The sequence below is a fragment of the Phalangium opilio genome, unplaced genomic scaffold, assembly GCF_054372755.1.
Source record: "Phalangium opilio isolate 3A_F unplaced genomic scaffold, DU_Popi_V2 ptg000055l_1, whole genome shotgun sequence".
Lineage (NCBI taxonomy): Eukaryota > Metazoa > Arthropoda > Arachnida > Opiliones > Phalangiidae > Phalangium > Phalangium opilio.
In genome coordinates this window covers 1,334,768-1,406,856 of record NW_028324174.1, presented here as the reverse complement: position 1 = coordinate 1,406,856, position 72,089 = coordinate 1,334,768, and the positions used below count along the sequence as shown (strand labels likewise).

Below are 72,089 nucleotides of genomic sequence, written 5' to 3'. Positions count from 1 at the left end.
GGACCATTCTTGAGTGCGACATGCAATATTGCATACCCTCTTAATTTTATGTAACATTCAAATGTTCAATGTACATTGAAAACTGAAATAGTTGAGAATGTGTCCGAGTCGGGACCACTACTGATAGAACAAAACCAAAGTTCCCTAGATTTTCGAAGGTTTCTTGGACCATTCTTGAGTGCGACATGCAATATTGCATACCCTCTTAATATTATATAACATTCAAATGTTCATTGTACATTGAAAACTGAAATAGTTGAGAATGTGTCCGAGTCGGGACCACCTCTGATAGAATAAAACCAAAGTTGCATAGATTTTCTAAGGTTTCTTGGACCATTCTTGAGTGCGACATGCAATATTGCATACCCTCTTAATTTTATATAACATTCAAATATTTTTGGTAAAAAAATCAATGTACATTGAAAACTGAAATAGTTGAGAATGTGTCCGGGTCGGGACCACTACTGATAGAAGAAAACCAAAGTTGCATAGATTTTCGAAGGTTTCTTGGACCATTCTTGAGTGCAACATGCAATATTGCATACCCTCTTAATATTATATAACATTAAAATATTTTTGGTAAAAAAATCAATGTACATTGAAAACTGAAATAGTTGAGAATGTGTCCGAGTCGGGACCACCTCTGATAGAATAAAACCAAAGTTGCCTAGATTTTCGAAGGTTTCTTGGACCATTCTTGAGTGCGACATGCAATATTGCATACCCTCTTAATATTATATAACATTCAAATGTTCATTGTACATTGAAAACTGAAATAGTTGAGAATGTGTCCGAGTCGGGACCACTACTGATAGAACAAAACCAAGGTTGCAAAGATTTTCGAAGGTTTCTTGGACCATTCTTGAGTGCGACATGCAATATTGCATACCCTCTTAATTTTATGTAACATTTAAATATTTTGCAAAAGTTCAATGTACATTGAAAACTGAAATAGTTGAGAATGTGTCCGAGTCGGGACCACCTCTGATAGAATAAAACCAAAGTTGCATAGATTTTCGAACGCTTCTTGGACCATTCTTGAGTGCGACATGCAATATTGCATACCCTCTTAATTTTATATAACATTCAAATATTTTTGGTAAAAAAATCAATGTACATTGAAAACTGAAATAGTTGATAATGTGTCCGAGTCGGGACCACTACTGATAGAAGAAAACCAAAGTTGCCTAGATTTTCGAAGGTTTCTTGGACCATTCTTGAGTGCGACATGCAATATTGCATACCCTCTTAATATTATATAACATTCAAATGTTCATTGTACATTGAAAACTGAAATAGTTGAGAATGTGTCCGAGTCGGGACCACTACTGATAGAACAAAACCAAAGTTGCCTAGATTTTCGAAGGTTTCTTGGACCATTCTTGAGTGCGACATGCAATATTGCATACCCTCTTAATTTTATGTAACATTCAAATGTTCAATGTACATTGAAAACTGAAATAGTTGAGAATGTGTCCGAGTCGGGACCACTACTGATAGAAGAAAACCAAAGTTGCCTAGATTTTCGAAGGTTTCTTGGACCATTCTTGAGTGCGACATGCAATATTGCATACCCTCTTAATTTTATGTAACATTCAAATGTTCAATGTACATTGAAAACTGAAATAGTTGAGAATGTGTCCGAGTCGGGACCACTACTGATAGAACAAAACCAAAGTTCCCTAGATTTTCGAAGGTTTCTTGGACCATTCTTGAGTGCGACATGCAATATTGCATACCCTCTTAATATTATATAACATTCAAATGTTCATTGTACATTGAAAACTGAAATAGTTGAGAATGTGTCCGAGTCGGGACCACCTCTGATAGAATAAAACCAAAGTTGCATAGATTTTCTAAGGTTTCTTGGACCATTCTTGAGTGCGACATGCAATATTGCATACCCTCTTAATTTTATATAACATTCAAATATTTTTGGTAAAAAAATCAATGTACATTGAAAACTGAAATAGTTGAGAATGTGTCCGGGTCGGGACCACTACTGATAGAAGAAAACCAAAGTTGCATAGATTTTCGAAGGTTTCTTGGACCATTCTTGAGTGCAACATGCAATATTGCATACCCTCTTAATATTATATAACATTAAAATATTTTTGGTAAAAAAATCAATGTACATTGAAAACTGAAATAGTTGAGAATGTGTCCGAGTCGGGACCACCTCTGATAGAATAAAACCAAAGTTGCCTAGATTTTCGAAGGTTTCTTGGACCATTCTTGAGTGCGACATGCAATATTGCATACCCTCTTAATATTATATAACATTCAAATGTTCATTGTACATTGAAAACTGAAATAGTTGAGAATGTGTCCGAGTCGGGACCACTACTGATAGAACAAAACCAAGGTTGCAAAGATTTTCGAAGGTTTCTTGGACCATTCTTGAGTGCGACATGCAATATTGCATACCCTCTTAATTTTATGTAACATTTAAATATTTTGCAAAAGTTCAATGTACATTGAAAACTGAAATAGTTGAGAATGTGTCCGAGTCGGGACCACCTCTGATAGAATAAAACCAAAGTTGCATAGATTTTCGAACGCTTCTTGGACCATTCTTGAGTGCGACATGCAATATTGCATACCCTCTTAATATTATATAACATTCAAATGTTCATTGTACATTGAAAACTGAAATAGTTGAGAATGTGTCCGAGTCGGGACCACTACTGATAGAACAAAACCAAGGTTGCAAAGATTTTCGAAGGTTTCTTGGACCATTCTTGAGTGCGACATGCAATATTGCATACCCTCTTAATTTTATGTAACATTTAAATATTTTGCAAAAGTTCAATGTACATTGAAAACTGAAATAGTTGAGAATGTGTCCGAGTCGGGACCACTACTGATAGAACAAAACCAAAGTTGCCTAGATTTTCGAAGGTTTCTTGGACCATTCTTGAGTGCGACATGCAATATTGCATACCCTCTTAATTTTATGTAACATTCAAATGTTCAATGTACATTGAAAACTGAAATAGTTGAGAATGTGTCCGAGTCGGGACCACTACTGATAGAAGAAAACCAAAGTTGCCTAGATTTTCGAAGGTTTCTTGGACCATTCTTGAGTGCGACATGCAATATTGCATACCCTCTTAATTTTATGTAACATTCAAATGTTCAATGTACATTGAAAACTGAAATAGTTGAGAATGTGTCCGAGTCGGGACCACTACTGATAGAACAAAACCAAAGTTCCCTAGATTTTCGAAGGTTTCTTGGACCATTCTTGAGTGCGACATGCAATATTGCATACCCTCTTAATATTATATAACATTCAAATGTTCATTGTACATTGAAAACTGAAATAGTTGAGAATGTGTCCGAGTCGGGACCACCTCTGATAGAATAAAACCAAAGTTGCATAGATTTTCTAAGGTTTCTTGGACCATTCTTGAGTGCGACATGCAATATTGCATACCCTCTTAATTTTATATAACATTCAAATATTTTTGGTAAAAAAATCAATGTACATTGAAAACTGAAATAGTTGAGAATGTGTCCGGGTCGGGACCACTACTGATAGAAGAAAACCAAAGTTGCATAGATTTTCGAAGGTTTCTTGGACCATTCTTGAGTGCAACATGCAATATTGCATACCCTCTTAATATTATATAACATTAAAATATTTTTGGTAAAAAAATCAATGTACATTGAAAACTGAAATAGTTGAGAATGTGTCCGAGTCGGGACCACCTCTGATAGAATAAAACCAAAGTTGCCTAGATTTTCGAAGGTTTCTTGGACCATTCTTGAGTGCGACATGCAATATTGCATACCCTCTTAATATTATATAACATTCAAATGTTCATTGTACATTGAAAACTGAAATAGTTGAGAATGTTTCCGAGTCGGGACCACTACTGATAGAACAAAACCAAGGTTGCAAAGATTTTCGAAGGTTTCTTGGACCATTCTTGAGTGCGACATGCAATATTGCATACCCTCTTAATTTTATGTAACATTTAAATATTTTGCAAAAGTTCAATGTACATTGAAAACTGAAATAGTTGAGAATGTGTCCGAGTCGGGACCACCTCTGATAGAATAAAACCAAAGTTGCATAGATTTTCGAACGCTTCTTGGACCATTCTTGAGTGCGACATGCAATATTGCATACCCTCTTAATATTATATAACATTCAAATGTTCATTGTACATTGAAAACTGAAATAGTTGAGAATGTGTCCGAGTCGGGACCACTACTGATAGAACAAAACCAAGGTTGCAAAGATTTTCGAAGGTTTCTTGGACCATTCTTGAGTGCGACATGCAATATTGCATACCCTCTTAATTTTATGTAACATTTAAATATTTTGCAAAAGTTCAATGTACATTGAAAACTGAAATAGTTGAGAATGTGTCCGAGTCGGGACCACTACTGATAGAACAAAACCAAAGTTGCCTAGATTTTCGAAGGTTTCTTGGACCATTCTTGAGTGCGACGTGCAATATTGCATACCCTCTTAATTTTATGTAACATTCAAATGTTCAATGTACATTGAAAACTGAAATAGTTGAGAATGTGTCCGAGTCGGGACCACTACTGATAGAAGAAAACCAAAGTTGCCTAGATTTTCGAAGGTTTCTTGGACCATTCTTGAGTGCGACATGCAATATTGCATACCCTCTTAATTTTATTTAACATTCAAATGTTCAATGTACATTGAAAACTGAAATAGTTGAGAATGTGTCCGAGTCGGGACCACTACTGATAGAACAAAACCAAAGTTCCCTAGATTTTCGAAGGTTTCTTGGACCATTCTTGAGTGCGACATGCAATATTGCATACCCTCTTAATATTATATAACATTCAAATGTTCATTGTACATTGAAAACTGAAATAGTTGAGAATGTGTCCGAGTCGGGACCACTACTGATAGAACAAAACCAAGGTTGCATAGATTTTCGAAGGTTTCTTGGACCATTCTTGAGTGCGACATGCAATATTGCATACCCTCTTAATTTTATATAACATTCAAATATTTTTGGTAAAAAAATCAATGTACATTGAAAACTGAAATAGTTGAGAATGTGTCCGAGTCGGGACCACCTCTGATAGAATAAAACCAAAGTTGCATAGATTTTCTAAGGTTTCTTGGACCATTCTTGAGTGCAACATGCAATATTGCATACCCTCTTAATTTTATATAACATTCAAATATTTTTGGTAAAAAAATCAATGTACATTGAAAACTGAAATAGTTGAGAATGTGTCCGAGTCGGGACCACCTCTGATAGAATAAAACCAAAGTTGCATAGATTTTCGAAGGTTTCTTGGACCATTCTTGAGTGCGACATGCAATATTGCATACCCTCTTAATTTTATATAACATTCAAATATTTTTGGTAAAAAAATCAATGTACATTGAAAACTAAAATAGTTGAGAATGTGTCCGAGTCAGGACCACTACTGATAGAAGAAAACCAAAGTTGCCTAGATTTTCGAAGGTTTCTTGGACCATTCTTGAGTGCGACATGCAATATTGCATACCCTCTTAATATTATATAACATTCAAATGTTCATTGTACATTGAAAACTGAAATAGTTGAGAATGTGTCCGAGTCGGGACCACTACTGATAGAAGAAAACCAAAGTTGCCTAGATTTTCGAAGGTTTCTTGGACCATTCTTGAGTGCGACATGCAATATTGCATACCCTCTTAATATTATATAACATTCAAATGTTCATTGTACATTGAAAACTGAAATAGTTGAGAATGTGTCCGAGTCGGGACCACTACTGATAGAACAAAACCAAAGTTGCCTAGATTTTCGAAGGTTTCTTGGACCATTCTTGAGTGCGACGTGCAATATTGCATACCCTCTTAATATTATATAACATTCAAATGTTCATTGTACATTGAAAACTGAAATAGTTGAGAATGTGTCCGGGTCGGGACCACCTCTGATAGAATAAAACCAAAGTTGCATAGATTTTCGAAGGTTTCTTGGACCATTCTTGAGTGCGACATGCAATATTGCATACCCTCTTAATTTTATATAACATTCAAATATTTTTGGTAAAAAAATCAATGTACATTGAAAACTGAAATAGTTGAGAATGTGTCCGGGTCGGGACCACCTCTGATAGAATAAAACCAAAGTTGCCTAGATTTTCGAAGGTTTCTTGGACCATTCTTGAGTGCGACATGCAATATTGCATACCCTCTTAATTTTATATAACATTCAAATATTTTTGGTAAAAAAATCAATGTACATTGAAAACTGAAATAGTTGATAATGTGTCCGAGTCGGGACCACTACTGATAGAAGAAAACCAAAGTTGCCTAGATTTTCGAAGGTTTCTTGGACCATTCTTGAGTGCGACATGCAATATTGCATACCCTCTTAATATTATATAACATTCAAATGTTCATTGTACATTGAAAACTGAAATAGTTGAGAATGTGTCCGAGTCGGGACCACTACTGATAGAACAAAACCAAAGTTGCCTAGATTTTCGAAGGTTTCTTGGACCATTCTTGAGTGCGACATGCAATATTGCATACCCTCTTAATTTTATGTAACATTCAAATGTTCAATGTACATTGAAAACTGAAATAGTTGAGAATGTGTCCGAGTCGGGACCACTACTGATAGAAGAAAACCAAAGTTGCCTAGATTTTCGAAGGTTTCTTGGACCATTCTTGAGTGCGACATGCAATATTGCATACCCTCTTAATTTTATGTAACATTCAAATGTTCAATGTACATTGAAAACTGAAATAGTTGAGAATGTGTCCGAGTCGGGACCACTACTGATAGAACAAAACCAAAGTTCCCTAGATTTTCGAAGGTTTCTTGGACCATTCTTGAGTGCGACATGCAATATTGCATACCCTCTTAATATTATATAACATTCAAATGTTCATTGTACATTGAAAACTGAAATAGTTGAGAATGTGTCCGAGTCGGGACCACCTCTGATAGAATAAAACCAAAGTTGCATAGATTTTCTAAGGTTTCTTGGACCATTCTTGAGTGCGACATGCAATATTGCATACCCTCTTAATTTTATATAACATTCAAATATTTTTGGTAAAAAAATCAATGTACATTGAAAACTGAAATAGTTGAGAATGTGTCCGGGTCGGGACCACTACTGATAGAAGAAAACCAAAGTTGCATAGATTTTCGAAGGTTTCTTGGACCATTCTTGAGTGCAACATGCAATATTGCATACCCTCTTAATATTATATAACATTAAAATATTTTTGGTAAAAAAATCAATGTACATTGAAAACTGAAATAGTTGAGAATGTGTCCGAGTCGGGACCACCTCTGATAGAATAAAACCAAAGTTGCATAGATTTTCGAAGGTTTCTTGGACCATTCTTGAGTGCGACATGCAATATTGCATACCCTCTTAATTTTATATAACATTCAAATATTTTTGGTAAAAAAATCAATGTACATTGAAAACTGAAATAGTTGATAATGTGTCCGAGTCGGGACCACTACTGATAGAAGAAAACCAAAGTTGCCTAGATTTTCGAAGGTTTCTTGGACCATTCTTGAGTGCGACATGCAATATTGCATACCCTCTTAATATTATATAACATTCAAATGTTCATTGTACATTGAAAACTGAAATAGTTGAGAATGTGTCCGGGTCGGGACCACCTCTGATAGAAGAAAACCAAAGTTGCCTAGATTTTCGAAGGTTTCTTGGACCATTCTTGAGTGCGACATGCAATATTGCATACCCTCTTAATATTATATAACATTCAAATGTTCATTGTACATTGAAAACTGAAATAGTTGAGAATGTGTCCGAGTCGGGACCACTACTGATAGAACAAAACCAAAGTTGCCAAGATTTTCGAAGGTTTCTTGGACCATTCTTGAGTGCGACGTGCAATATTGCATACCCTCTTAATATTATATAACATTCAAATGTTCATTGTACATTGAAAACTGAAATAGTTGAGAATGTGTCCGGGTCGGGACCACCTCTGATAGAATAAAACCAAAGTTGCATAGATTTTCGAAGGTTTCTTGGACCATTCTTGAGTGCGACATGCAATATTGCATACCCTCTTAATTTTATATAACATTCAAATATTTTTGGCAAAAAAATCAATGTACATTGAAAACTAAAATAGTTGAGAATGTGTCCGAGTCGGGACCACTACTGATAGAAGAAAACCAAAGTTGCCTAGATTTTCGAAGGTTTCTTGGACCATTCTTGAGTGCGACAAGCAATATTGCATACCCTCTTAATTTTATATAACATTCAAATGTTCATTGTACATTGAAAACTGAAATAGTTGAGAATGTGTCCGAGTCGGGACCACTACTGATAGAAGAAAACCAAAGTTGCCTAGATTTTCGAAGGTTTCTTGGACCATTCTTGAGTGCGACGTGCAATATTGCATACCCTCTTAATTTTATGTAACATTCAAATGTTCAATGTACATTGAAAACTGAAATAGTTGAGAATGTGTCCGAGTCGGGACCACTACTGATAGAAGAAAACCAAAGTTGCCTAGATTTTCGAAGGTTTCTTGGACCATTCTTGAGTGCGACATGCAATATTGCATACCCTCTTAATTTTATGTAACATTCAAATGTTCAATGTACATTGAAAACTGAAATAGTTGAGAATGTGTCCGAGTCGGGACCACTACTGATAGAAGAAAACCAAAGTTGCCTAGATTTTCGAAGGTTTCTTGGACCATTCTTGAGTGCGACATGCAATATTGCATACCCTCTTAATTTTATGTAACATTCAAATGTTCAATGTACATTGAAAACTGAAATAGTTGAGAATGTGTCCGAGTCGGGACCACTACTGATAGAACAAAACCAAAGTTCCCTAGATTTTCGAAGGTTTCTTGGACCATTCTTGAGTGCGACATGCAATATTGCATACCCTCTTAATATTATATAACATTCAAATGTTCATTGTACATTGAAAACTGAAATAGTTGAGAATGTGTCCGAGTCGGGACCACTACTGATAGAACAAAACCAAGGTTGCATAGATTTTCGAAGGTTTCTTGGACCATTCTTGAGTGCGACATGCAATATTGCATACCCTCTTAATTTTATATAACATTCAAATATTTTTGGTAAAAAAATCAATGTACATTGAAAACTGAAATAGTTGAGAATGTGTCCGAGTCGGGACCACCTCTGATAGAATAAAACCAAAGTTGCATAGATTTTCTAAGGTTTCTTGGACCATTCTTGAGTGCGACATGCAATATTGCATACCCTCTTAATTTTATATAACATTCAAATATTTTTGGTAAAAAAATCAATGTACATTGAAAACTGAAATAGTTGAGAATGTGTCCGGGTCGGGACCACTACTGATAGAAGAAAACCAAAGTTGCATAGATTTTCGAAGTTTTCTTGGACCATTCTTGAGTGCAACATGCAATATTGCATACCCTCTTAATATTATATAACATTAAAATATTTTTGGTAAAAAAATCAATGTACATTGAAAACTGAAATAGTTGAGAATGTGTCCGAGTCGGGACCACCTCTGATAGAATAAAACCAAAGTTGCATAGATTTTCGAAGGTTTCTTGGACCATTCTTGAGTGCGACATGCAATATTGCATACCCTCTTAATATTATATAACATTCAAATGTTCATTGTACATTGAAAACTGAAATAGTTGAGAATGTGTCCGAGTCGGGACCACTACTGATAGAACAAAACCAAAGTTGCCTAGATTTTCGAAGGTTTCTTGGACCATTCTTGAGTGCGACGTGCAATATTGCATACCCTCTTAATTTTATGTAACATTCAAATGTTCAATGTACATTGAAAACTGAAATAGTTGAGAATGTGTCCGAGTCGGGACCACTACTGATAGAAGAAAACCAAAGTTGCCTAGATTTTCGAAGGTTTCTTGGACCATTCTTGAGTGCGACATGCAATATTGCATACCCTCTTAATTTTATGTAACATTCAAATGTTCAATGTACATTGAAAACTGAAATAGTTGAGAATGTGTCCGAGTCGGGACCACTACTGATAGAACAAAACCAAAGTTCCCTAGATTTTCGAAGGTTTCTTGGACCATTCTTGAGTGCGACATGCAATATTGCATACCCTCTTAATATTATATAACATTCAAATGTTCATTGTACATTGAAAACTGAAATAGTTGAGAATGTGTCCGAGTCGGGACCACTACTGATAGAACAAAACCAAGGTTGCATAGATTTTCGAAGGTTTCTTGGACCATTCTTGAGTGCGACATGCAATATTGCATACCCTCTTAATTTTATATAACATTCAAATATTTTTGGTAAAAAAATCAATGTACATTGAAAACTGAAATAGTTGAGAATGTGTCCGAGTCGGGACCACCTCTGATAGAATAAAACCAAAGTTGCATAGATTTTCTAAGGTTTCTTGGACCATTCTTGAGTGCGACATGCAATATTGCATACCCTCTTAATTTTATATAACATTCAAATATTTTTGGTAAAAAAATCAATGTACATTGAAAACTGAAATAGTTGAGAATGTGCCCGGGTCGGGACCACTACTGATAGAAGAAAACCAAAGTTGCATAGATTTTCGAAGGTTTCTTGGACCATTCTTGAGTGCAACATGCAATATTGCATACCCTCTTAATATTATATAACATTAAAATATTTTTGGTAAAAAAATCAATGTACATTGAAAACTGAAATAGTTGAGAATGTGTCCGAGTCGGGACCACCTCTGATAGAATAAAACCAAAGTTGCATAGATTTTCGAAGGTTTCTTGGACCATTCTTGAGTGCGACATGCAATATTGCATACCCTCTTAATTTTATATAACATTCAAATATTTTTGGTAAAAAAATCAATGTACATTGAAAACTGAAATAGTTGATAATGTGTCCGAGTCGGGACCACTACTGATAGAAGAAAACCAAAGTTGCCTAGATTTTCGAAGGTTTCTTGGACCATTCTTGAGTGCGACATGCAATATTGCATACCCTCTTAATATTATATAACATTCAAATGTTCATTGTACATTGAAAACTGAAATAGTTGAGAATGTGTCCGAGTCGGGACCACTACTGATAGAACAAAACCAAAGTTGCCTAGATTTTCGAAGGTTTCTTGGACCATTCTTGAGTGCGACGTGCAATATTGCATACCCTCTTAATATTATATAACATTCAAATGTTCATTGTACATTGAAAACTGAAATAGTTGAGAATGTGTCCGGGTCGGGACCACCTCTGATAGAATAAAACCAAAGTTGCATAGATTTTCGAAGGTTTCTTGGACCATTCTTGAGTGCGACATGCAATATTGCATACCCTCTTAATTTTATATAACATTCAAATATTTTTGGTAAAAAAATCAATGTACATTGAAAACTAAAATAGTTGAGAATGTGTCCGAGTCGGGACCACTACTGATAGAAGAAAACCAAAGTTGCCTAGATTTTCGAAGGTTTCTTGGACCATTCTTGAGTGCGACATGCAATATTGAATACCCTCTTAATATTATATAACATTCAAATGTTCATTGTACATTGAAAACTGAAATAGTTGAGAATGTGTCCGAGTCGGGACCACTACTGATAGAAGAAAACCAAAGTTCCCTAGATTTTCGAAGGTTTCTTGGACCATTCTTGAGTGCGACATGCAATATTGCATACCCTCTTAATATTATATAACATTCAAATGTTCATTGTACATTGAAAACTGAAATAGTTGAGAATGTGTCCGGGTCGGGACCACCTCTGATAGAAAAAAAACCAAAGTTGCATAGATTTTCGAAGGTTTCTTGGACCATTCTTGAGTGCGACATGCAATATTGCATACCCTCTTAATTTTATATAACATTCAAATATTTTTGGTAAAAAAATCAATGTACATTGAAAACTGAAATAGTTGAGAATGTGTCCGAGTCGGGACCACTACTGATAGAATAAAACCAAAGTTGCCTAGATTTTCGAAGGTTTCTTGGACCATTCTTGAGTGCGACATGCAATATTGCATACCCTCTTAATTTTATATAACATTCAAATATTTTTGGTAAAAAAATCAATGTACATTGAAAACTGAAATAGTTGAGAATGTGTCCGGGTCGGGACCACCTCTGATAGAATAAAACCAAAGTTGCCTAGATTTTCGAAGGTTTCTTGGACCATTCTTGAGTGCGACATGCAATATTGCATACCCTCTTAATTTTATATAACATTCAAATATTTTTGGCAAAAAAATCAATGTACATTGAAAACTAAAATAGTTGAGAATGTGTCCGAGTCGGGACCACTACTGATAGAAGAAAACCAAAGTTGCCTAGATTTTCGAAGGTTTCTTGGACCATTCTTGAGTGCGACAAGCAATATTGCATACCCTCTTAATTTTATATAACATTCAAATGTTCATTGTACATTGAAAACTGAAATAGTTGAGAATGTGTCCGAGTCGGGACCACTACTGATAGAAGAAAACCAAAGTTGCCTAGATTTTCGAAGGTTTCTTGGACCATTCTTGAGTGCGACGTGCAATATTGCATACCCTCTTAATTTTATGTAACATTCAAATGTTCAATGTACATTGAAAACTGAAATAGTTGAGAATGTGTCCGAGTCGGGACCACTACTGATAGAAGAAAACCAAAGTTGCCTAGATTTTCGAAGGTTTCTTGGACCATTCTTGAGTGCGACATGCAATATTGCATACCCTCTTAATTTTATGTAACATTCAAATGTTCAATGTACATTGAAAACTGAAATAGTTGAGAATGTGTCCGAGTCGGGACCACTACTGATAGAAGAAAACCAAAGTTGCCTAGATTTTCGAAGGTTTCTTGGACCATTCTTGAGTGCGACATGCAATATTGCATACCCTCTTAATTTTATATAACATTCAAATATTTTTGGTAAAAAAATCAATGTACATTGAAAACTAAAATAGTTGAGAATGTGTCCGAGTCGGGACCACTACTGATAGAACAAAACCAAAGTTGCCTAGATTTTCGAAGGTTTCTTGGACCATTCTTGAGTGCGACGTGCAATATTGCATACCCTCTTAATTTTATGTAACATTCAAATGTTCAATGTACATTGAAAACTGAAATAGTTGAGAATGTGTCCGAGTCGGGACCACTACTGATAGAAGAAAACCAAAGTTGCCTAGATTTTCGAAGGTTTCTTGGACCATTCTTGAGTGCGACATGCAATATTGCATACCCTCTTAATTTTATGTAACATTCAAATGTTCAATGTACATTGAAAACTGAAATAGTTGAGAATGTGTCCGAGTCGGGACCACTACTGATAGAACAAAACCAAAGTTCCCTAGATTTTCGAAGGTTTCTTGGACCATTCTTGAGTGCGACATGCAATATTGCATACCCTCTTAATATTATATAACATTCAAATGTTCATTGTACATTGAAAACTGAAATAGTTGAGAATGTGTCCGAGTCGGGACCACTACTGATAGAACAAAACCAAGGTTGCATAGATTTTCGAAGGTTTCTTGGACCATTCTTGAGTGCGACATGCAATATTGCATACCCTCTTAATTTTATATAACATTCAAATATTTTTGGTAAAAAAATCAATGTACATTGAAAACTGAAATAGTTGAGAATGTGTCCGAGTCGGGACCACCTCTGATAGAATAAAACCAAAGTTGCATAGATTTTCTAAGGTTTCTTGGACCATTCTTGAGTGCGACATGCAATATTGCATACCCTCTTAATTTTATATAACATTCAAATATTTTTGGTAAAAAAATCAATGTACATTGAAAACTGAAATAGTTGAGAATGTGCCCGGGTCGGGACCACTACTGATAGAAGAAAACCAAAGTTGCATAGATTTTCGAAGGTTTCTTGGACCATTCTTGAGTGCAACATGCAATATTGCATACCCTCTTAATATTATATAACATTAAAATATTTTTGGTAAAAAAATCAATGTACATTGAAAACTGAAATAGTTGAGAATGTGTCCGAGTCGGGACCACCTCTGATAGAATAAAACCAAAGTTGCATAGATTTTCGAAGGTTTCTTGGACCATTCTTGAGTGCGACATGCAATATTGCATACCCTCTTAATTTTATATAACATTCAAATATTTTTGGTAAAAAAATCAATGTACATTGAAAACTGAAATAGTTGATAATGTGTCCGAGTCGGGACCACTACTGATAGAAGAAAACCAAAGTTGCCTAGATTTTCGAAGGTTTCTTGGACCATTCTTGAGTGCGACATGCAATATTGCATACCCTCTTAATATTATATAACATTCAAATGTTCATTGTACATTGAAAACTGAAATAGTTGAGAATGTGTCCGAGTCGGGACCACTACTGATAGAACAAAACCAAAGTTGCCTAGATTTTCGAAGGTTTCTTGGACCATTCTTGAGTGCGACGTGCAATATTGCATACCCTCTTAATATTATATAACATTCAAATGTTCATTGTACATTGAAAACTGAAATAGTTGAGAATGTGTCCGGGTCGGGACCACCTCTGATAGAATAAAACCAAAGTTGCATAGATTTTCGAAGGTTTCTTGGACCATTCTTGAGTGCGACATGCAATATTGCATACCCTCTTAATTTTATATAACATTCAAATATTTTTGGTAAAAAAATCAATGTACATTGAAAACTAAAATAGTTGAGAATGTGTCCGAGTCGGGACCACTACTGATAGAAGAAAACCAAAGTTGCCTAGATTTTCGAAGGTTTCTTGGACCATTCTTGAGTGCGACATGCAATATTGAATACCCTCTTAATATTATATAACATTCAAATGTTCATTGTACATTGAAAACTGAAATAGTTGAGAATGTGTCCGAGTCGGGACCACTACTGATAGAAGAAAACCAAAGTTCCCTAGATTTTCGAAGGTTTCTTGGACCATTCTTGAGTGCGACATGCAATATTGCATACCCTCTTAATATTATATAACATTCAAATGTTCATTGTACATTGAAAACTGAAATAGTTGAGAATGTGTCCGGGTCGGGACCACCTCTGATAGAAAAAAAACCAAAGTTGCATAGATTTTCGAAGGTTTCTTGGACCATTCTTGAGTGCGACATGCAATATTGCATACCCTCTTAATTTTATATAACATTCAAATATTTTTGGTAAAAAAATCAATGTACATTGAAAACTGAAATAGTTGAGAATGTGTCCGAGTCGGGACCACTACTGATAGAATAAAACCAAAGTTGCCTAGATTTTCGAAGGTTTCTTGGACCATTCTTGAGTGCGACATGCAATATTGCATACCCTCTTAATTTTATATAACATTCAAATATTTTTGGTAAAAAAATCAATGTACATTGAAAACTGAAATAGTTGAGAATGTGTCCGGGTCGGGACCACCTCTGATAGAATAAAACCAAAGTTGCCTAGATTTTCGAAGGTTTCTTGGACCATTCTTGAGTGCGACATGCAATATTGCATACCCTCTTAATTTTATATAACATTCAAATATTTTTGGTAAAAAAATCAATGTACATTGAAAACTGAAATAGTTGAGAATGTGTCCGGGTCGGGACCACCTCTGATAGAATAAAACCAAAGTTGCCTAGATTTTCGAAGGTTTCTTGGACCATTCTTGAGTGCGACATGCAATATTGCATACCCTCTTAATTTTATATAACATTCAAATATTTTTGGTAAAAAAATCAATGTACATTGAAAACTGAAATAGTTGAGAATGTGTCCGGGTCGGGACCACCTCTGATAGAATAAAACCAAAGTTGCATAGATTTTCGAAGGTTTCTTGGACCATTCTTGAGTGCGACATGCAATATTGCATACCCTCTTAATTTTATATAACATTCAAATATTTTTGGTAAAAAAATCAATGTACATTGAAAACTGAAATAGTTGATAATGTGTCCGAGTCGGGACCACTACTGATAGAAGAAAACCAAAGTTGCCTAGATTTTCGAAGGTTTCTTGGACCATTCTTGAGTGCGACATGCAATATTGCATACCCTCTTAATATTATATAACATTCAAATGTTCATTGTACATTGAAAACTGAAATAGTTGAGAATGTGTCCGAGTCGGGACCACTACTGATAGAACAAAACCAAAGTTGCCAAGATTTTCGAAGGTTTCTTGGACCATTCTTGAGTGCGACGTGCAATATTGCATACCCTCTTAATATTATATAACATTCAAATGTTCATTGTACATTGAAAACTGAAATAGTTGAGAATGTGTCCGGGTCGGGACCACCTCTGATAGAATAAAACCAAAGTTGCCTAGATTTTCGAAGGTTTCTTGGACCATTCTTGAGTGCGACATGCAATATTGCATACCCTCTTAATTTTATATAACATTCAAATATTTTTGGTAAAAAAATCAATGTACATTGAAAACTGAAATAGTTGAGAATGTGTCCGGGTCGGGACCACCTCTGATAGAATAAAACCAAAGTTGCATAGATTTTCGAAGGTTTCTTGGACCATTCTTGAGTGCGACATGCAATATTGCATACCCTCTTAATTTTATATAACATTCAAATATTTTTGGTAAAAAAATCAATGTACATTGAAAACTGAAATAGTTGATAATGTGTCCGAGTCGGGACCACTACTGATAGAAGAAAACCAAAGTTGCCTAGATTTTCGAAGGTTTCTTGGACCATTCTTGAGTGCGACATGCAATATTGCATACCCTCTTAATATTGTATAACATTCAAATGTTCATTGTACATTGAAAACTGAAATAGTTGAGAATGTGTCCGAGTCGGGACCACTACTGATAGAACAAAACCAAAGTTGCCAAGATTTTCGAAGGTTTCTTGGACCATTCTTGAGTGCGACGTGCAATATTGCATACCCTCTTAATATTATATAACATTCAAATGTTCATTGTACATTGAAAACTGAAATAGTTGAGAATGTGTCCGGGTCGGGACCACCTCTGATAGAATAAAACCAAAGTTGCATAGATTTTCGAAGGTTTCTTGGACCATTCTTGAGTGCGACATGCAATATTGCATACCCTCTTAATTTTATATAACATTCAAATATTTTTGGTAAAAAAATCAATGTACATTGAAAACTAAAATAGTTGAGAATGTGTCCGAGTCGGGACCACTACTGATAGAAGAAAACCAAAGTTGCCTAGATTTTCGAAGGTTTCTTGGACCATTCTTGAGTGCGACAAGCAATATTGCATACCCTCTTAATTTTATATAACATTCAAATGTTCATTGTACATTGAAAACTGAAATAGTTGAGAATGTGTCCGAGTCGGGACCACTACTGATAGAAGAAAACCAAAGTTGCCTAGATTTTCGAAGGTTTCTTGGACCATTCTTGAGTGCGACGTGCAATATTGCATACCCTCTTAATTTTATGTGACATTCAAATGTTCAATGTACATTGAAAACTGAAATAGTTGAGAATGTGTCCGAGTCGGGACCACTACTGATAGAAGAAAACCAAAGTTGCCTAGATTTTCGAAGGTTTCTTGGACCATTCTTGAGTGCGACATGCAATATTGCATACCCTCTTAATTTTATGTAACATTCAAATGTTCAATGTACATTGAAAACTGAAATAGTTGAGAATGTGTCCGAGTCGGGACCACTACTGATAGAAGAAAACCAAAGTTGCCTAGATTTTCGAAGGTTTCTTGGACCATTCTTGAGTGCGACATGCAATATTGCATACCCTCTTAATTTTATATAACATTCAAATATTTTTGGTAAAAAAATCAATGTACATTGAAAACTAAAATAGTTGAGAATGTGTCCGAGTCGGGACCACCTCTGATAGAATAAAACCAAAGTTGCATAGATTTTCTAAGGTTTCTTGGACCATTCTTGAGTGCGACATGCAATATTGCATACCCTCTTAATTTTATATAACATTCAAATATTTTTGGTAAAAAAATCAATGTACATTGAAAACTGAAATAGTTGAGAATGTGCCCGGGTCGGGACCACTACTGATAGAAGAAAGTAGTAGGGACTACCTAGATATGCAGACATCCAAGATGGCCGCCACCCCAAGATGGCCGCCCTCTCCTCATCCACCAAACTTCCACCCAAAGATTAAGCTAAACTCCTACCTGACCAACCCTACCTTCCAGCATGCTATGACTCTTTAGAGGGGTTTTACCCATTTTTCCCCCCAAAACAAGCTGTAGTTCTTTTAATAAACCAGTCTAGTTATTTTGTAAGATTCTTGTTTGAATTTCCCGCCATAAAACCTTTAAAGTATGTCTGAGAAACAAAGATAAACATATAAATAAAGATTTTTTAATAACAAATACCAAATAATATATACAATAAAATAGAGAATAACAAGAATATAAATAGAGAATAACAAGAATATAAATATAAACAAAAATTAAATTAAAACCAGAAATATTTACCGCTACTTTTACCGCTAATGTCTTTAAATCGAAATTTTGAAGGTAGTTGTTTTTATCTTTGGCGTAAAAAGCATCTTGCTCAAAGTGACATTTTGATTTTCAAAACTTGATATTTTAGTCGAAATCTTAACTGAAAGCCGCTCTTTAAATCGTAATTAGCGCCTCGTTTTATTAACAATTTCACGACATCAACGTGGCATTCACTCTAGCGGGGGCGTCGGCCACTAGCTTTTGTTCAGGCACTCTGGTGGTACATGCCTCCATTGATTCAGGAAGATCTTGGGCATTTCGGCTGTGAATCGTATCCACGTTGATCGAGCGAACAGCTGTTAAGTTTGAGAAGGACATCGAAGTCAAGGCCTCACTGAAGAGAACGTGCTCCATTTGGTGCAGGGTACGCAGAACCTTATGCGCTGGCACGGCTTGTCGGGTTGTACGGGCCGATAAAATTCTTCGTTGACCCTTTACCTCCCGAAGGAAGTTACATCCGAGCCACTGCGGGGCTTGAAGCGACTTCACACAAATTTTACACAACGTTTAAGAGACCATAATAGAAATTTCTTTTCCATCCCGATCTATAACCGGGATGGAAAAGGCGCCAAATTAAGTCCTGGCCCAAACTGGTTCGGGATGGAAAAGGAGCCAACCAGTTGTTTGGGCCAGGACTTCCCCCTCATCGCGGTAGTCAGTTGTGTGGATGCAAATGACACTGCAATGAAGGGTGATTCATGGACTAGAATATATGTATCTTTGAAGGATTTATACGAAAGTTGCATAAATCTAGCCCATGAATTAAAGTTGGTCTCTTTTCAGGCAATGCCCGAAAAAGACAGTTGGAAAAAATTAAAGTTGGTCCCTTTTCCGTTGGAAAATTGAGTTTGGTCTTTTCTCACCCAACAAAAGCGGCACGAGTTAAAGCAAGACATCTTTAGTTGGACTTTTAAGAGCATAGCTGAGCAACTGATAACTTTCTCCGCGAAACACAGAGCTTATATACTAAATGACCGAGAGCAGATTTAATATTAAACAAGTTCTCTAGATAAAAAAATTTATTTTTTAAGGACCACACCCTGTCGACCACACCCTGAAACGTACTATTAAAGCCCAACGTCTTATATAATAACTGCATCAAACAAGTTGAAAACCGGCTCGAACTAGTCAGGGCGTTGTCTTTTTTATCGGAATCGGGTAAGGTCAATTACCTAGCTACGTAGATTTTTCAAGGGTAACGACTTTAAAAGTGTAAGAATTTTTTAAAGTTTTTTTTGATGAAGATAAACGGCGTGTATTTTAAGATCGTCCATAGCTCAGTGGTTAAAGGCAGGGTCTACTAATGTAATACCTAAAAAGGTGGCGAGTTCAAATCCCGGCCAGTCTACCGAGCTATGGCCGATCTTTTTATGTATAAAATAAGGTTTGTTTAAGAAGTTGGGGTTAGTTGATAAACAGGCGTTAGTCATGAATGACGACTTTTTTTTAACTTTAGCGTCTAATACGTGTTTAGATATATACCCAAACAATACCCAATCAAGTTTTAAAAATTATTTGCATCAACCTCTTAACTTGAGTAGCGATTATGAAGTTGGGCTGGCAGAAATCATATTTCCAAATCATTGGGTGAATATAAGCGAAGAGTTTAACAAGTTTGAAATTCAGGTTGTAAGTGACCCAAACCATGGCAACTATGCAGCTGTTCGAGAGCCTGTTGAATATCAAAAAATAGAGATACCTGTCAATCGTTATACCAAGACCAAAGAGTACGAACTGCCCCAAAATTTTGTCGAGCTGTTAAATGATGATGTAAACAGTCATCCGTATTTAAAAGGCAAATTATCTTTTAAATTAGTGAATAAATATAAAGACGGGGCCCTGGGAAAACAGTTAGATACAAACTTTCCCGTTTACCTGCAAGTTTTAGGAGAGGAAAACATACGGTTCAAAATACCAGCTGATTCCCCCTTGACCACGCTATTTGAATTTAAAGAGAATAATTACGAGGATGTTCCATATATATCAAAATATCCTGTATCAAAGCATGCTAAAAATATAAGTTTAAATTACACTAATAATTACGTGGAAATCGAAATTGATAATGTTGGAGATAGTTTTAAAAAAAAATTTGATTACAAGTACATTCCCAAAGCCGCCATTAAACGTAAAACAAGCCACGAAGTTCCGTCGATAAGAAAAAAACCTCAACCGGAATATAAGCCTGTAGCCCCATCTATGCCTATTTTACCGCGAACTACTCCCTTTCTTCCAATTCCTATTACTGCAGCTAAGCCCGTAGTACCTGTACAACCACAGCCACCCAAAATAACCCCTCTTCCAAAACGAAAACCTTCACCACCACCCAAAATAACCCCTCCTCCAAAACGAAAACCTTCACCACCACCCAAAATAACCCCTCCTCCACCACCCCCGAGACGCTCCTCTCCTCCACCACCCCCGAAACCTCCCTCTCCTCCACCGGCACCAGCACCACCAGCCCCGAAACAAACCCTACCACCGCCCCCGAAAACCTCTTCTCCGCCACCACCCCCAAAACCTCCCTCTCCTCCACCGGCACCAGCACCACCAGCCCCGAAACAAACCCTACCACCGCCCCCGAAAACCTCTTCTCCGCCACCACCCCCAAAACCTCCCTCTCCTCCACCGGCACCAGCACCACCAGCCCCGAAACAAACCCTACCACCGCCCCCGAAAGCCTCTTCTCCGCCACCACCCCCAAAACCCTCCACTCCACCACCGCCCCCACGCTCAAGACCCCTCGCCCCCTTTGAACCATTAACACCCACACCTTCGCCCACACCCCCCTCATCTCCAGAGCTACCCGTATTACCGACTCCCTCCCCACCACCGGTTGATGAAAAACCCTTGTTTCCGCAGCCGGTTGATCCGCCGAAAAAAAAGCCTGAACCAATTATTCCCGAAGAGCCTAAGCCTATTAACCCTGAAGATTATGACAATTACACAGTATTGTTCTTACCTCAAACTTTTAAAGCCAGTAAAACGCCAGAGAAAAACGCCGAAGGGCTTTATCGAGCCGTAGCCAACACTTTAGAAAAATTAGTATTTAAAAAAATTCAAGTAACATACCACACAGTAGATAATTGGGGGTATGCTATCGTGTATAATTTCAAAACACCAGAATGGGTGGAAATTAAATTTTCTCCCCAAGTAGCTAAATTGCTTGGCGCTGACCCCGATAGATATTACTCCGGAAAACACCAACTAGGACCCTTGAGCATGACGTTAGAAGAATATACTATAGACAAAGACAATGCATACATAGAATATCGAGTCAATAGAACCATAAAGCGCTATACCCCCTGGGAAGAACCCTGGCTTTATTTCTTTTTTAAAGTGTCAGGCGAGTTTAGATCGACAGATGATTATAAGATTTATGAAGAAATTGCCGAAAACCTCCAAATAACTGCGCGCAATTTTGACCCTTTAAGATTACATCAGGCCGAATTTAGCGTTATTAAGCAAGGAGCGGAGCATTATTTTAGAATCCATTGTCCGGCAAAAATTGAAATGCTCTTCCCAAAGGAATTGCGTGATATATTAAATTTAGAAGCTGAATACGTTGGTGGGACGTTTCTATCCACTAAACCTTTAGAGCGTAATTTTACGCATTTCAAAACAACTAATGACACATTTGTAAATTATCGCGTTCATGACTCACTAATGCATCTATTTACTAAGACTAGTGTCGCAAAAATCAAAATACCCGCGGGCGATTATATTTGCGATTTTACGGCAAGCGGGGCCGTAATTCCCTTCTCTTTACATTTAAAAATCATAAACCAGTTATTGGGGGTTCAAGAATATATGCCTCGCCAGTATTTTAAAATGTACATTCTCAAAAATGCTCTGGAAGATAGATTTTATGTTCGTATCGAAATAGAGCCAGGTGTTCGCGTCTCGGTAGCTGGACCAATGGCCAAGTTATTTAACATTCCCGAAGAGGGAGAATTTTTTCAACACAGTCATTCGGGAGTGGCTCTGGTAAATCCTCGATTAAGAATAATGACCCTGACAGCGGATAATAATTTTTGGACTAGCGAATACGATGTGGATAGATTTCCAGAAGACCCAAATATGGCTGACCAGCCGTCCCTACCCGGATATCAACAGGATAACCCTCAAGGCAAACGAGTTGACAATTTTGCATGTGAAATTCCTCCCGGGGTTTATTATCATATTAGCGATGTTTTAAGTGCCATGGGCGAAGCCATGTCCCCGGCGCATAGGAAAAGTCTAAAATTTACGCAGAATGTAGACGGAACCGTGACGGTTTCAAAACTGAACGATACGGTTTCCATTTTGTTTCCCAAAACAACACCCGGCCGAGGACTGGGACGATTGCTAGGTTTTAGTAGTAATCAGTTGGATCGGTATATCAATAACGAGACTTCGGAGTATCCCGCTGATATCATGAGAGGCGTCGATGCCATGTTTGTTTATACCAATATTATCCGTCAACAAGTAGTGGGTGGTGGTCAAGCTCCTCTGCTACGTTTCATAAAAATGCCGGCTTTTTCGCTGCTAGACGAGGAGAACCAGGAAATATTTAATAATATCGACTTTTATCCAATTTCAACCAGCGATATACAAGAAATTGAAATTGAATTGAAATCCGATTACGGGGAAAATATTCCGTTTAATTTGGGCAAAGTATATATTAAACTGTTTTTTAGGCGTCGACGTCAATAGCCCAGAAGCAATGGTACCTAATAGATACACTCTGTATTTCCAAAGAGGATCCTCCCTTCCGGCTTTACACGCAAACGTTTTCCAATCCGGAGGTCGTTTTAGTGTTGGCGGTATCTTTAATTCTTTATTGCGCAAAATTACACCCTTTATTAGGCCGGCCATTAGTACTTTAGCGTCCGAAGCTGTTGGGTTAACGAGTAGAGTAATTAGCGATGCCCAAAACCCCGGAATATCACCTCGAGAATCGATTAAAAGAAATGTCAAACAATCTATAAATTCCCTACTACATAAAGGCGTGGACCGGTTCGTCAACACTCAAAGCGGGACGGGCCGAAAACGAAAGAGGACTGCTAAAACAAGCCGGAGCAAACGTGTTAAGCGACGCACTAAACGCGATTTTCTAGACTAAACATGTCGACCTACGAAAGTGTTCTTTCCGACTTTGAAGTATTTGAAAAGCCAGTGGTGAATAATAATATTGTTGGGACTAAAACGACTGCTCATTATCCCATTGCCCCACTAACTAATGCTAAATATGTAGAATTTATCATTCCCCCCTCTAACAATTATCATGATTTGACTAAAACTCTTTTGAGAGTAAAATTTCGCGTTTTGCACGAGGACGGCACGGCCGTTCCAGATGCGGAAAAGAAAGTCTCGGTGACAAATTTAATAATTGCCTCGCTATTTTGTCAAGTAGAATTATTTCTCAATGGCGTCGCTGTCCAGCAACCTAATAATATGTACCCATATATGGCCTATTTTAAAATACTTTTAAATTATGGACAAACGGCGGCCAATTCCTGGTTAACTTCTATGTTATATTATTTGGATACCATTATTGATCCGGCGACGGCTTTAGATAACGCCAATATTAACAAAGAAGATAATGGTATTGGTCGTCGCGCTAAACGCGTGGCCCAATCAAAGACGTGCGATGTAATTGGCGAATTATTTTTGGATATGTTCAAAACGCCCAAATTCTTACTAGATAATATCGAGGTGCGAATTAGACTTCATCGAAGCTCCACGGATTTCGCTATTATTCACAATGAGCAGGGCAAAAAGTATAAGATTGATTTAACGGAATGCACTTTGTTTACGCGCGAAATTGAGGTTAATCCCGAACTGCAACTAGCTCACGCCCAGATGTTAAACTCGGGAATAAACGCTCGCTACGAAGTAAACTCTATTGTTATGAAAAATTTCTTAATAACCACCGGAACGCAAGATTTTATTAGGGACAGCTTGTTTACGGGGCAATTACCCTCGCGAACTGTCGTGGCTTTCGTTACTAATAAAAAATTTGTAGGGGAAGCAACTTCCAACCCCCTGGATCTCCAACACTTCAAACTCGATTTCATGCAATTCTCTTTAAATTCGCAAAATTATCCCGATATCCCCTTTACGCCCAATTTTGACGACGACCAGTACGTTAGATGTTACAATTCTTTATTCGAGGGTCTCGAGATATTAGGTCTTGACCGAGGAAATATTATTTCTTACGATTTATATAAGAAGGGCTTTTTTGTCGTTGTTTTTGATTTGAGTAGAGAGCATCTCGCTTCGTTAGGTCTAAATTCCATGCCCCAGACTGGTAACTTGCGATTATCGTTAAGATTTAGCTCTCCGCTAACCGAAAACGTCACGTGCATTGTCATGGCCGAATTTCCAAACAACCAATTAATAATATCTAAAAACAGAGAAATTATTTATAATCACCCCAACGTATAAAAGACTAAAACTTTATAAATACAATATCAGTCGCGAGCCAAGATGCACCAAGTACACACCGTCACGCCAAAGCTCGATATTTGCGTCATTGAATCTATTGAACCTAAAATATTAATTCAAAGATCGGATACGCGTACAAAAACTATATTAAAACCTAACGCCTGGTACGCTTTGTTTCGGTTTCAAAATGAACTCACGTCCTTTTTTGACGGAAAAATACCTCGCTATCATATTTGGTTGCCCGTCAAAGAGCGCATCAAGCTGGAATGCTTCGTCAACTCGAAAGATGAACGTTTAATCGATCTTCGATACTATGAACGAGGTAGCGGCAGTCGTTATTTCCTCAACTTTAGCACCAGCGAAGGATTTAGCCTGAACAAAACAGGATGGCAGACGTTGATCGACTTAAAGCCGTTGATTGACGAGGATCTCAAGGCTAAAGGGATAGCTGTCTGTCGCATGCGCGAATTAATTTTAAACGAGCTCACTACCACCTTGTTTGACGTCACTTCCACTTGCGCCAACGTCGAGTGTCGAAAACAAATATGCCACTCTCAAAGCTGCTCGGAATTTGACACAAATTTCAGCGATCGAGTCGAGCGTAATTTGCACGAAGCGCTGCCTCAACTGGATCGTGAGAAAATTTTGCATCAATTTGAGACCGACCATGGATGGATCGAGGATCAAGAGGATATTTACGCTTATTTTGTCAACAGTTTTGCCGATTTAAAGAATGCCTTGATTTATGGCTATTAAGATAAATGTATTGATATATCGTATTTGTTTAACTGATATTGTTTTTATAAAATACCTTTGCGTGTATTAAATAAAGTTGTTTATTGGGAAACCATTTAGTCGTTATTTATACTTGTCAAGACATGGATGCTAAAATTAGAAAAATTTATTACGACGTGGCAAATCCGGCCGCTTATGGGTCGCTAGCCAGATTACAAAAGGCCTTACCGGACGTGCCAAAAGCAAAATTAATCGCCTTTCTCGAGAAACAGCCCGCCTATACGAAACATCGATTTCGACGTTTCCGATTCAAAACTAACCAAGTGTACGCCTCAACTATCGATGACGTTTTTCAAGCTGATTTGTTGGATCTACCGAAATTAAAACGTTTTAATAAAAATGTTCGCTATGTTTTGTGCGTCATTGACGTCTTAAGCCGCTACGGATGGACAGTACCTCTTAGAAACAAAACATCTGGCGAGGTTATCGAAGCTTTTAAAAAAATATTTCGAGAGAGGATCCCTTTAAAAATATACACGGACTACGGTGGGGAATTTAGTTCGCGCAACTTTGCCTCCTTCTTGAAACGAAACAATGTGCAAATACATTTTGCCAGGAGTCAGCATAAGGCTAGTTTAGCGGAACGCTTTATTAGAACAATTAAGGAACAAATTGCCCGGGTTATTACGGCCACGGGGAATAAAAATTACGTTAAATATTTACCTTTAATTACTCAAGCCTATAATGAACGGGTTCATTCAACTACTGGAATTGCACCGGTTCATGTTAATATAGATAACGAATCAATCATTTGGAATAAACTGTACGGGAAATCAAACGGAATTAATCGATACGCACCGAGGCTTAAAGTTGGCGATCACGTGCGTCTTTCTATAGCTAGTAGAGTATTTAGAAAAACCAGCTCGGGAGGCACCTTTACTGACGAAATATTTCGAGTTGTTGACGTCATACCCAGGTCACCGCCCGTCTATCGCGTAGCGGATTTAAAGGGGGAGCAAATTTTGGGTGTTTTTTACGGCGCCGAACTACAAAAAGTCTCGTTACCCGAGACTAAATTATGAACACTTCGCAAATAAACGCTCTCTTAACTTGCGACAAAAGAACGCGACCCTACTATTTAGGATGCTTCCCAGTAAACAGACTCCCAGAACGGCCAAAAAGGTCCAAATTTTGCTTTATATTCAATAATGAAGCAGCTGGAGAGGCTGGAGAACATTGGATAGCGTGCTTTTCTAACAATGACACGGTGGAAATGTTTTGCACTTACGGAAAGTCGCCGCGATACTATAAAGTTAATTTAAAACGATACGGGAAACGAGTTGTTTACAATAAACAACAAATTCAACATCCATTCTTTCAACTGTGTGGCGTCCATTGTTGTCTGTACCTAGCACTCCGCTGTAAGGGCGTAGCTAGAAAGACGATATTAGACGCCATCTATGACCAGAATCTTAAACTTAACGACTATGTCGCTTTATTATATTTATCTTTACATTTAAAAAAACATGTACACAGATATTGTTCGCAATAAAACAATTTTTTATTTGTCTAAATATTACATTTTTTTTTATTAATCAATATCGCGCCATTTATTATGCCTCTTTCTCCTCTCGTTAGATGGAACCAGCGGTCCTAAGTTTTGGAGTTCGTCTTTCTTCTTCCGAGGTTTTTTCTTTTTTTTCTTGTTTTTCTGTTTAGCGGAGGCCGTCTCAAACAAGTTTTCCAAGTCCGTTAAATTGTCCCCGTTTTCCTCCTCTAAATTCTCTTGTTCATCGACAATTTCCTCTTGTAAATCGTCGTCACGATTTGCATAACCGACAGCTCCTTCTTCTAGCTCTCTTTTTGGCGTGAAAAATGTGTTTTGCAAATGATTTGCAAGAACTTCGGCTTGCCGTTTCACCATATCTCCAACATAGGTCGGCCCAAATTGTTGGTAAAAATCTTCTGGTGTTGGTGTCCCCGCAGCCGTTTCGCTTTTGAAAACCTTTTGCCGAGGCTCGGCTCGTTTAGGCGTAGTAAAAGAACTGCCCGAAGCGCTTGTTGTCGGTGATGACGTGGCATAGCTCGGCCATGACAATTGTTTTTTTCGCGGGGGCATTTTAGGGGTGACCGGTAATGGCGGCGTGGGGACATTAGACATTGCCTGTGTTACGACCTCAAATTTAGGTAAAGGAATTTGTTTCTCGATACTTAAATATTTCTTAAAAGCGTCTAAATATTTATATAATTTATCGTAGGCATTCAATGGCGATTTTAAAATATCCTCAATCTCTCGGTCCAAAGCAGAGTGCTCTTGGGCAGCTGTTGAAGTTACTGCGCTAGCGGGCACAAGAACCATTTGTTTCATAGTTTAGCAGCTATGGCTTGGACAATCGAAGGCAAGATTGCGGCAAGCAACGTCGTAAGAAAACCACCTGATTGCTGCAACAACAGCTTTTTTTTGCTTTTCTGCGACAAGGTACTTGATCCGAGTTGTCTAATAATTTTCTTGTACTTTGCTAGCTTTTTCTTGCGATCTTTACTCAAATAAATGCCCCCGCCCTTTAAATTCTTACAAATTGTCTGAATGCTCTTTAATTGAGGCGCGCTACTATTGTTTAAGAGGGTTCGCCGTTGTTTACAGCTAGTTTGACGCAAACTCTGTAAATAAGGGACAAATTTGGCAAACTTGGTCGAGGGACGCGCTACGACGAGCCGGGAGCGTTTTGCTGATCGACGTTTAACGCGTGGGGCCATTATTCAAATGACAATTAAATTTAATCGACATAGACATACATAGGTGATTCGTGAGGTAGAACTCGCGACCTTAATCGTAAATTTTCCGGAGTTTCTTGTTTTAAATCAATTAACAAATAGCTATAGGGTTCTCTAGTGGCTAGTCTGTACGCCTCCGTAATACGCTTCGGGTTATCTGGACTTATTTGTTGCGCCAAATATCTAATAGAGGCGACATCTCGAGGATTTTTCATTATTATAAAATAGGAAGAGTTTTGAGAAATTATCCGCGATTGGCTACCCTTGGGAAACAGTTGTTGAGTAATAATAATAACCGTATACCCTAAATGATGCGACGTCACGCACACTAAATCGGCAATATGAGCTTGTTTAAATAATTGGCTAGCTAAGTCGTCTAGTATCAAGTAGGAGTCGCGATTCATTTCCCAAAAGTCCGGATCCGCCGTTGGCAAGCCTTGAATAAATTGAATTCCCGGAATCAATTGTTTCAATTTTTCATAGTTTGGCTGCCAGGCGGCGTAGCAATAAATAACCTTTTTATGCGGTGGGTCAAACATAAGCTGATGATTTTGCAATAAGTTACTTAAAAGAAAACTCTTCCCCGCTTGCGTTGGCCCCACGATTAGAAACTGGGCGGGTGTTTGGAACTTTAAAGAATGCGAGACTGACTCGGTTGGATTCATCTTGATTAATAAACATTTTTATTTTAATTGACAGTTTATATATATATAATCAAAAATACAATTAACCCAAAACCCAAAGACCCTTAATAAACACAAATTAAAAAATATTTAAACAATATAAACGAAACCCTTTTACCCAAAAAAAAAAAATCCCCTATGAAGTAATTGTTTTTTTTAAAAAGTTTCTCTTCTAATTCCAGACAACGCTGGCGGAAGCGTTGCACGTTGAGGAGGTTAAAGTTGACGCGAGACTCGGAGGGTAGTTGGTACACACGCACTACAGAAGAAAACACGACGGATTTATGCGCACGCGCACTTTTTCGGTTCCCGACCGCTCGTTGTTGATGGCTGGGCATGTTTGGATTAGAGGCTCGCAAACATCCTCGCCCTCGCTGGTCGGGAAGTCGGGAAACCCCTGACGCAGTGGTTTGTTGTTGCACGGTTTTTTGGAAACCATCGGACACGATGGGCTGTGTTTCCGATGTTCCCTCGATGGATGGTCCGTGCAACGCCACTGGTACAAGGCGATGCCGCAAAAGGCGCAGCGCGTCGTCTGTGTTTCTACATCTGCAAGATAGAAACCGTCTTTGGCCAGGGCTTCGATGGGAACGCAAGATTCCCACAAGCCCTCAAAAGTATGTCTTCGCCTAGCCTCGTAATTCATGCGAGAGAGATGTTGAAGCGGGTGTTGCCTCTTTGAAACCGTAGGGTCGACTGGTTGTCAAATCGGCGTTCAACAATCTCTTATTCGAGGTTTGGCGAAATCTTTTGGTAATTTTAACGGCCTCTAGCTGCAGCTTGTATTTATCCCGTTTAAAATTAAAAGGGACATTGACTGTAACTTCCTTTTCCGGGTTCATCGCTACACTTTCAAAGGTTTCAAAGTCAAGTTTTTCAAGATTTTCTCGATTTAACGTCAACCCTTTAATTTTCTTGACTTCTTTTCCTTTGCTAGTGCGAAACGAGTAACTTTTGGCACCGGTACTACAAAAGGAAGTTATATAATCACCGCCGAGTTCGTCCGCCCAGCAACCAATATGATTGCCAGTTGGAATGTCAAACTTTCCCGGTAGATGGCGGTAGATTATCGAGTCGGTGTCACAATACAAAGCTGCGCGGTCTAATTGAAGCAGCATCTTGTTCAATTCGAGTCGCCCGTAACAAGAAACGAAGCTCCCCACAATGGCCGACCCCAGTTTGTAGTCCGAAACGTAATCGCTTTTGGCTTTGTACGATAAGAGAGCGATCGACTCCGTAACTGGCCGTAAGTCGACTAATTCCAGAGTGTAATCGCTCGCGTATCGTATCAATTCGTAATAATTGTTGATAAAGATGCTGCGAATCTTTCCCGTATTCAGAGCCATGCGACCCCAAAGAGAATTTAAATTAATTTTAGCGATATTACGCAGGGAAGGATTTGATTGAATATCCGCCACGGTCAGAGAAAGCTTTTCATTCTTGTTTATATCAGCGATATACGCCTCTTTTTGCAGAGGCGTTTGAGCGTGAGCGGGAAATCCGGAATTCTTCACTTTTAGGGCGATAAAATCAGTCATGTACTGGGCGAAGAAATATTCCGTTTTTGGATAATGGTACACCTCAAATATATCGAGGAGTTTATATCCATGCTCCATAGCGGCATAGACTTCAACCGTTGGCCAGACTGATTCGAAAGCCCGTTCGTTGACAGTGTGATCGCAGATTTCCGCTCGCAATTCTAGACACGTGCGACAGAGGGCGTAGGCTAATTTACCACCGCTGCGGAAGGGAATTAAGGGGATGTGGAGATCTTGAGGGGGAAGCAGACGACAACTCATAACGCCAAAATACCACCCTGGCGATTTGTCAAAATCTCTGCTATAGATTATGGGGTGGCCGCTAGGGTACGGACAATCGCGACAAACTTTCGGGTACAAAGAAATAATATCCTTGTAGAAAATTTTCTCCTCACCTTGCACGTGGCAGTTAAGAACAAAATTTTCCGTCCGTCCCCCATAGAGAGCGCTACGGGCTGATATTTGAGGTCGAAAAGTTAAACTTTTGCAGAAAGCCTTTGCTTCGGCGTTTTCTTTTAAAAGCTTAGCAAATTGACACTCAAAGATCGAGGTATATTCATACCCGACCATCTTCTCTTTAATAAACAGCTCTCTATCTAGGGTCCGCTCGTACAGAAATCTGTTGCTGGCTTTGAGTTGGGTATTGTAGGCATTAAGTTTTTGGCATGGACAACCGTGAAAGTAGCAACCGTGGAAATCGTAGATTTTGGGAGGAGTTTCGCTATAGCCGTCGACTAAATAGCGACCCACGCGGTACTCGCCCCCGTAGCTTAAAGCAGTGCGCAATTTTATATTTTCAGTTTTCTCCACCCAAGCGAGATATTTTAAGCTAATTTGACTGTGATTAAATTTTGCGTTATAGCCGTTAGAAGGAACAATACCCATGCTGTAAGGTTTATAGTAATTGTTAAGATAAATAGTGGTTAGAGCACCCGCCAAAGTAATATTTTTTAAGCAGAAAGGGTCTAATTTGGTTAGATCTACGTAAATTTTTCTAAAAGCTTCGACGCCTTGTCTCAGGACTTTGACGTCTTGAATGCAATATTTAATAAGCTCCTCTTTGATGTTGTAAATAGATCCTTCCATTGACGCGTACCAAGTTTGAAAATCTCGATAATCATTGGCTTTCATTTGAGCTACGTTAAAGTACGAAGCTTCAGGGATGACGCCAATGTAATTAAGATTTTCTTCGGTATGAAAATCAAATGGAAAGAATCCTTTCGCCACATCGCCGAGGCTAAACATGCTGGTGAAATTACGCAGAGGTTGACTAATGTAATTAAAGCTATCGAGGAATCTAATTTGCGGTCCCTCAAGATGAATCATTAAAATTTTACTACCGTCAAAAATAACGGCAGGGGTGACGTGTCTATGGACTAAAGCATTAAGAATTAGAAAGTTATCAAAAGCTTTCGCGTAATGAGCTACGACTTGAGTGTTAGTAAAGCGCGGTTGGTACGTTTTACGTTTCTGTCCAGTCAAAACTACCTGCTCTACGCTAAATAAATAATTTAAAAATTGCTCGACGCAATTGGCGCCGTAAAAAATTTTAGTTTCAAAGCCAGCTTCAGTCTCTACATCGCAAACTAGTAAAATGGGGACGTGGATATTATTTCTAAGAATAGTCTCAATGTCGTAATAAATAAACCGTGAGGCTTTCATCTTGGTTTCCAAAGGCATAACAAAATGTTCACCTGGCGGATGGACTATTTTACATTGAGAGCATTCGGGATTGCAGTCGTGGTCGTCACCCATCAGTCGCCCACATTCTAAACATCGTTTTTGGCTCGCGCAGGTGCCATTAAGTAAATGAGTTTCGTAGCAGGGGCCCGGGAAAAAGTAGCGGTGGCATTCGTCGCAACTTTTTAAAACATCCTCGTTGGTTAAATGAAAAGCTTCTCCTTGACACCGAAAACATATATAGGGTTTTGTATCCTCGGGGCATTTATGCTCTTTTAGCAATTCACGTTTGTAAAACGATCTCAAGCATAAATCGCAAGAGGTAACACCGCCCATCATGCCATGCCAAGTTTTCGCGGGGTGGATATGGTCGCCAATTTTTAATAAATAGATAAATTTAGGAGCTTGGGGTCCTTTGAAAAATATGGTAAAATTATTCGCAGCATCAACGATTACGATTCGATAATGGGGAGCTAAATAATTTTGAAATTTTTGAATATCTTCTAGAGTAGCAAAACCTTCGGGGACTCCGGCTTTTCTGTGCAAGATTTTCGCAATATTACCTTGAAGAGTGCTATTGCGTCTCAGTTTGTTAAAATTGTCCTGGTTAAAGGGCGGACCTTGCTTATTTTGTTGATAAAAGTTGCGATCGGCCATCTCTTTACCCAGAACTAAACTTCGAGCAAAACAGAGATTATCATTATTCTCCATAAAAATAAATTGGTTATTTTGTTTAACGAAATAATCCAAATTAACCAAAGTTCTATTTTTTATAGATTTATAATAAGTTCCTATATTTGCATCGAGGTTTAGAAAAATTATATCAAACTGAAAATCTTCGCCATTAAAGACAAAGTCCCGACTAGATTGCGTTACTCTATAGATGGTGCGCATAATTCGCTTACTGGTGAATTTGTCAATTTTTATAAATTTAATATTAACGGGGGTCGTCAATCCGGGGGAGCTTAAAACAAATCGAACCCGATTATACCCGGGATTCTCTGTTACTAATTTGCGTATAACTTCGTCGAGAATTTTTCGAAAAATTCGAAAAAAATCTCGCGTTGGAATGTCTTCCAGATTTTTGAAAGCTATACGCAAATCGATTTGTTTACAATGCCACGTGCGACTCGTTTTGTCAATCTGTCGCTCAATTGTGTAGTACCGGTTTACCTGTGCGTGTTCCTCTCCGCCACTACCCTCCGAGTCACTCCCGCTGCTGCCGCTGCTCGAACTCATTTTTTGAATCTCTATCAGAAATAAAAAAAAATTGGAACAAAATTTTTGGTTTGTAAATTTATTGTTAATAAGATACTTACTTTGCTTGGCGGCTGCTGAGCGGCTTCTGCGTCGTTCTTCACGTCGTCCACCAAGCGATGGAAAGCGTTTAGAAGTTTGACGGCGTCTTTGTTTTTAGCGTCAACGACTCTTTTTAGCCGCTTATGTCTACACTCCCACAGTTTGTCCGCCTGGGCGTCTTTTATGTCTTTAAATTTATATATACTGATATCTATGTAGAAATCCCCTTTTCGCGGGGGGATTTTAGTTTCGAAATATTGCCCGTCGCTTCTCAAGCGATAGGACCCCTCAACCCCGTTGACGCCGACAACGTGTTTCTGCAACACGTCCTGGACAAACTCCTCGTCGTCAGAATCGAGGAGGATCTCAACGGGGTCGGGTTTTACAAATTGACTCAGCGTTCGTTGACCGTTGCTGGATCCTTGTCGATTATTAGGAGAAGAAGGTGGAGATTCAAACATAGATTGAGACTCTTGGTACTTGTTCATGGCTGGATCGATTGTGAGAATCCAATACCCATGCTCAAGCTTTTATACCCAAAATCTCAGGCCCATTTTTTTTAGAATACAGGCTTAGACATGGTTTTTTTTATTAAGAATTTAAAAAATATAATTATGTCTGATACACTATTTTTAATTTGACCTAAAAACATTTTTTTATTGTGGAGTTGGTACTAAAGATTATAGAAGACATTAGGATATCTATCTATATAAAAAATACCTCTATAGTTTAATATTAATATACATTTATTTAGATTTAAATCATGTCAAAAAAACAATTTCCGTCCCTCCCAAAGTAATTAGTTTTAACCTTCACTAATAAATTGTTTTTCTTATATAAAGCGATCTCGTGAGAATTATTCAAATTATTCGAAACACGCCTAAACAAGCTTTTGCATACGAATAATATTTGTCCCCTTAGGCATTTATCAAAGTAACTTCTTTTTAACCTTCGCTAAAGGGTTTTTTATATAACACGATCTCGTTTGAATTATTTAAAACACACCTAGACAACTTTTTTGCATACGAAAAAAAAACTTAGACCTCGGAGAGATTTTGTAATTTTATACCTATATATCTAATTAACTTTTTGGCTATTTATTAAATTTTAAAAATCTTGAAAGTATTGGCTAGACACTATTAGATTTGACCTCGCTAATTTTGTATATAAGCCCCGTGTTTCAAAATGAAAGTTATCAGTTGTTTAACTTCTGTTTCTGAAACACCAGTCCCAAAAACTTTAAGATGTCTTTCTCTACCGCTCCTCGTTTGCCCTGCCTGCCCGTGATTAAAATCCATCCGGCAGCGCTTACTCCCCGTCGTGCCACCCCCCAGTCGGCCGGACTGGACTTATATTGTCCAGTGGATACCGTAATCGACCCTCACGGTATCAAAATCGTGTCGACTGGGTTAGGCGTGATGCTGCCCGAGAACAGCTACGGCCGCCTTGTTTGCCGTAGCAGCTTAACAGCCCAAGGGCTGTTTGTCGCCGAGGGGACGATAGGTATGTTTATTAGTTATTTTATAGTGCTTAAAAGTATAATAATTCTTAACAATAATAGACGCCGACTATCGGGGACCCATAAAAGTCGTCATAGCCAACGTCGGGGACACCGCCTACAATATTCGGCGGGGCAATAGGCTTGCCCAATTGATAGTGACCCCGGTTATATTGCTAAGACCGGTGGAAACGGCGGTAAATATTTTCAAGTTTTTAATTTAGGTTTCAGCACGTAACACATTTTTATGTTGTTTCTAGACTTTGACCCCGACGGCACGCGGCAGTGGGGGGTTTGGGTCGACCGGTGTTTAATCTTTTTAAATGGTGGTGGGTTTTTCATATAAATATTTGTTATTGTATATATTATATTGTTTGTTATTAAAAAATCTTTATTTCTATATTTGTTATTCTTGTCAGACTTATAATTATAGGCTTATTTTCTAACTCCACCTTAATTAACCTATCCAATGATATTATCTCTTTACTTACGCTCCGCCTAATGTGACAAATAGGATCCAATTAAAACTGCCTCTTACCTCTCTAGTTTGTTACATATAGCACGTACTAGCAATTTAAATATCATTTGCTATCATAGCCCTCGCAATATGTTGTGCCTCATTTTCTTTTTTGTTTACGGGTTAATAGTCAACGTTTTGTTAACTCTTTACGAAATTGAACGGCGAAACAGAAAACAATTAGAAAATAAGCCCAAACGTCCCTCCGCCGATTGCACTTCCGAGTCAAATAACGATACAGGGTCAACGTGAAAAATGAACTCTTTAAAACATGTTTGTTTATCCTTGTTGGTTGTTGATTATTTTGTAATATATATTCTGTATTTATTTATCACCCATATCTGTACATCTTATAAAAAGTAAATATTTGATGTCTTAAAATCTGTGTTTTTATTAACTTTAGGCTTACAGAGAAAAAAGGGTAACACCCAATGTTAGCAAGCCAGGGATGACGTCAAGGTTGACTATAGTTTTAGTTTTAGTTTAAGTTAAGAAGATGATGTCATGGGAGGGATGAAACTAACAGCTCGGGCTAGTCTAGACTTGTCTGAAAAGTTTGGTTTGAGTCTGGTGGATGGGGAGAGGGCGGCCATCTTGGGGTGGCGGCCATCTTGGATGTCTGCATATCTAGGTAGTCCCTACTACTGAAGAAAACCAAAGTTGCATAGATTTTCGAAGGTTTCTTGGACCATTCTTGAGTGCAACATGCAATATTGCATACCCTCTTAATATTATATAACATTAAAATATTTTTGGTAAAAAAATCAATGTACATTGAAAACTGAAATAGTTGAGAATGTGTCCGAGTCGGGACCACCTCTGATAGAATAAAACCAAAGTTGCATAGATTTTCGAAGGTTTCTTGGACCATTCTTGAGTGCGACATGCAATATTGCATACCCTCTTAATTTTATATAACATTCAAATATTTTTGGTAAAAAAATCAATGTACATTGAAAACTGAAATAGTTGATAATGTGTCCGAGTCGGGACCACTACTGATAGAAGAAAACCAAAGTTGCCTAGATTTTCGAAGGTTTCTTGGACCATTCTTGAGTGCGACATGCAATATTGCATACCCTCTTAATATTATATAACATTCAAATGTTCATTGTACATTGAAAACTGAAATAGTTGAGAATGTGTCCGAGTCGGGACCACTACTGATAGAACAAAACCAAAGTTGCCTAGATTTTCGAAGGTTTCTTGGACCATTCTTGAGTGCGACGTGCAATATTGCATACCCTCTTAATATTATATAACATTCAAATGTTCATTGTACATTGAAAACTGAAATAGTTGAGAATGTGTCCGGGTCGGGACCACCTCTGATAGAATAAAACCAAAGTTGCATAGATTTTCGAAGGTTTCTTGGACCATTCTTGAGTGCGACATGCAATATTGCATACCCTCTTAATTTTATATAACATTCAAATATTTTTGGTAAAAAAATCAATGTACATTGAAAACTAAAATAGTTGAGAATGTGTCCGAGTCGGGACCACTACTGATAGAAGAAAACCAAAGTTGCCTAGATTTTCGAAGGTTTCTTGGACCATTCTTGAGTGCGACATGCAATATTGCATACCCTCTTAATATTATATAACATTCAAATGTTCATTGTACATTGAAAACTGAAATAGTTGAGAATGTGTCCGGGTCGGGACCACCTCTGATAGAAAAAAAAACCAAAGTTGCATAGATTTTCGAAGGTTTCTTGGACCATTCTTGAGTGCGACATGCAATATTGCATACCCTCTTAATTTTATATAACATTCAAATATTTTTGGTAAAAAAATCAATGTACATTGAAAACTGAAATAGTTGAGAATGTGTCCGGGTCGGGACCACCTCTGATAGAATAAAACCAAAGTTGCCTAGATTTTCGAAGGTTTCTTGGACCATTCTTGAGTGCGACATGCAATATTGCATACCCTCTTAATTTTATATAACATTCAAATATTTTTGGTAAAAAAATCAATGTACATTGAAAACTGAAATAGTTGAGAATGTGTCCGAGTCGGGACCACTACTGATAGAACAAAACCAAAGTTGCATAGATTTTCGAAGGTTTCTTGGACCATTCTTGAGTGCGACATGCAATATTGCATACCCTCTTAATTTTATATAACATTCAAATATTTTTGGTAAAAAAATCAATGTACATTGAAAACTAAAATAGTTGAGAATGTGTCCGAGTCGGGACCACTACTGATAGAACAAAACCAAAGTTGCCTAGATTTTCGAAGGTTTCTTGGACCATTCTTGAGTGCGACGTGCAATATTGCATACCCTCTTAATTTTATGTAACATTCAAATGTTCAATGTACATTGAAAACTGAAATAGTTGAGAATGTGTCCGCGTCGGGACCACTACTGATAGAAGAAAACCAAAGTTGCCTAGATTTTCGAAGGTTTCTTGGACCATTCTTGAGTGCGACATGCAATATTGCATACCTTCTTAATTTTATGTAACATTCAAATGTTCAATGTACATTGAAAACTGAAATAGTTGAGAATGTGTCCGAGTCGGGACCACTACTGATAGAACAAAACCAAAGTTCCCTAGATTTTCGAAGGTTTCTTGGACCATTCTTGAGTGCGACATGCAATATTGCATACCCTCTTAATATTATATAACATTAAAATGTTCATTGTACATTGAAAACTGAAATAGTTGAGAATGTGTCCGAGTCGGGACCACTACTGATAGAACAAAACCAAGGTTGCATAGATTTTCGAAGGTTTCTTGGACCATTCTTGAGTGCGACATGCAATATTGCATACCCTCTTAATTTTATATAACATTCAAATATTTTTGGTAAAAAAATCAATGTACATTGAAAACTGAAATAGTTGAGAATGTGTCCGAGTCGGGACCACCTCTGATAGAATAAAACCAAAGTTGCATAGATTTTCTAAGGTTTCTTGGACCATTCTTGAGTGCGACATGCAATATTGCATACCCTCTTAATTTTATATAACATTCAAATATTTTTGGTAAAAAAATCAATGTACATTGAAAACTGAAATAGTTGAGAATGTGCCCGGGTCGGGACCACTACTGATAGAAGAAAACCAAAGTTGCATAGATTTTCGAAGGTTTCTTGGACCATTCTTGAGTGCAACATGCAATATTGCATACCCTCTTAATATTATATAACATTAAAATATTTTTGGTAAAAAAATCAATGTACATTGAAAACTGAAATAGTTGAGAATGTGTCCGAGTCGGGACCACCTCTGATAGAATAAAACCAAAGTTGCATAGATTTTCGAAGGTTTCTTGGACCATTCTTGAGTGCGACATGCAATATTGCATACCCTCTTAATTTTATATAACATTCAAATATTTTTGGTAAAAAATCAATGTACATTGAAAACTGAAATAGTTGATAATGTGTCCGAGTCGGGACCACTACTGATAGAAGAAAACCAAAGTTGCCTAGATTTTCGAAGGTTTCTTGGACCATTCTTGAGTGCGACATGCAATATTGCATACCCTCTTAATATTATATAACATTCAAATGTTCATTGTACATTGAAAACTGAAATAGTTGAGAATGTGTCCGAGTCGGGACCACTACTGATAGAACAAAACCAAAGTTGCCTAGATTTTCGAAGGTTTCTTGGACCATTCTTGAGTGCGACGTGCAATATTGCATACCCTCTTAATTTTATGTAACATTCAAATGTTCAATGTACATTGAAAACTGAAATAGTTGAGAATGTGTCCGAGTCGGGACCACTACTGATAGAAGAAAACCAAAGTTGCCTAGATTTTCGAAGGTTTCTTGGACCATTCTTGAGTGCGACATGCAATATTGCATACCCTCTTAATTTTATGTAACATTCAAATGTTCAATGTACATTGAAAACTGAAATAGTTGAGAATGTGTCCGAGTCGGGACCACTACTGATAGAAGAAAACCAAAGTTGCCTAGATTTTCGAAGGTTTCTTGGACCATTCTTGAGTGCGACATGCAATATTGCATACCCTCTTAATATTATATAACATTCAAATGTTCATTGTACATTGAAAACTGAAATAGTTGAGAATGTGTCCGGGTCGGGACCACCTCTGATAGAAAAAAACCAAAGTTGCATAGATTTTCGAAGGTTTCTTGGACCATTCTTGAGTGCGACATGCAATATTGCATACCCTCTTAATTTTATATAACATTCAAATATTTTTGGTAAAAAAATCAATGTACATTGAAAACTGAAATAGTTGATAATGTGTCCGAGTCGGGACCACTACTGATAGAAGAAAACCAAAGTTGCCTAGATTTTCGAAGGTTTCTTGGACCATTCTTGAGTGCGACATGCAATATTGCATACCCTCTTAATATTATATAACATTCAAATGTTCATTGTACATTGAAAACTGAAATAGTTGAGAATGTGTCCGAGTCAGGACCACTACTGATAGAACAAAACCAAAGTTGCCAAGATTTTCGAAGGTTTCTTGGACCATTCTTGAGTGCGACGTGCAATATTGCATACCCTCTTAATATTATATAACATTCAAATGTTCATTGTACATTGAAAACTGAAATAGTTGAGAATGTGTCCGGGTCGGAACCACCTCTGATAGAATAAAACCAAAGTTGCATAGATTTTCGAAGGTTTCTTGGACCATTCTTGAGTGCGACATGCAATATTGCATACCCTCTTAATTTTATATAACATTCAAATATTTTTGGTAAAAAAATCAATGTACATTGAAAACTAAAATAGTTGAGAATGTGTCCGAGTCGGGACCACTACTGATAGAAGAAAACCAAAGTTGCCTAGATTTTCGAAGGTTTCTTGGACCATTCTTGAGTGCGACAAGCAATATTGCATACCCTCTTAATTTTATATAACATTCAAATGTTCATTGTACATTGAAAACTGAAATAGTTGAGAATGTGTCCGAGTCGGGACCACTACTGATAGAAGAAAACCAAAGTTGCCTAGATTTTCGAAGGTTTCTTGGACCATTCTTGAGTGCGACGTGCAATATTGCATACCCTCTTAATTTTATGTGACATTCAAATGTTCAATGTACATTGAAAACTGAAATAGTTGAGAATGTGTCCGAGTCGGGACCACTACTGATAGAAGAAAACCAAAGTTGCCTAGATTTTCGAAGGTTTCTTGGACCATTCTTGAGTGCGACATGCAATATTGCATACCCTCTTAATTTTATGTAACATTCAAATGTTCAATGTACATTGAAAACTGAAATAGTTGAGAATGTGTCCGAGTCGGGACCACTACTGATAGAAGAAAACCAAAGTTGCCTAGATTTTCGAAGGTTTCTTGGACCATTCTTGAGTGCGACATGCAATATTGCATACCCTCTTAATTTTATATAACATTCAAATATTTTTGGTAAAAAAATCAATGTACATTGAAAACTAAAATAGTTGAGAATGTGTCCGAGTCGGGACCACTACTGATAGAACAAAACCAAAGTTGCCTAGATTTTCGAAGGTTTCTTGGACCATTCTTGAGTGCGACGTGCAATATTGCATACCCTCTTAATTTTATGTAACATTCAAATGTTCAATGTACATTGAAAACTGAAATAGTTGAGAATGTGTCCGAGTCGGGACCACTACTGATAGAAGAAAACCAAAGTTGCCTAGATTTTCGAAGGTTTCTTGGACCATTCTTGAGTGCGACATGCAATATTGCATACCCTCTTAATTTTATGTAACATTCAAATGTTCAATGTACATTGAAAACTGAAATAGTTGAGAATGTGTCCGAGTCGGGACCACTACTGATAGAACAAAACCAAGGTTGCATAGATTTTCGAAGGTTTCTTGGACCATTCTTGAGTGCGACATGCAATATTGCATACCCTCTTAATTTTATATAACATTCAAATATTTTTGGTAAAAAAATCAATGTACATTGAAAACTGAAATAGTTGAGAATGTGTCCGAGTCGGGACCACCTCTGATAGAATAAAACCAAAGTTGCATAGATTTTCTAAGGTTTCTTGGACCATTCTTGAGTGCGACATGCAATATTGCATACCCTCTTAATTTTATATAACATTCAAATATTTTTGGTAAAAAAATCAATGTACATTGAAAACTGAAATAGTTGAGAATGTGCCCGGGTCGGGACCACTACTGATAGAAGAAAACCAAAGTTGCATAGATTTTCGAAGGTTTCTTGGACCATTCTTGAGTGCAACATGCAATATTGCATACCCTCTTAATATTATATAACATTAAAATATTTTTGGTAAAAAAATCAATGTACATTGAAAACTGAAATAGTTGAGAATGTGTCCGAGTCGGGACCACCTCTGATAGAATAAAACCAAAGTTGCATAGATTTTCGAAGGTTTCTTGGACCATTCTTGAGTGCGACATGCAATATTGCATACCCTCTTAATTTTATATAACATTCAAATATTTTTGGTAAAAAAATCAATGTACATTGAAAACTGAAATAGTTGATAATGTGTCCGAGTCGGGACCACTACTGATAGAAGAAAACCAAAGTTGCCTAGATTTTCGAAGGTTTCTTGGACCATTCTTGAGTGCGACATGCAATATTGCATACCCTCTTAATATTATATAACATTCAAATGTTCATTGTACATTGAAAACTGAAATAGTTGAGAATGTGTCCGAGTCGGGACCACTACTGATAGAACAAAACCAAAGTTGCCTAGATTTTCGAAGGTTTCTTGGACCATTCTTGAGTGCGACGTGCAATATTGCATACCCTCTTAATATTATATAACATTCAAATGTTCATTGTACATTGAAAACTGAAATAGTTGAGAATGTGTCCGGGTCGGGACCACCTCTGATAGAATAAAACCAAAGTTGCATAGATTTTCGAAGGTTTCTTGGACCATTCTTGAGTGCGACATGCAATATTGCATACCCTCTTAATTTTATATAACATTCAAATATTTTTGGTAAAAAAATCAATGTACATTGAAAACTAAAATAGTTGAGAATGTGTCCGAGTCGGGACCACTACCGATAGAAGAAAACCAAAGTTGCCTAGATTTTCGAAGGTTTCTTGGACCATTCTTGAGTGCGACATGCAATATTGCATACCCTCTTAATATTATATAACATTCAAATGTTCATTGTACATTGAAAACTGAAATAGTTGAGAATGTGTCCGGGTCGGGACCACCTCTGATAGAAAAAAAACCAAAGTTGCATAGATTTTCGAAGGTTTCTTGGACCATTCTTGAGTGTGACATGCAATATTGCATACCCTCTTAATTTTATATAACATTCAAATATTTTTGGTAAAAAAATCAATGTACATTGAAAACTGAAATAGTTGAGAATGTGTCCGGGTCGGGACCACCTCTGATAGAATAAAACCAAAGTTGCCTAGATTTTCGAAGGTTTCTTGGACCATTCTTGAGTGCGACATGCAATATTGCATACCCTCTTAATTTTATATAACATTCAAATATTTTTGGTAAAAAAATCAATGTACATTGAAAACTGAAATAGTTGAGAATGTGTCCGAGTCGGGACCACTACTGATAGAACAAAACCAAAGTTGCATAGATTTTCGAAGGTTTCTTGGACCATTCTTGAGTGCGACATGCAATATTGCATACCCTCTTAATTTTATATAACATTCAAATATTTTTGGTAAAAAAATCAATGTACATTGAAAACTAAAATAGTTGAGAATGTGTCCGAGTCGGGACCACTACTGATAGAACAAAACCAAAGTTGCCTAGATTTTCGAAGGTTTCTTGGACCATTCTTGAGTGCGACGTGCAATATTGCATACCCTCTTAATTTTATGTAACATTCAAATGTTCAATGTACATTGAAAACTGAAATAGTTGAGAATGTGTCCGCGTCGGGACCACTACTGATAGAAGAAAACCAAAGTTGCCTAGATTTTCGAAGGTTTCTTGGACCATTCTTGAGTGCGACATGCAATATTGCATACCTTCTTAATTTTATGTAACATTCAAATGTTCAATGTACATTGAAAACTGAAATAGTTGAGAATGTGTCCGAGTCGGGACCACTACTGATAGAACAAAACCAAAGTTCCCTAGATTTTCGAAGGTTTCTTGGACCATTCTTGAGTGCGACATGCAATATTGCATACCCTCTTAATATTATATAACATTAAAATGTTCATTGTACATTGAAAACTGAAATAGTTGAGAATGTGTCCGAGTCGGGACCACTACTGATAGAACAAAACCAAGGTTGCATAGATTTTCGAAGGTTTCTTGGACCATTCTTGAGTGCGACATGCAATATTGCATACCCTCTTAATTTTATATAACATTCAAATATTTTTGGTAAAAAAATCAATGTACATTGAAAACTGAAATAGTTGAGAATGTGTCCGAGTCGGGACCACCTCTGATAGAATAAAACCAAAGTTGCATAGATTTTCTAAGGTTTCTTGGACCATTCTTGAGTGCGACATGCAATATTGCATACCCTCTTAATTTTATATAACATTCAAATATTTTTGGTAAAAAAATCAATGTACATTGAAAACTGAAATAGTTGAGAATGTGCCCGGGTCGGGACCACTACTGATAGAAGAAAACCAAAGTTGCATAGATTTTCGAAGGTTTCTTGGACCATTCTTGAGTGCAACATGCAATATTGCATACCCTCTTAATATTATATAACATTAAAATATTTTTGGTAAAAAAATCAATGTACATTGAAAACTGAAATAGTTGAGAATGTGTCCGAGTCGGGACCACCTCTGATAGAATAAAACCAAAGTTGCATAGATTTTCGAAGGTTTCTTGGACCATTCTTGAGTGCGACATGCAATATTGCATACCCTCTTAATTTTATATAACATTCAAATATTTTTGGTAAAAAAATCAATGTACATTGAAAACTGAAATAGTTGATAATGTGTCCGAGTCGGGACCACTACTGATAGAAGAAAACCAAAGTTGCCTAGATTTTCGAAGGTTTCTTGGACCATTCTTGAGTGCGACATGCAATATTGCATACCCTCTTAATATTATATAACATTCAAATGTTCATTGTACATTGAAAACTGAAATAGTTGAGAATGTGTCCGAGTCGGGACCACTACTGATAGAACAAAACCAAAGTTGCCTAGATTTTCGAAGGTTTCTTGGACCATTCTTGAGTGCGACGTGCAATATTGCATACCCTCTTAATTTTATGTAACATTCAAATGTTCAATGTACATTGAAAACTGAAATAGTTGAGAATGTGTCCGAGTCGGGACCACTACTGATAGAAGAAAACCAAAGTTGCCTAGATTTTCGAAGGTTTCTTGGACCATTCTTGAGTGCGACATGCAATATTGCATACCCTCTTAATTTTATGTAACATTCAAATGTTCAATGTACATTGAAAACTGAAATAGTTGAGAATGTGTCCGAGTCGGGACCACTACTGATAGAAGAAAACCAAAGTTGCCTAGATTTTCGAAGGTTTCTTGGACCATTCTTGAGTGCGACATGCAATATTGCATACCCTCTTAATATTATATAACATTCAAATGTTCATTGTACATTGAAAACTGAAATAGTTGAGAATGTGTCCGGGTCGGGACCACCTCTGATAGAAAAAAACCAAAGTTGCATAGATTTTCGAAGGTTTCTTGGACCATTCTTGAGTGCGACATGCAATATTGCATACCCTCTTAATTTTATATAACATTCAAATATTTTTGGTAAAAAAATCAATGTACATTGAAAACTGAAATAGTTGAGAATGTGTCCGAGTCGGGACCACTACTGATAGAACAAAACCAAAGTTGCATAGATTTTCGAAGGTTTCTTGGACCATTCTTGAGTGCGACATGCAATATTGCATACCCTCTTAATTTTATATAACATTCAAATATTTTTGGTAAAAAAATCAATGTACATTGAAAACTGAAATAGTTGATAATGTGTCCGAGTCGGGACCACTACTGATAGAAGAAAACCAAAGTTGCCTAGATTTTCGAAGGTTTCTTGGACCATTCTTGAGTGCGACATGCAATATTGCATACCCTCTTAATATTATATAACATTCAAATGTTCATTGTACATTGAAAACTGAAATAGTTGAGAATGTGTCCGAGTCGGGACCACTACTGATAGAACAAAACCAAAGTTGCCTAGATTTTCGAAGGTTTCTTGGACCATTCTTGAGTGCGACGTGCAATATTGCATACCCTCTTAATTTTATGTAACATTCAAATGTTCAATGTACATTGAAAACTGAAATAGTTGAGAATGTGTCCGAGTCGGGACCACTACTGATAGAAGAAAACCAAAGTTGCCTAGATTTTCGAAGGTTTCTTGGACCATTCTTGAGTGCGACATGCAATATTGCATACCCTCTTAATTTTATGTAACATTCAAATGTTCAATGTACATTGAAAACTGAAATAGTTGATAATGTGTCCGAGTCGGGACCACTACTGATAGAAGAAAACCAAAGTTGCCTAGATTTTCGAAGGTTTCTTGGACCATTCTTGAGTGCGACATGCAATATTGCATACCCTCTTAATATTATATAACATTCAAATGTTCATTGTACATTGAAAACTGAAATAGTTGAGAATGTGTCCGAGTCGGGACCACTACTGATAGAACAAAACCAAGGTTGCAAAGATTTTCGAAGGTTTCTTGGACCATTCTTGAGTGCGACATGCAATATTGCATACCCTCTTAATTTTATATAACATTCAAATATTTTTGGTAAAAAAATCAATGTACATTGAAAACTGAAATAGTTGAGAATGTGTCCGAGTCGGGACCACCTCTGATAGAATAAAACCAAAGTTGCATAGATTTTCGAAGGTTTCTTGGACCATTCTTGAGTGCGACATGCAATATTGCATACCCTCTTAATTTTATATAACATTCAAATATTTTTGGTAAAAAAATCAATGTACATTGAAAACTGAAATAGTTGAGAATGTGTCCGAGTCGGGACCACCTCTGATAGAATAAAACCAAAGTTGCATAGATTTTCGAAGGTTTCTTGGACCATTCTTGAGTGCGACATGCAATATTGCATACCCTCTTAATTTTATATAACATTCAAATATTTTTGGTAAAAAAATCAATGTACATTGAAAACTGAAATAGTTGATAATGTGTCCGAGTCGGGACCACTACTGATAGAAGAAAACCAAAGTTGCCTAGATTTTCGAAGGTTTCTTGGACCATTCTTGAGTGCGACATGCAATATTGCATACCCTCTTAATATTATTTAACATTCAAATGTTCATTGTACATTGAAAACTGAAATAGTTGAGAATGTGTCCGAGTCGGGACCACTACTGATAGAACAAAACCAAAGTTGCCTAGATTTTCGAAGGTTTCTTGGACCATTCTTGAGTGCGACGTGCAATATTGCATACCCTCTTAATTTTATGTAACATTCAAATGTTCAATGTACATTGAAAACTGAAATAGTTGAGAATGTGTCCGAGTCGGGACCACTACTGATAGAAGAAAACCAAAGTTGCCTAGATTTTCGAAGGTTTCTTGGACCATTCTTGAGTGCGACATGCAATATTGCATACCCTCTTAATTTTATGTAACATTCAAATGTTCAATGTACATTGAAAACTGAAATAGTTGATAATGTGTCCGAGTCGGGACCACTACTGATAGAAGAAAACCAAAGTTGCCTAGATTTTCGAAGGTTTCTTGGACCATTCTTGAGTGCGACATGCAATATTGCATACCCTCTTAATATTATATAACATTCAAATGTTCATTGTACATTGAAAACTGAAATAGTTGAGAATGTGTCCGAGTCGGGACCACTACTGATAGAACAAAACCAAAGTTGCCTAGATTTTCGAAGGTTTCTTGGACCATTCTTGAGTGCGACGTGCAATATTGCATACCCTCTTAATATTATATAACATTCAAATGTTCATTGTACATTGAAAACTGAAATAGTTGAGAATGTGTCCGGGTCGGGACCACCTCTGATAGAATAAAACCAAAGTTGCATAGATTTTCGAAGGTTTCTTGGACCATTCTTGAGTGCGACATGCAATATTGCATACCCTCTTAATTTTATATAACATTCAAATATTTTTGGTAAAAAAATCAATGTACATTGAAAACTGAAATAGTTGAGAATGTGTCCGGGTCGGGACCACCTCTGATAGAATAAAACCAAAGTTGCCTAGATTTTCGAAGGTTTCTTGGACCATTCTTGAGTGCGACATGCAATATTGCATACCCTCTTAATTTTATATAACATTCAAATATTTTTGGTAAAAAAATCAATGTACATTGAAAACTGAAATAGTTGATAATGTGTCCGAGTCGGGACCACTACTGATAGAAGAAAACCAAAGTTGCCTAGATTTTCGAAGGTTTCTTGGACCATTCTTGAGTGCGACATGCAATATTGCATACCCTCTTAATATTATATAACATTCAAATGTTCATTGTACATTGAAAACTGAAATAGTTGATAATGTGTCCGAGTCGGGACCACTACTGATAGAACAAAACCAAAGTTGCCTAGATTTTCGAAGGTTTCTTGGACCATTCTTGAGTGCGACGTGCAATATTGCATACCCTCTTAATATTATATAACATTCAAATGTTCATTGTACATTGAAAACTGAAATAGTTGAGAATGTGTCCGGGTTGGGACCACCTCTGATAGAATAAAACCAAAGTTGCATAGATTTTCGAAGGTTTCTTGGAACATTCTTGAGTGCGACGTGCAATATTGTATACCATCTTAATTTTATATAACATTTAAATATTTTGCAAAAAATCAATGTACATTGAAAACTGAAATAGTTGAGAATGTGTCCGAGTCGGGACCACTACTGATAGAACAAAACCGAAGTTGCATAGATTTTCGAAGGCTTCTTGGACCATTCTTGAAAGAAAAGCTGGTTCGGAATGGTCTGGGTTTATTAAAGGGTGACACCCATTACTAGCAGGCTAGGGGATGACGTCAGTGTTGAATATAGTTTTAGTTTTAGTTTGAGTTAAGATGACGTCATGGGCGTTGATAATAACACAGCTCGTGGTAGTCTGGGGGATCTTAAAAGTGGGTTAAACCCCCCTAAATAGTCATAGCATGGTGGAAGGCAGGTAAGCAGGAAGTTTGGTGGATGAGGCTCTGGCGGCCATCTTGGGGTGGCGGCCATCTTGGATCTTTGCATATCTAGGTGGTCTCTACTACTCATTTGTACGTGAAAATTCCGGATCTTTTAATTTTGGACGATTTCAAAGAGATTCCCCTTCACCTGTTACCCTATCTCGAAATATTACACCGCCTAGCAGTCTGTCACAAGCGACAAACGCGTATAGACCAGCGCGTTCGCTGACTCCACGCGCCATAGTTGATCCAGGTAATGGAATGAAACGTATAGTTTAGCCCTGGATTGGCCATGTGGTTAGGAAACGTGAATAATTTAGCGAAATTTCAGAATCGCCATTTCCAACGCGAAGTAACGAGCAATATGACCACTTAGGCCCAAATTGTTCTCGAGCTCACAACCCTACGGAAGGTGGTCATTCAAGGCGCAGATCTGCCAGAGATGAGATTAGTAGGATGCGAAACACTAGAAAATTATTTTCGGGAAAATTTTAAATTTATATGAAGAATTTCTAATAGGTTGAACTAGAGCGAAAAGAAGAGGGGCATATGATAGAGTTTTGGCTGATAACGCGCTGAGCACAGGGCAGTTTTTTCAGAACATTCTCGAAATGCAAACAAGGCAAATGGTGGCTATTGAGGAAAACGCTCCGTGCCAAAAGCGTCTAGTTGAGGGTGCAGAGGCAAGAAATAAGGTAGAAGAAGAGCGAAATCGCGTATTCAAGTTTTTGATTGAGAACGCTGTTGCCGTCTTGAAAAAGAACTTTCCAGATGACACTTTAATATCAGATTCTGAATAGAGAAATTCGCAGTTTTTTAAATACTTTGTTTATAGCTATTATACTTCTAAAAGCGTGTACCATTTAGCCCAAGTTGTTCATTAATAATTTCTATGTTAATTTTAACCGATTTTTTCCTTTGCTACTTAGTTTTCGACACCACCACGGGAAGGTATGGTATGCCGCACATCTTCACTTTTCGCTTACTAACGCGAAACAACGAACTTCTGGTGTCATTTGACAATTAATCTGAGGTCAGCTCAATGGATGGTTGCAGTAAATTATATTAGCAAAGAGGGTATATGTTTGACCATGTTTCTGATATAACTTACTGCTATAAAACCCATTGCGTTGACCTCACCTAACTGTCAAATGGCCTTTTTTTCAGGGTTGGCACGCTGGTATTCAGTCCGGTTTTATCCACCTGGATTAAACCGGTTTAAACCACGTTGAAAAATCCAGTGGATTTTTCAAAAAAATATAATAATAGAGTACAGCGCAGGCACCATAAAGTGAGATGGAAGGAAAAGTTTGACCCACATGTCTTTAGCTCTTCATTTCATCGAAATGGTCGATTCCCATATATTGTGGGTTATTTTGACGCACCCTCCTCCCACTGCCCCACCCGAAACTCGTGAGACTGAGTTGAATTTTTCGCAACGCTCTATTGTTGGGTCGGACCGCGCATTTGGAAAAATCTTTATCAGACCCTGCCCTATTGAAGATCACAAAAAGCCTACCCGGGCCCAACCCTGCCCCATTGAAGATCACAACCAAGCCTACCTGGGCCCGACCCTGCCCTATTCAAGATAATAAAATGTCTACCCGTGTAGACGGTATGAAAACCCTACCCGACCCACCAGCAAAAAGTTTAAAGTAATTTTCTAACACTATTTTGGATTTTCCGACCCGATATGGGTCGGGTTGGATTGAAAAATCCCGATTAAATCAGGGCCCTACTCATCTCTAACGGAAATGTCTATAGTTTTATCAACTTTAATGTACAATAAAAATGATTCTCGGACGGCCTAGTAGAAGACAACTATCGCACTAAATGTAAAAAGAAGTTTTAAAATTAAACACTAGAGAGTAGTTTAAAAAAAGCGGGATAAAACCAATAAAATCCGGTTTAAACCAGCAAAAAACCATACCAGTGGCTTTTTCAAGAAAATTCCGGATTTTTGCCAACCCTGCTTTTTTTCCTCGTACTTGGAACTTAGCGGAAATGACGAATAAGGCGTCTGCGAACTCGAAGCCCAGCAATAAACCAATTGTCACGAGCTCCAGGTTGTTGTGCAATAGCGTCATCATTACCACTATTCACCAGGTCAACTATTTCTAACTGCAGCCTTTCTTTCCGCATACTCCTCGGGGATGTTATTTTTAATACACATGTTGTGGAGGACGCAACCGGAATATATAATTTTTCCAGCTCTTTTTGAAGAATAATGTAAAACGCGGTCTTTCAACAAACACCGGAACCTCTTCAATAAAACTCCGTTGCACCTCTCAACACATTTGCGAGCTTCTTTGTGATTGTCGTTGAATCTTACTTCCGCATCATTGGCTGGTTGTGAGATGGGGACCATTAGCCACAGCTGGAGAGGATACCCAGCATCAGCCAAACACAATGATGCTATCTTTAATTTGCCAAACTATACCTTATTTCGCAAGGATCGTCACTCCCGACAAGGAGGTGGTACTATAATATATATCAAAAAATCTTTCACCGTTCATACACTAACACTACCTGATCAGTTTGCTGAATTTCTTTGGCTTAAACTTAAACCACCTACAAGCAAACAATGGATTACACTGGGCTGTATATACCGTGCACCAAATACCCCTCGGGATCTGACCGTTAAATTATTTACCAATATTCAAGAAATCTCCTCAACCAAACAAGAATTAATTATCACACGTGACTTCAACCTTCCGCTAATTAACTGGGATACCCTTACCATCCATCAAAAAGCATCCACTGAACATGATCAATTTTTACAATGTCTAACGAATTCGGCACTGACCCACCATGTTCGGTTTCCCACACGATTTAGCCAATCGCGTCTTGTTAGTTCTAACATTCATGATCTCGTACTTACGCAAGCCACTGTTATCCCGCAAATTACTGACCTTCCACCGCTTGGAGGTAGTGACCACTTAATTGTCTCTATCTCGTATCCCCTACCTCGCACTAACGTCGCACGTCTCTTCCGTCATGATTTTGATTATTCCCGTGCCGACGTCCGAGCCTTAACCAGCCAGCTAATGGCAATTAATTGGGCACCTATGGATACCCTGTCCATTGAGCAAGCTTGGCAATATTTCAAAGCACAGCTTTTTCGTTGCATTTCCCTCATTGTGCCTCTATACACTACGCAGCCTAACAAATCCCGGCCTTGCGTTTCACAAGCGACCAAAAGGGCCCTTCAAAAGAAGGAGCGGCTCTGGAGAAAACTCAAGAAAGCCTTGCATATCGGCAATATGCCCAAGTACTCCCTGTATTTATCAAGGATAAATACAAAGCACAAGTTAGACGAGTTCGTAGCTCCATTTCATATTTTCGGTCACGGATGCAGCACCGGCAACTCTCTAACATTAAACATAATCCTCGAGCATTCTACCGATTCGTGCGCACTCGAATTAGGTCTCTTCCCTCTCGACTCGGAATCCGCCTACCTAACGGTTCAAAAACTGATTCAGACTTTGAAATGGCGCAATGCTTAAATAACTCTCTAGTGAAGAACTTTAACTCCGTCCTAGTCGGTCTCTTCGCCCCGTCAAGTCTTCCCCAGGCCCCAGTGAGGGAGGAGTACTTACCCACTTTTATTGAAGTCCGTCAAACCCTCAAACTCTTAGATGTGAAAAGTGCCTCTGGCCCAGACGGTATACCTAACAGACTCCTTAAGAACTGTAGTAAGGCATTAACTCTCCCTTTATTAAAACTCTTTACACTGTCCCTTACGGTGAACTCTGTTCCTGCTGAATGGCGTGTCGCTCATGTCACCCCTATTTATAAGGGCAAAGGTGATAAATCTGATCCAGTTAATTATCGTCCAATTAGTTTAACCTCCTTGATTTGTAAAGTACTCGAGAAGTGTATCAGACTGGCTATATTGCGCCACGTCAACCCCTATCTTAGCGAATACCAACACGGCTTTCTTAATAACAGATCAGTTGAAACAAATCTCTTATCAGCTATGCACGCGTGGCTACACGCCCTTGACGCTGGAAAACGGGTTGACATTGTTTACTTGGACATTGCGAAAGCATTCGACTCCGTCCCACACTCCCGTCTCTTATCCAAACTTAAGTCCTATGGCCTTCATCATAATATTATCAGTTGGGTAGAAAGTTATCTACTTGGTAGGACTCAGGCTGTTAGGGTTGGCCAGACCTTGAGCGACTATCTCCCGGTCCTTAGTGGGGTTCCACAAGGCAGTGTTTTAGGCCCTTTACTTTTTTTTGTATATCAATGACTTACCTAATTCCTTGTCCTCCTCCCCTCGGCTTTACGCGGATGATCTTAAACTTTACCGAGTGATTAACTCTTACGATGATGTGGCCCTTCTCCAACAAGACCTACAGTCTCTTGAGGTTTGGTCGGCTCTAAACGGACTCAATTTCAATAGCGATAAATCTCAGGTCCTAGTTCTGCAGCGTCACCCCATTGACACTAATTCTCCCTCACCTTATTACCTTAACGGTAACAATATTACAAGAGTTAATGAATGTCGCGATCTAGGTCTAATCATTGCCCATAATCTTTCCTTTCGCTCTCATATCTTAAGAACCTGTGGGCGCGCAAATGGTCTTTTATCCGTTATAAAGGCAAACTTCCCTGGTATTTCTCCAGCCACTTTAACACGACTATTTCAATGTTATGTCCGTCCTGTCCTTAAATTTAGTAGCCAGATTTGGAATCCTCATGCTATTCGGGATGTATCTGCACTCGATAATGTCCTGGGAAGGGCTTCCCGTATTCCCCATTCTTTGCAACATAAATCACGGGAACTAAGACTTTCAGCATTAGGTTGATCCCCCCTCTCCCTTCGTTGCTCTTATTTAGATCTAATTAACCTTTTGAAAATTTTAAGCCTACCCACCCAACCCTATTTTGCTTTTCGCACTCATAGTAAGAGCACAAGGGGCCACAGTCGAATGCTTTTCCCCCGTCCTTCTCGCACTAACTTATTGCGCGACTCCTTTTTCCGACGCACTGTCCCTCTGTGGAATTCTCTTCCTGACCAGATAGTATCAGCCCCCTCAGTTAGTCAATTTAAACTTAAATTAAAATCCCATCTTCGCCTTTAATGCCTTAAGGAACAAAAAATATCTCCCCTAGTCATTTATTCATAGTTTTTAATGTTCATAATGTAAATTTTGTATTTCAACCACTTGTACACTGTTAAAAAATGTTGTCCAAAATTGGATTTAAATGGATCCAAACGGCTGACTCTGAGACAGCACAGTTTTTCGTCTATTTTTGGATAACGTAATTTGTGTCCAAAAGGGGACGGTCAAATGATAATCCAGATTTGGAGTCTCATCCAAAATTGGATCCAGAATCATCTATTAAGGGATTAATTATTACCCAGAAATAGTCAGGATGTTATCCAATTTTTACGCAAGTGGACAAAAATGTACTAGTATCCTCCCAATATTGGACTACTATCAAGCCAATATTGGACTAATATCAAGCCGATATTGGAATAATATCAAGCCCATATTGGAATAATATCAAGCCCATATTGGACTAATATCAAGCCCATATTGGACTAATATCAAGCCAATATTGGACTAATATCAAGCCAATATTGGACTAATATCAAGCCAATGTTGGACTAATATCAAGCCAATGTTGGACTAATATCAAGCCAATATTGGACTAATATCAAGCCAATATTGGACTAATATCAAGCCAATATTGGACTAATATCAAGCCAATGTTGGACTAATATCAAGCCAATGTTGGACTAATATCAAGCCAATGTTGGACTAATATCAAGCCAATGTTGGACTAATATCAAGCCAATGTTGGACTAATATCAAGCCAATGTTGGACTAATATCAAGCCAATGTTGGACTAATATCAAGCCTATGTTGGACTAATATCAAGCCAATATTGGACTAATACCAAGACAATGTTGGACTAAATTCAAGACAAGATTGGACAAATTTCTAAACGATATTGGACTAATATAAAGCTCGTATTGGACTAATATCGAGCCCTTATTGGTGTAATACCTAACCTACACTGGACAAATGTCGAACCATATTGGGCTCATATGAAGCCAATATGGATGCTAGATTCTTTACTTCACCGAGCGATGTATGCTATGGAGAGGTTCTGTTCTCGACGTATCTATCTATCTTTGTGCGTGCCTGTCTGTCTGTTGTTACACCCCAAGAGATTGCTTTCGCAGATTCCTAATCTGAACAAAAGTGTTCTCAACTTCACAGTTCAAGTGTACAAAATTCACAGTTAACGGAATTGTGGAATATTGGAAAAGTATACAACCTCAGGTACACTGACCACTATTCTCTTTTCTGTCATCCCCAATCTAACTACACCATTTTCTGGTCTTTTAGACACTCGCGAAAGAGGCATATTCTAGGAGTCAACCGTCAATAATAGCTAGGTTCAAATGATAATAAAGAAAACCTCTCTTAAAACGATATAACTAAAAGTATGATAAGTAACTCTCGATAAAATAAATAATATCAAATAATTTTAATAAAATATTTGAGAAAACCTATATTAACCAAAAAATCTGTAGTCAAAGTTATAGGACGAGAAAGGAAGATTGGGTCACTGGTGTGAATGCCCGACCCCTCGCTTCTCGTTCATTGCCATTTTTAACTCAGTAGGACCCAAAGAACAAACCCTTTGATTCATGGCAGACTTTTCAGAAACACCCGTTACATGTTTTGTGTAAAAGTGTAAGTTTATTTGTCATGAATAATTTTACATTTGCTAGTGCAAATTTTTAACCGTTTTTTCTCTACTCGTCTTCTCAATAATTTCGGTAGAAAAAGTTTAAAGAAACGTTATTCAGGCTAACATTTGTGATAAGCTCAAGAGTAATTCGACAATAGAACATCTATTGCGGTAAACTTTCGACAATATTTGCGTTAAAAACTGAACATTTACATGGAGTTAGTTTTTTTAAAACGTTATTCAAACAATTAAAGAATATTTTCGCATTCGAATAACATAAGTCTGTGAATTTGACGCTATGTATGAAATGCTTGGACATTAAAATTGTAACGGTATATGGGTTCAACATTTTATTGTGACAAAAATATGTTCAATATATTATTGAATAAATTATGTGGCTTTTAATCAGTATGTATGTTTTCCCAATAAAGTTTTATATTTTATTCTAAATATTGGGTATTCACAATCATGATACAAAGGTTTTGGGGATAATCTATAAGATAATGAATTTCATAGATTCCCCAATTTATTTTGTGCAAAACATTGAACCTGTAGAGGCCGCATTGTTACTCACAATACCATCGAATTTTAAGTTCAGTATTTTATCATTGTAATTAACAACATTATTTAAAGGAAATATCTCATTCAGAAACGTAGAATATACTGTAAATATCCAATGACATTTAGAAAGTCTCTTGAACAAACTCAATTTGAACGTTTATCAGTGAAATTGTTGTATATTTTATGATTTGAGTAAAACCAGAAGTCCATTAAATTAGCCAAGGAAGTAAACAATTACAATAGCTGGTATAGCGTACGTCTCTGCTGGGGTAAGAAGTCCTTCTAACTCCATGGATAGGGGGTTGAAATTTTCCCCCTTTCCTAACACTGTTAGAAATCTCGAGCTCCTCTCTAGGAAGTCTTTCTTGACGTGAGTGGGGCGTGACTTCTTCAGCCCATGAACGCTGGGTAGATTGTTTGCTTTATAAACAAGATGGCCCCGGCCAGATTACACTTTTGCGCGCCCTCTAGTGACTAGAATTAGTATTACTATATTCATTGACCCCGACAAATTTATAATTTTCAGGTTTTTTTCCATTGTTTATAAAATAGCATTCCGATTATGAATAAAACCAATCTAGTAAGAATTTGGTTTACAGTTTAATTAAATAAGTAATTAACTGTAGTGTTCAAGTCTTGGTGGATTAATTAGGCTAGATATACTAATCAATATCCAAGATTTATTCTACCATATGATTATGGTCATTCGTTACATTGGGTGGCAAGGATGCCGCTTGAGTGCGGATAAAGAAGCGAGGAGTGTTCTCTCCTATACGCGATGTACGAGGTTACCTCCCATTTTTAAAATGTGAGTAGTTTTTGGTAATCGCCAGCTAGTGAGCGAATTCTGTACTTTGATTTTATTCCGTATTTTAAAAATGGCCGCGGACAACAACAATCTTTATGACACAGAGTTAACCCTTTGTCAGGTCCCGAATGAAGTTTGGAAACCCACGATCTCCACTCCCTTAAATCCCTATCACTACTTTTACAGCCAAGAACGGAACATGTTCTACCCCAGCTTGCCATTTTTATTTTTCAAAACTTACTAATTACCAATGAGAATTAAAAAATATGTTCAAATCATCGGATTCACCGAGCCAAAGGATTTCAGACGATGGTTTTGAACTTCCTGCTTTTGAACGCTAGATGGCTTTAAACACGTTTAAAGAGACAAAAATACCGAATTTTACGCTTTACTTCGACGCTAGATGGCGGTATCAAAAACTACTAAGACGCAATGGCAGCCCCCCTTGAATTTGCCTGGTAAACGACAATTAGAAAATGGGGGTTACAATCAATCGATATCTGAGGATGGGGCGCCATCTAGGTTGTGTTTGGAATAGGCGGGAATTACGAATATAGCAATACTCTCCCGTGAGATTAAAACCCAGTGACTGTATGAGTCTTAAGATAATGTGAGGGTTTAACAATAAAATTCGAAGATCATTCGCAACTTGTAATATTGCGCTATGCATTTGTAACAGTTTGGTTGAGCTTAATGAGGTAGATTGTAATTCAGATTTAACTTTGTTTAAGTCACTATTTTATACTGTCCTTTATGAGGTTATTGTTATTGTGGTGAAAAGTTTGTTTAAAGTCATTATTTATACTGTCCTTTATGAGGTTATTGTTATTATGGTGAAAAGTTTGTTTAAACTCATTATTTATACTGTCCTTCATGAGGTTATTGTTATTATGGTGAAAACTTGGTTTAGCTGCTGTCTCATAGGTTGAGCCTTTCAGGCGCTCGTCTGTTTCGGAGTGGGTTGCGGCGAATTGGTGTCGCGGATGTGGTGGTGGTCCTTGGGACCAGTGACCCTCGCATTAATTATTATTTTACCGGTCCCACTATAAATTAAATTTCTAAAATGGTGAAAATAAAAAGCACGTAAAGACACAAAAGTAAAGAAGCTGAAAATTCTAATTGAATTTGATTTTTTTACTGTAGGAAAAAGTAGCATATAACAATCCATAACAGTTAACTTTTATTTCTTATCACAATTTTTCAACTAGTTGCCACTAAATATCAATCAACATGTCTAATGATATTTGAAGATCTTAATCCTTTTCTGAACTAGCCTTATTCCTTATTGCATTTTCCATAAATTCAGCGGCAATATCTTCTCTCGCTATCAGTAAGCCAGATCAAAATCTTGTAATGTGACCATGCACTACTGAGAAATACGATTACTGACAACTAGTACTGGCTATGGTCTAGACTGTCGACTACAAGAGACTCATTCTAGAGTATAGACGCTAGACAAGATCAATAGTCAATAGAATACAAAACTTTTGTAGGGAAGTTGTAGCCAAGGAATACTAACTACCTAGGAGTAGAATTGGTAGAAAATGTGTTGAGCTAGAAAAATTCTAAAAAGGAACCCCGAATTTATAAACTGGTCCCACCGTCTATTTTTTCCAAAAACCCTAATTAATAAAGTGCTCCCTGATACCACTGACCCCAACTTTTGGAATAAATAAACTGGTCCGAGCAATTAATAAACTGGTTTGGGACTTGTAAACCTGTCTTATTTCCTACCCTGTAGTGACGAGCCCATGATGTAAACAATAAAGATGGCCGCGAGCTACGAGGTTTAAGCCTCGGTCTTTAGTGTATCGGGACGGGGAGACGGGGAGTCGGGGACTCGGGGTCCGAGTAAAATTGTCCATGCCCATGCCTTTTAATAATTATCTTAATGTTCTTTTTATTGATGATTGTTTTTGCCTATTAATATTTATCTTAATGTTCTTTTTATTGATGATTGTTTATGCCTATTAATAATTATATTAATGTTCTTTTTATTGATGAGCTTAAGTTGTAAATTTTTAATTTGATACTTTCAAAGTAACGTTAATTAAACCTTCAATACCTTAATTTAAATTTTCATTTATAATCCTTATTTAATTTAAGGATGATGTCAGTTTGTAAGTCTCGTTAATTTAATTCCCCCTTTCCCACAGAGAGGGTCTGAAAATTTAAATCACTTGGCAGAGACTGGAGATCTTCAACATTCAGTGACAGACTCTGAATCTCAATGGGCATTTAAAAAACTGTATAAATTTAAATTGAAATTCCAAATTATAATTAAATACTTTTTGTTTGATATGTTGATATTAACGTAATCAATCCTTGAATACTCTATTGGTACTATCAACACCATCGTTAAATTTATTACTTAAATAATATAATTTTTTTTAAATATAATAATCAAATTAGCGACTTATAATTAGTTAACTTTAAATGAGTATGTTTCACTGATTAAAATTACATTTCTAAAAATTGTTAGGTTGATAGCACTTTCATGTTTCATGTAGAAATTTCATATTTCCGTGGATGGAGAGATGAACACGTTGATTCCGTTTGTCGTTGATTGAAATTAGATTCATTTTGATCATAAATTTCATTTTATATTTTGAGTTGTTGATTTTATGAGATTGTTGATTTTATTTTTATAATTATCACTTACGTAACTGTTATTAGTAGATGAACCCAGCGAGAGCGGAAACTGCCAAAATGATTAGTTAATTTTGCAAAGAATCTGCAATTTAATTCTGCAAAAATCTACCTATTATTTTATGTCAGTTCCGTTAAGTGATCATTTAATTTTAAACTTGCCAAACAAATAGTGAGCAATGGTACCTCCGTCCCAAACTAGTTATAGTTTTAAAACGCTGACTCGAGTTTCATTTTGTTAATACATTTAATTTTATTAGTAAATCAACCTGCCTAACTTTTAAGCAGACGAGTCTTAAAAAACGATATCATTGGTGAAATTAGAAAACTCTCTCTGCTTAGCGCGCCTTCTGTCGGGGAGAACCTTAATTTCTTTTTTGATTAATATGATAATATTAATTGTAATGTTTAAGTTCCCAAGTAGAAATCTAATCTTGCCTAGGATTAAAAAGATATATAATAATTATAAATTGCAAAAAAAATTGCAAGCAACTGTCTCTCCTCCTCTAGCGCGATACAATATATATTCGACAGCATCCAGTGGCGGGCGTCGGGGAGGTGGGGGGTCCATATCTAAAGCCAGACAGTTGCACAGTTCTCTCTCTCTCGTCTCCCGCTAAACCCACGCAGTAAGTGCGGGCGTCGGGGAGGTGGGGGGGTCCATATCCTAACTCTCTCTTTCTTCTCTTCAGTATAATTTAACTCGCTCTATATTACAACCAAGCGTGGCTTCGTGGTAGAGCGCGCGGTCGGGCGACTTCACTGGCGTCTCGTATGGATCAGGACATTGCAGGTTCGAGGCCCGGCGCCGACAGAAAAATAATTTCAATTGAAATTAAATACGTTACGCCACCTATGAGGTGTGAGGTGAACTACGGGTGAATTTCGAGTCGAAAATTCGCGGGAAATTTGAATTTCAAAATATATATTTAGTTGCAAATATCCGAACGAGTACGCGAAAAAAAGGGGGAAATGGGGGATAGAAAAGGCGCCCAGCCTGCCAGCAAGGGTCAGAACAATACTTTCGCTGCTCTAAAGAGCGCAAAAGTAAAAAAGGAACGGCCAAGGTCGTTAAGTAGTTTTTTAACCACATCGTAGTATACGATGAGGCTCTTAGTTTGACCCGAGCCGTAGTAGTAGTAGTAGTAGTAGTACTTGTGGCCGGAGTTTTCGCTTTCGTTATCGTTATTGTTTAGCTTAAAAGAAACTCCACATTAACACAACCCACCCATAGGGGTAACTGGGCTCGGTTAGAGATTTAATATTAATTAAAAAAAATTCGAATCGCAGCCGGGAATCGAATCCGAATCGCTCACGCAGTAGACAGACATTCTACCACTGAGCCATAGAGGCTTGATAGGTTCCCCGAGTTTTTATCCTTATATGTTATCTCTAAAATGTGGGGGTGATGTGGGGTGGGGTAACTCTTAATCTGTGGGGTCGGATACTTTTGGATTTTTATCTGTGGGGTCGGATACTTTTGGATTTTTATCTGTGGGGTCGGATAGTTTTGAATTTGTATGTTTGGGGTTTTTATATTTATTTTCTTTTCATTTATGTGCTAATTAAATAGATAACGATTTTCCCCGTTTCATACCACGCTCCTCATGTGTTTTGTTCTCGTTCGGTAGCTCGATATCGCCATCTATGTTGTGTTTGACTGGAACGTTTTGGCGGTTAATTCAAAAATGGGTTTAGACAGAGCTAACATAGTGTTAAATGAGCGTTATGCGTCTAATCATTTTAGCATTGCTAAAGGTAATTCGAAGGGATAATCACTATAACTAAACTTTTTCAAACGTTTATGGGCATAAGTCCTTGTTAGAAATTTATAAGATGCGAAAAGAGTGCATCAGCATAAGTCTATGTTGTAAACTCATCGAGGGGATTAACACTAAAACTACCTGTTCTTCGATTCGCCGGAGTATTAGAATTACAGAATAAGTAAATTTATACGGTTATAATTTTATCGCTGTTTAGAGTAGGGCATCGAGGGGCTATTCACTCTGATTATATGCACGGTAAATCATTTAAGCATTGAAAGCGCTTTTCACTCATTAGGGTAAAGTATAGAGGGGTTATCCACTCATTAGGGTAGGGTATAGAGGGGCTATTCACTCGTACGATGTGGCTACTATTACGAGCCCTTGGGCCGTCTTGTTTCAATAGGTTTATGAAGAGTCATAAAAAACTGAATGACCTTGACTGTTCCAAAATTCACACCCCCATCCCTTCTCCTATGCTAAAGAGGGCTCGGTTTTACAGTGGAAGGCGGCGATTCCGCCAATAGTTTTTTTCTCTTTCGATAGGGCAAATTTTGGCGTACGAGTCGCACCTAAACCGGAGATCTGAGAAACATTACCGCGAGGTAGCGAATGTGTCGCCCTTCTTCAGTATTGCTACACAAGAGAGGGGAGTGCCAAAAGGCGCTTTTGGTTACTTCCTTGGCTAATTTAATGGACTTCTGGTAAAACAGTTCATTGAACAGTTAAAAACTATTTATCTTCATCAAAATATCTGAGACAAACCCTACTTTAACAAAGCTACGATTACAAACATTTCATTATTGCTGTTTCTTATATTTGATGTTTATTTTCTTTAATGTAAAACAGTTTATTGAAAAAACTTTGAATGTATTAAACGTGTAGAAAGACTTTAATGAAGTTTAAGTGCCAAAATCTCAATTGAGCAAATATAACTTCGTATTTGAACATTCTTGAAATATTTATGGTTCTACACAGTTGTTTTAAATTACGATTTGAATTTTATGAATGTGCCCTACTTAATTTGGGCGTCAATTTAAGCGTGTATGGGTCCCATAAAATTTGGTTTATTAGATCATTTTGTCATTGGTTATCAACTTTAAATAGAGATAAATTGAAATGGAAAATTTGTAATAATCTTCGAAACTGTGATAGACAAGATGAAGTTCTGTCTCGTTCGCTTGATAAGATCCAATTGAAAAACAAGATGGCCCTGGCCATATTATGCTTTGCGTGCCCTCTATTGGCTAGAACTGGTATGATTCCGGCAAATATTTTTGGCGCTATTCTCTTTTTCTTTATCAAATATCCTTTCGATTATGAACAAAATCAATTTAGTATGACTTTGGTTTAATATAAACATCACTGATCATTTTGACCTTAAAATATATTCTTTAACAAAAACAGTTGCAGTTGTTTTCATATTATACAAACTTTTTTTGAATTAGTATTCACAATAAAATCTTTCTAGTGCGGTTTGATAAACTTAATGATAGTTTCGACAAAGCACTTTCAACGGTTATTTTCAGTTACAATTTTTTATAAACAAACATGATAATTTGTAGATTAAATTATAAGCATTATTATTCGCAACAAAATCGTTCTATTAACGTCTGATTACTCAAATAACCCTTAATAATAAATTGTACCAGGCAGTTTGTAAGGTTCTTGTCACTTACAATTTTTGACAAACCAAAATTATTATTTGAAGTTTAAATTTGCCTGTAAGCGTTCTTAATAATTTATTTAACTATCTGTTGATAAATAATATCCAATGCCAAAATTGTAAATTCAGTATTCAATCCACAATACATTTAGGTCTAATGGTCCAAATGTAATGAAACTTTAATGAGAGATGTGCTACAATCCATTATATCTAAAAATGGTTAAAAACCTTCAAATTAACTAGCTTTGTCAAAATAATAAATTAGTACTTTCAGGCCCTTTCCAAGATTAAACATATCGCTTACACATGGCACTAAAAATCCTGTAACTAAACCAAATTACAGGCCATCTGGGAGCACGGCAGCCAAGTCGAGCACTGACATCCTTTTCTTGAAGCAACTCGCGACACTTTTAAGCCCACTGTAACTTCGTGATGTGTATAGGTAAAAGTCTGAAATTTTGCCTACCGCGAGGACTGTCAATCGTAGCTATAGTTTCGAAATTTCAAGTTCCTACCCTATATACTTTTCGAAATATTGCAGGTGAAATTTACCTTATTTTGTCACTCACTCACCGATCATCAAAATTCTAAGGTACTTCTAGAGGAGATAGAAACTTAAAATTCATGATTTAGTTTTCATTTATTTTATGAAGCACAGAAAAATTAAAACATACCCAAATTTTTATAAAATTGCTCTTTAGTTCTTGATATTAAAACTAGATGGCGCTGTCGTTTTTTCAATAGAAATAATGTGGGTTCTTGATGAAAGGACGTAACGGTCCAAAGTTAACCGAAAGTTAGATACATATTAAAGCTAATAGCAGTAGTAGTTTAAAAGAAATGTGTCGTAACTGATGCTACATTCCTATATTAGGATATACCGTACAATCGTTTCGGCATATTCTCTGGGGGTCGAAAGGGGTAAATCAGCGTAAGTATGGACAAACGTTAGCAATTATATTGGCAAACGAAGTATAGAGGGTCTTGTTTTAATTTAACTACCGAAATAAAACGAGAGGGTCTACAAAAAGTAGTGAGATCCTATCAAAAACATTAACATGTACAAAAATGGGCCAAGCCTCGCCTCGTGCCCTCTCCGCCGTAAAACGTTCTGAGATCCCATGTAGAGCCAAGTCTGTCATCTTCTTCTCATTCAATCGCCAATTGAACAATTATGTTATAAATTAAGTCCTTTTCCTAATTAATTACCATTTTTCTTTGACTCTATCATTATTATACATCTTTGTTCTTATCAAAAATATCGTGACTTGGCAATCGCATGTAATTACCTAATAAACGTGTACATAGGGTTATGCATAACTCACCATATAAACTTGTTTGTACATAAGGTTATGCATAACTCACCATATAAACTTCTTTGTACATAGGGTTATGCATAACTTTTCTTATAAATTTGTACATATCCCCTCGACCATAAACGATTTAGTGAATATCCCTTCAATTATTTTAAAATCGGCAACGATTTAGTGAATATTTCCTCGACTTCCTTTTAACATTATCTAATTGCGATTGGCAAGTCACGATATTTATGATACGAACAAAGATGTATAATAATGATAGAGTCAAAGAATATTGGTTATTAATTAGGAAAAGGACTTAATTTATAACATAATTGTTCAATTGGCGATTGAATGAGAAGAAGATGACAGACTTGGCTCTACATGGGATCTCACAACGTTTTACGGCGGAGAGGGCACGAGGCGAGGCTTGGCCCATTTTTGTACATGTTAATGTTTTTGATAAGATAAAGCTTACGTCACACCTAAATGGGAAAGTTCAGAAGAGCCCTTGTGTTTCTACCAAGTAAACGTTACTATGTAAACGCAATTTTAGTTCAAAACTGTATTTATTGGAAATATTACATATTTTGATAAACAATGAAGAGTAAAAAAATCATGATTAAGAAACTAACTGAAAGGATGGGGGAAAAGTATCACAATATCAGTTACTGTTGGTAAAAAACCAGGATTTACTTGAGATATAGTTTTGAATTATACTTAGTTGTCAAGGAGGTCCAAGAAGAAAAAAGCTTCCTCGCAGCGGTACTCTGCTTTTTCGATGACATTCTGAAGCATCTTGCAATAATTTTTTATCAGTATCATTTGGTAACGAACGCAGAACGTTCTCATTATATGTGTTATTCAACTGATAAGGTTTCGCGAGACTTGCCCCTCTGCACGTTTACAAATCTAAGAATATTCTATGAGAGCGATAGCTCTCTTAGATAAGACTTCATACCCTTATAAGGAGGGTTTTTTGTTTGGATGTTACTTTTTTGTATTGCATTAATTGATTCGAAAAAATTCCACAGAACTACAATTCGGACCTTCAATTGTGGTTAAAATTTCAAAGAGTTCCATCCATTAGTTTATTTTATAAAAAATACAGTTGCTAAGGGTGGTTTTAATTTCCATAAAATTAATCACACCTTTTGGTGAAAAATTTAAATTTTCCCATAGAAATAACATGGAGTTTTTCTCTAATTTAGTCATTTTGTGGCCAGCCTTTTGAAATGAAATATTCGTTTGTCACGTTTGGGAACGGTTTTATATCAAAATATAAACCTTTTTCTAGGACCATTTTTAAGGTTTTTGCGAAAAATTAAGTTTAAGTGCTAAATTTTAGGTTTTTTAATCACCCTTTGACTTACGTTGTTGAACCCTATATGTCATACTGTTGGACTTACGGCGTTTACCGTGGATAAAGCCAAAGAGAAAGCCACTCTTGCACATACGCTGTTTTACCTCGGACTTTTATTTGATTTTACTCTCTTTCGTTGCAAAAACTGAATGATTTTCGGTAATTTAGCTAGACTAACGATTACAGGTAATTAAGCTAGATTAGCGATTACAGCAAATTAAGCTAGATTAGCGATTACAGCTAATTAAGTTAGATTAGCGATTACACCTAATTAAGCTAGATTAGCGATTACAGCTAATTAAACTAGATTAGCGATTACAGCTAATTAAGCTAAATTAGCGATTACAGCTAATTAAGCTAAATTAGCGATTACAGCTAATTAAGCTAAATTAGCGATTACAGCTAATTAAGCTAGATTACCGATGGCGGGTAATTAATCTAGATTACCGATGGCGGGTAATTAAGCTAGATTACCGATGGCGGGTAATTAAGCTAGATTACCGATGGCGGGTAATTAAGCTGGATTACCGATGGCGGGTAATTAAGCTAGATTACCGATGGCGGGTAATTAAGCTAGATTACCGATGGCGGGTAATTAAGCTAGATTACCGATGGCGGGTAATTAAGCTAGATTACCGATGGCGGGTAATTAAGCTAGATTACCGATGGCGGGTAATTAAGCTAGATTACCGGTGGCGGGTAATTAAGCTTGATTACCGATGACGGGTAGTTAAGCTAGATTACCGATGGCGGGTAATTAAGCTAGATTACCGATGGCGGGTAATTAAGCTAGATTACCGGTGGCGGGTAATTAAGCTAGATTACCGGTGGCGCGTAATTAAGCTAGATTACCGATGGCGGGTAATTAAGCTAGATTACCGATGGCGGGTAATTAAGCTAGATTACCGATGGCGGGTAATTAAGCTAGATTACCGATGGCGGGTAATTAAGCTAGATTACCGGTGGCGGGTAATTAAGCTAGATTACCGATGACGGGTAGTTAAGCTAGATTACCGATGGCGGGTAATTAAGCTAGATTACCGATGGCGGGTAGTTGAGCTAGATTACCGGTGGCGCGTAATTAAGCTAGATTACCGATGGCGGGTAATTAAGCTAGATTACCGATGGCGGGTAATTAAGCTAGATTACCGATGGCGGGTAATTAAGCTAGATTACCGATGGCTGGTAATTAAGCTTGATTACCGATGGCGGGAAATTAAGCTTGATTACCGATGCCGGGTAATTAAGGTAGATTACCGATGGCGGGTAATTAAGCTAGATTACCGATGGCGGGTAATTAAGCTAGATTACCGATGGCGGGTAATTAAGCTAGATTGCCGATGGCGGGCAATTAAGATAGATTGCCGATGGCGGGTAATTAAGCTAGATTACCGATGGCGGGTAATTAAGCTAGATTACCGATGGCGGGTAATTAAGCTAGATTACCGATGGCGGGTAATTAAGCTAGATTACCGATGGCGGGTAATTAAGCTAGATTACCGATGACGGGTAGTTAAGCTAGATTACCGATGGCGGGTAATTAAGCTAGATTACCGATGACGGGTAGTTAAGCTAGATTACCGATGGCGGGTAGTTGAGCTAGATTACCGGTGGCGCGTAATTAAGCTAGATTACCGATGGCGGGTAATTAAGCTAGATTACCGATGGCGGGTAATTAAGCTAGATTACCGATGGCGGGTAATTAAGCTAGATTACCGATGGCTGGTAATTAAGCTTGATTACCGATGGCGGGAAATTAAGCTTGATTACCGATGCCGGGTAATTAAGGTAGATTACCGATGGCGGGTAATTAAGCTAGATTACCGATGGCGGGTAATTAAGCTAGATTACCGATGGCGGGTAATTAAGCTAGATTGCCGAAGGCGGGTAATTAAGCTAGATTGCCGATGGCGGGTAATTAAGCTAGATTACCGATGGCGGGTAATTAAGCTAGATTACCGATGGCGGGTAATTAAGCTAGATTACCGATGGCGGGTAATTAAGCTAGATTACCGATGGCGGGTAATTAAGCTAGATTACCGATGGCGGGTAATTAAGCTAGATTACCGATGGCGAGTAATGAAGCTAGATTACCGATGGCGGGTAATTAAGCTAGATTACCGATGGCGGGTTCTTTCTTATAGTAGAAAAATGTTGTTCACTGGTGTGAAAAACTTTGACACTTTTGTGTGCCTAAATCGCTACGTAATATATATTGCACAAGAAGTAATAAATTAACTTTTACATTAAGTCTTTAATTCGAGGTTCAGAGACAACAGTGTTATAATTCATTAAAATTAGTGAAATGACTTAGACCGCGAAATTCAAAACCAAAAACTTTAAATCATTTAAAAATGCAACAAAACTAGTATACAATCAGAACGTCACTTCGCAATTTTTCGGTTTCTTCGTTATCTGCAATGGAGTACTTCTCAGAGGCAAGTTACGTTCACCATCGGCTTTATTAATCACCCGTTCTATAGCTGTGACAAAATGGTGACAAGTCTTAAAAACCTTCCTTGGCACTTTCTATCCATTATCTACGCCATTTGTATCTCTATCCATACTGAAATATTATCCACAGAAGTTGTATTATAATTCTCATATATCCACCACTATGTTTATAAGGAATTAATGAATAGCCATGCCTAAATCTACACGCAAAAAGAATTAAAAATTAGTTGTTCGTTATTTGATTTAATCTTTTAATCATAAATTAGTCTGATTTATTATTCATGGGCTCACGGCTTTTGATAATATTGATTGAAACTTCTCGAAGAAAACTTAAGTCAAGAATTAAAATGGTTCACATCCGCATTGGCATCAGGGCTACCTTTGTCTTCAAATGTCCACGCGATTAGATGTAGGCAACCTAAACCACAGCAAAATGAACCCAAACTTAAAAAACCTAGCCAAAACGTAAACCTAACCAATCGAACCTAACCCTAACCTAATTTAACAAACCGTGATTTCTGATTACTATGGATATTTGCGAACGTATCCCGGTCCAAGCTGTTAAAAAGGTTGGAACATTTTCATAAATAGAAGTTAAACTTACAAAAAGTTTAGTTAAAATAATTACCTTTCTTAAGTAATTTGATAACAGTGAAACACAAACGCAAGTACACCGATCGTTAAGCCTATTTTGAATTTGAAAATCATCGCGCCTCGTGAATCTGCGTTCGCGAGCTAAATAAAAGAGTGCAACAGCGCGTGCGCTGTTGTTTGGGGTATAAAAATACACCTTTTTCCCATTAAAACACCCTTCATGGGTTAAACATCTACTAAGGGTATGATAATACACCATCAAATATTGAAAGGGTTTTCATTAACACCTCAGGAGGTGCTAAAACGCACCTAAGGGAGTTTTTTGACAAAAAATACCTTTTTAGGTGCAAATTTACACCCCTAAAATACCCTCTTTTTTACAGTGTATTTTGTTATTAATTATTGACTAATTGTAAATTTAATTCGATTTTTGAGTTAAGATGGTTATAAAACGAGTTTTGCTTCGCAGTCCTAGAAAAACTGCACTTATACACAATCCTTCACGAAACATTTTCAAAAACACAAATAACCTGAAACTAGAAATTATTATATGTATTCCAATTTGAAATTAAGTTTAGGCTAATCGATATGAGAAATTTGGTTTTAATTGCGTAGTTGAAACATTTGTTATGATTAGAAATTTTACAACAAAAAAGGGTATAAATGAGGCTTTTCGGAACAAACTTGAGCTAAATCATTATTACTTTACTTGTTTTGTAGCTCTAAAGATCCGTTTCATTATGATATTTCCAGAACATCTTTTAATATTAATATTTGAATTGGATGTTTACAAATATGACAATGAGTTTGTGTTAGATTATCTTGATCTCCCTATGTTGCTAAGAATTATGAAACTTATCGATTTGTTATTTACATATATTTGGTTAAATAACATTATTAATTTATTGCTCTCCCAAACCCTTTACGAATACTCAACTTTCATGTTACTAAGGCGTTGGGACTTTTTAGAATCCATTCAAGTTTTAGAACTCAAAACTCATGTAAAAATATGTTTGACAAGAATTATATATTCTCCGTTACCTAAAAGCACCTAAATATTTTATTACGCCGGGAGATAATTTAAAAAGCACATTAGATTAAGAAATTATTTGCCAAACCACTTGTTGTTATACAAATTGTTCCAAATGTTTTTGTTATTAAAATCTAGGTACATATAAGCTATACATGGTTTAAAATATTTGTAGAATATTTCAAAAAACCATCTATTTTCGAATGTATCATAAAACAAACTTAATGATTTCTGAAAGGATTATTTGAAAGATTTAACTATTAACACCTTGGAATATGAATGCATGGAGATAAGGGATACTAATATGTCTTCAAAAACGATGAGAACTCAAAAATATGCGAAGAATTATTCCATATTTAATGCGACATGAACTCAAAAAATATGATAATGAGTATTACATCGGGAAAAACAATTACGAAGCTATTGCTATACACTACTTGTTCAACAAGAGACTGCCAAGAAGCATTCTCAACCAACTGGACTATATGTAAGATACTAAAAACCCCAAATATTTAATGATTATCATTTATGGTAGCATTTTCGACTCGTATTTCTAAAGGTGTTTGCGATTTGTGGAGACGCGACAAGCTACACCTAACAAACGGATATACACTATGAAAACTGCAGCCAGTTTGTTGCCTGAATCATCGCAGATTGAAGACTTCTCGCCCTTGTCAGTGGCCTTTCTGTTACGGGCCTTCATCGTCTACTTAAGCGGAATTTCGATTGCTACAGTTGTCGCCATTTGCGAAGCCTCGACCACGTTATTCTATTATTTACGCTAACAGATCCGACTCTGTTTCGCGTCTATGTAATAAACATAACATGCAAATAAAATTATTATATTAAATGCCCATAGTTGCTAATTATTAATTTCTAAAGAAAGTTTCAAAATTTTAAAAGACCCAAATTCGCTAGTCAGGAGACCATGACCGATTGAATCTGAATGAAGTAATCCATAACCCACTAAAATACTTGTTGTTTTCCAATGATGCTTTAAATTTGATATTTTACCTACGCAGAATAACCCATTTCTTGAAAATAAAAACTAATTTATTTTTGAGTGTATTGTGAATGAAATAAATAATATTCGATTAATTTTCGCATTAATTTGTATCTGTACTTCGAGGTTGAAACTATTGGATTTGGAAATGTTATGGGTAGCATTTGTTATATATTTGGTTGTTAAGAGCAATGAAAACTTGTTAGAAATCTCCATTATTCAAACTTTTGCCAAACATTGTCACAATATTTTAATGTCATTGGAGCGTTCGTTTTAATCTAAATCGTTTTTAAAAGAGTTCAATAGTGTATAGCGAATAATCTTGGAGGAGTAAAGTTTGATTCCGGAGTAGCCTAGTTGGTAGCCTTTTGTAGCTGTTTAAAAATTGGAGAATGCTTTTTGGGGTTGGGCAGCAGTGAGTGCTACCACCTCTCGATTTAAGTATGAAAGTTGATTAGTCCCGTATAATTGAAGCTATTTTTGCTATAAAAAAGTGGAACCTTAAACGGAGGCTCAACCAGAAATCGCCACTCTACGAGTAAATTCTACGTCCACGCATGGGAAGTGGCTCTGGTGTTAGCCCTAAAGGGTATTCTTCTCCAGAATCAAACTTCACTCCTCTAAGGAATAATGATTTTGTCGGAAAATAAATGACGGTTTAAGCTGAAAAGAAAAGTAAATGGACGTAAACAGACGCGTCCATAATAATAACAAGCTGTCTCAGTGACTAACTGACCATTTACCCAAAAGATAGAGGCATACTTCATTATGTCAGCTTTCTAAAATCGTAGGCACATCGATTCGAATTAATCTCATTAGAGTTGTTCAACGAACCTTATAACATTAAGAGTGTTTGACGATGCTGAAAAATATTTGTTCATTTTGTATCGACTGTAGGTTTGATATGAAGTTAGTCCAGAATTGTCTAGATCCAATTAACGTTGCGAACTCTAAGAATAGTGTGTTTTAAGTTAGTTTTATTAATATATCTAAATTAAAAATATTTCAGGGAAAAAGTAATGAACGTTTATAACCAGAGAGATTAACGAAATATGAACCAAATAATTTTAGGGAGTTAGACAAAATGACAAGAATTCCTGAGAATCTCGCGATAATGTAAAAAGCTCTGGAAAACTGAAGATAAAATCATGGATTTCAGATTCTCGTTCTTATCTGTAAAGATTTGTCCACATTGAACTCGCGCTCGCGTGTTCTCGCCTTCGTCTATTCGCATCTTCGCAACAGATCACGAAAAACATTTCCACTTCTGTTCTGATACACGCAAAAATTTGCTTGTCTAATTCTGAGAGCCAATAAAGTTTGAGCAATCATTGCGCCAACTGCCCTTCTCCATTGATGTTGTCCAAAGAAAAAAACGAAACTGATCGCCCCACACTTCCTCTCGTCTGTGATTGGTGCTTTTCTCACGAAGACGCGAAATTCCTGGCCTTGTCGCAAGAAATTTTTATATTCGCGAGGTGAAGACGCAAATTAGCGAAAACCCAATGTGGACAGTAGCGCGATCTTGCAAACAAGC

At 37.2% G+C, this 72,089-nt stretch overlaps 1 protein-coding gene and 2 long non-coding RNA genes across 4 annotated transcripts; 1 reads left to right on the top strand and 2 right to left on the bottom strand.

Annotated features, from left to right (window-relative positions):
- Positions 1-28,994: 28,994 nt before the first annotated feature.
- On the bottom strand, positions 28,995-34,076 carry LOC149668584 (uncharacterized). Its single transcript, XM_089840773.1, has 3 exons — positions 33,555-34,076; positions 33,409-33,485; positions 28,995-29,566 (listed from the first exon to the last, which is right to left on the bottom strand). The coding sequence occupies exons 1-2, from the start codon at positions 34,020-34,022 to the stop codon at positions 33,471-33,473; spliced, it is 483 nt and encodes a 160-aa protein (XP_089696899.1). The 5' UTR covers positions 34,023-34,076; the 3' UTR covers positions 28,995-29,566; positions 33,409-33,470.
- Positions 34,077-34,986: 910 nt separating this feature from the next.
- On the top strand, positions 34,987-35,930 carry LOC149668583 (uncharacterized). Of its 2 annotated transcripts, XR_016367855.1 has the most exons (3): positions 34,987-35,037; positions 35,096-35,229; positions 35,293-35,930. It is a non-coding gene; the product is annotated as an uncharacterized LOC149668583 (long non-coding RNA). The 2 variants fall into 2 exon arrangements; XR_016367854.1 differs by having other exon boundaries at positions 34,994-35,229.
- Positions 35,931-59,006: 23,076 nt separating this feature from the next.
- Positions 59,007-60,257, bottom strand: LOC149668582 (uncharacterized). Its single transcript, XR_016367853.1, has 2 exons — positions 59,544-60,257; positions 59,007-59,479 (listed from the first exon to the last, which is right to left on the bottom strand). It is a non-coding gene; the product is annotated as an uncharacterized LOC149668582 (long non-coding RNA).
- Between the last annotated feature and the right edge of the window lie 11,832 nt (positions 60,258-72,089).

Excerpts from the sequence above, each read along its gene's own strand:
- LOC149668584 (XM_089840773.1), bottom strand. The coding sequence starts at position 34,022 with ATGAACAAGTACCAAGAGTCTCAATCTATGTTTGAATCTCCACCTTCT.